This window comes from Ammospiza nelsoni, chromosome 23 (genome assembly GCF_027579445.1).
Source record: "Ammospiza nelsoni isolate bAmmNel1 chromosome 23, bAmmNel1.pri, whole genome shotgun sequence".
NCBI classification, from domain to species: domain Eukaryota; kingdom Metazoa; phylum Chordata; class Aves; order Passeriformes; family Passerellidae; genus Ammospiza; species Ammospiza nelsoni.
In genome coordinates, this window is record NC_080655.1 from 829,373 (window position 1) to 897,685 (window position 68,313).

The 68,313-nt window shown below is 54.5% G+C and overlaps 3 protein-coding genes and 1 long non-coding RNA gene across 5 annotated transcripts in view; 1 reads left to right on the forward strand and 3 right to left on the reverse strand.

The window, feature by feature from the left end:
* G0S2 (G0/G1 switch 2) overlaps positions 1-155 on the reverse strand; it is a 1,352-nt gene extending 1,197 nt beyond the window's left edge. Inside the window, exon 1 of the mRNA XM_059487851.1 lies at positions 1-155. This exon is cut by the window's left edge and continues 44 nt beyond it. The gene's annotated coding sequence lies outside the window, so the exon portion shown is untranslated.
* An 8,271-nt stretch (positions 156-8,426) lies between these two features.
* On the forward strand, positions 8,427-30,168 carry LAMB3 (laminin subunit beta 3). Its single transcript, XM_059487827.1, has 23 exons — positions 8,427-8,436; positions 8,914-9,001; positions 9,828-9,985; positions 17,059-17,173; positions 17,312-17,385; positions 17,475-17,654; positions 18,200-18,263; positions 18,488-18,663; positions 18,965-19,085; positions 19,516-19,704; positions 19,784-19,939; positions 20,334-20,533; positions 21,345-21,456; positions 21,746-22,118; positions 22,658-22,818; positions 23,439-23,647; positions 24,583-24,786; positions 25,479-25,623; positions 26,442-26,649; positions 27,624-27,765; positions 27,868-28,044; positions 28,777-28,930; positions 29,705-30,168. The coding sequence occupies exons 2-23, from the start codon at positions 8,953-8,955 to the stop codon at positions 29,839-29,841; spliced, it is 3,504 nt and encodes a 1,167-aa protein (XP_059343810.1). The 5' UTR covers positions 8,427-8,436; positions 8,914-8,952; the 3' UTR covers positions 29,842-30,168.
* Positions 30,169-30,547: 379 nt separating this feature from the next.
* CAMK1G (calcium/calmodulin dependent protein kinase IG) lies at positions 30,548-43,052 on the reverse strand. 2 transcript variants are annotated; one of them, XM_059487830.1, is made up of 13 exons: positions 43,003-43,052; positions 40,027-40,143; positions 38,133-38,261; positions 37,807-37,881; positions 36,704-36,842; positions 36,077-36,200; positions 35,508-35,583; positions 34,573-34,685; positions 33,665-33,743; positions 33,145-33,232; positions 32,114-32,736; positions 31,874-31,990; positions 30,548-31,115 (listed from the first exon to the last, which is right to left on the reverse strand). In XM_059487830.1, exons 2-12 carry the CDS (start codon positions 40,116-40,118, stop codon positions 31,897-31,899), a joined length of 1,632 nt encoding a protein of 543 aa, XP_059343813.1. In that variant the 5' UTR covers positions 40,119-40,143; positions 43,003-43,052; the 3' UTR covers positions 30,548-31,115; positions 31,874-31,896. The 2 variants fall into 2 exon arrangements, with proteins under 2 accessions (XP_059343813.1, XP_059343811.1); XM_059487828.1 differs by having other exon boundaries at positions 31,874-31,993.
* Positions 43,053-64,366: 21,314 nt separating this feature from the next.
* LOC132083339 (uncharacterized) overlaps positions 64,367-68,313 on the reverse strand; it is a 3,983-nt gene continuing 36 nt past the window's right edge. Inside the window, exons 1-2 of the long non-coding RNA XR_009419919.1 lie at positions 68,210-68,313; positions 64,367-65,652 (exon numbers count right to left, since the gene is read on the reverse strand). The exon at positions 68,210-68,313 is cut by the window's right edge and continues 36 nt beyond it. This is a non-coding gene — a long non-coding RNA (uncharacterized LOC132083339). The remainder of the gene's footprint in view (positions 65,653-68,209) is intronic.

The window sequence follows — 68,313 nt, forward strand, 5'->3', positions numbered from 1 at the left end:
CTGCTGCAGGCTGTGCTGAGCGGTGCAGTGAGCGGTGCAGTGAGCGGTGCAGTGAGCGGTGCAGTGAGCGGCGCAGTGAGCGGTGCAGTCGCCGCGAGGCTGTGCTGCTGCTGGCGTCGCTGCTGTCGCTGCTGTCGCTGCTGTCGCTGTCGCAGCCGCTGCGCTGCCGCCGCTGCCCGGAGCCGCCTCCGCCGCCTTTTATCGCCGCCGGGGCGGGCGGGGCGGGGGCCGGGCCGGGAGCGGGGCCCGGAGCTGGGGCCGGCCCGGCCCCCCCGCGCTGGCAGCTCCTGCCCTAATCCGGCCAGACCTTTTAATTTTTTTTTTTAAACCCTTTCCTCCCCCACTTTGTAATTATTTTATTCTTTCTTTTCCCCATTCCATTTCTTCCTCCTTCCATTTCTCCTTGCGTTTTCCCATCCCTCCTTCCATTTCTCCTTTTTCGCTTAAAAAACAAAAGTTTTTCCTTCCTCCAAAAAAACCCCTATGATTGTCTCAGTCTAATTCCTGAAACAGAGACGTGATGCCTGACTTGCTGTACCTGCTTCTGCAATAAGTATTTCATCTATTCAATTTCATATATTCACAGTGGCTGTGGTGATTGCCTGGGAGGCAGGGAGAGGGTCTGTGTCCACAGCTCCCAAAACAGGGCAGGGTTTGGGTCAGGGCTTGGGGCTGTGCGTGGCCAATTCACCAAAACGTCCCTGCCTGGCTGCCACACTGCAGGCAAGGGGGTGAGAAAACAGCCCAGGGACGCAGCAGGCTGGTGTCACCAGGCCGAGGTGTGACAGTGTCACCGCAGCCGAAGTGCGATCATGTCATCAGACTGAGGTGTGACAGTGTCACCTGGGCTGGGGTGTGAGGTGCTTGTGGAAGGTTTCTCCAGGTGCCTCACCAAAGGGAACCATGAGCAGGTCATTCTGCAGGTGTGACAGCCCCTGACTTCCTGGGAGTGAGGGAACTTGGGGAAGCTCCAAAGATGGAGAAGTTACATCAAATCAGATCCACTCCTGACTTTTCCTGTGCTTGGTGCTGAATTTGTGTCACCCCCTTTGTGTCCCCCTTAATGTCACTCTCTGTGTCACCTGCAGCACGGTGCTGTTCCCATCCTGGGCTGCAGCCAGGCTGTGTTGCACCAATAACCCCCGGCATTACTGATGATGCAACAACGATTGCATCATCATCATCATCACCCCCATCATTGCTGCGGCTGCAGCTCCAGCAGAGCAGACACTGCAGGAACCCTCTGGGTTCCTGCACATCCCAGCTGAGCCCAGAGGGCTGCCAAAGCCATGAGAAGTTGTTGGTGATGGACTCTGGGTCAGACTTCTGGGCAGATCCATGTGGCTGAGAGGATGGGAATTGCTCTGCCAGGCAGTGTGTAGAAATTAAAATATCAGCTGATGCTGTAGCAGCAGTTTTAGGGAGAGGTTGGTGCATGTGGAAGGAGGTGAAGCTCATGTCCTTCCTGCCTTCCTCCCCTCCTCCTCCTCCTCAGCTTTGATGCCCCCACACTGCCTGGTTCCCTGCCCACGAGGCTGGGCACTGCTGGCCCACCCCAAAAAGGGGCACAGCCCTTGAATCTGTGGGATTTCCCCGTCTCTGAGCTGTGCCGGCTGTGGGGCAGTGACTCAGCCCTGGCTCCTCACATCCCGCACGTCCCGAGGCTGCCCCGGCCCTGCAGCGCTCCAAGGAAACGCTCCTGCTGAAAACTTGGGGGTTTTTTGGTTTTTTTTTTTGCAAGTTTTGAGTGTGCTTAGGAAACTGTATTGCAAGACTGGCTGTAAAAGTTGCTAAAGACTCGTCTATCCCTCCTCAGCGTCTGGGGTTTTCTACTTTAAATAAAGGGTCCTTATCTTCCCTGCCAACTTGGCGGCCGAGCTTGCAGCGGATCGCTGACTTCGGGCTCTGTTTTTTCCCTTCTGCAACACTCAAAAAAAAAAAAAAAAAAAAAAAAAAAAGGAAAAAAAAGGCTTTTGGAGAAAAGATAGCCGGAGGAGACAGCGGCCAGACAGGGGAGGTGAAGGTCACGGCTGATCCCAATCCTGTGGCTCTTTGGGGTCACTGTGCTGCCCCTCCAGCCCTGCCCAGCCCCGGCAGCAGCAGCGGCTCAGCTGAGCCGGCCCCAGACACAAAGGGCACTGTCACTGTGACTTTTCACCTACAAAAACGATTTTTGGTTGTTTTGGGTTTTTTCAGGCAGGGTTTTTATTGCCTGCTGGACCTGATGTTTGCAAGTCTTTTCCTGAGGGCTGGGGAGGGAATTTCTTTTCATAAAATACTGATGGAGATGTGCATGCATTCCCAAAGCACTGAGAGCTGGAGCTTTTGGGCCAGCACAGAGCTCAGGACAATTTTGAGCATTAACCAATCAGCTGATAATCATCTCTGGCAAACACTTCTCATGGCAGCACTCAGATTGTGTTGATCTAATTTAACAACATTTAATTCGATTTTGGCTTAGATTTCAGTAACAAAGTCTATGCAAGCTCGTTGTGTGGACATTTAAATTGAATTAAGTGTGGCTAAAACGATTAATGATTAACACCAAATTAGACTAATTTTAGCCGTTCTAAATCTTATTTAGGAGCGTCTGCATGAGGATTCTGTCAGGTTTAATCACAACTTTGATTAACCCGGGCTTTGTGGCCGGGGGAGCCGCGCGGGTTTAACGTCATCGGGGGGAAGAGCTGGGCCTGAACTTCCCCAGCAGCGTCAGCAGCCGGGGATTAACCTGAATCGGCTGGGAGGGGAGCCTGGGGTGGGCAGAGAGGGGATGAGGCTCCAGCAGCTCCAGGGATGCTGCGATGCTGCACCGGGGCTGCTGCAGCCTCTGCCAGAGCTGAGCATCCTCCTGGCACCGCTGGCTGGGCACGGGTGAATTTGGTACCACGGGGTGCCCTTGGTACCAGGGGTGCCCTCAGTGCTACGGAGCGACCTCGCTACCCCAGGGTGACCTTGGTATCATGGGGCGGCCTCGGCACCAGGGACTCCCTCAGTACCGAGGATGACCTTGGTACCACGGGCTGACCTTGGTACCAGGGGTGCCCTTGGCGGTGCTCTCGGGATGGCAGCGCTGCCCGGGCCGGGCTGGGCTGAGTTGGGCTCTGCTCCCAGCCCCGCGGAGCCTTCCAGGGCCTCAGGTTTCACTGCCCAGGGCTGGCACGCTCCGGGCTGGCAGGGGCAGGGGCACAGCTCAGGTTTCACACCCCGGGCTGGCACACTCTGCGCTGGCAGGGGCAGGGGCTCGGCAGGCGCTGGCCATGCCCCGGGTGCGTGCTGGGGGCTCTGGGAGGAGCAGAGCTGCCCTGAAAGGGGCTGGGAGGGAAGGGGAGCTGCCCCTGCTGCCAGAACAGCCCCATAGCAGGGAACTTGCCCGTAGCAGGGCACTCCCCCCACCCAGGACATTTCCAGGGTGTCCGATCTGCTCGGGCACAGCACGAGGCAGTGTCGCCCTGAAACACTCAAGGGAATAAGGAGAGAAAAAGGAAAGGAAACCCTAAAGCCCAGCAAGGTGTGTTAAGGACCTGTCCTATTGAAAATGAATAAAATAATGCAGGTGTGGTTCCACAGCCCAGCTGTGCCAGAGGAACCTCCCCCAGGCCGTGATGGACACAGGCTGCAGACAGCTCTGGCCACGTGGCCGGGCCGTGGTGACCTGGTCAGTGTGCTGACCTGCTCTGCTGTGGGGCCTGAGGGGCCATCGCTGTCCTGGACAGGTCACAGGGACACAAGGGACCCTGCTGCTGGTGCCCAGCGCTGTTGTGCGCCTCTGGTGCCCTGCACCTGGTGCCAGCACTGCCCTGTGCCCCTGGTGCAGCTCCTTGAGCACCAGAACTGCACAGAGCTGTTGCCTCATCCCCCACGTGTCCATGAGTGGGCAAGGGTCGGGCACTGCTGGCTATTTTCTGCTCCATGGGCTGTGCCCACTCCTCATTCCAGCCAGGGAGGGCAGCACAGGTGGGAGCAGCCTCTCTTCTACCTGGGCAGCTCAAAGGTGGCAGGCAGGAGCAGCAAACAGCGTGTCCTTGGTGTCACACAGGGGGACTCTGTGCCTTAAAGGGGGTGCCTAAATGTCCCTAAATGCCAATTTAAACTTCTGCCCTGGATGTTGCAGGGAAGGCTTTTGGGGGGCTTGCTGGCTGGCACCAAATGGGTGCAGAGATCCCCCCATTCCAGTGCCTGGAACAGCCAAAACCCCCCAGAGGGGAGCTGGACGCTTTCCTAATGGAATATTTTCCTGTTTGGAAAACGGGGACGTGACAAAAATAACGCTGTTCCCCTGCAAGGATAATTTTATCAAGGGCCCGGTGGGAAGGGAGCACAGAGCCAGCCTGTGTCCTGCCAGCCCTGCACCATGTCCCTTGTGCCTGGGGACACTGGGGGTATTGGGGACACTGGGGGTACTGGGGGTACTGGGGACACTGGGGACACTGGGGGTACTGGGGACACTGGGGACACTGGGGACACTGGGGGTATTGGGGACACTGGGGGTACTGGGGACACTGGGGACACTGGGGACACTGGGGGTACTGGGGACACTGGGGACACTGGGGACACTGGGGGTATTGGGGACACTGGGGGTACTGGGGACACTGGGGGTATTGGGGACACTGGGGGTACTGGGGGTATTGGGGACACTGGGGGTACTGGGGGTACTGGGGACACTGGGGACACTGGGGGTACTGGGGACACTGGGGACACTGGGGACACTGGGGGTACTGGGGACACTGGGGACACTGGGGACACTGGGGGTATTGGGGACACTGGGGGTACTGGGGACACTGGGGGTATTGGGGACACTGGGGGTACTGGGGGTACTGGGGACACTGGGGACACTGGGGGTACTGGGGACACTGGGGACACTGGGGACACTGGGGGTATTGGGGACACTGGGGGTACTGGGGGTACTGGGGACACTGGGGACACTGGGGACACTGGGGGTACTGGGGACACTGGGGGTACTGGGGACACTGGGGACACTGGGGACACTGGGGACACTGGGGGTACTGGGGGTACTGGGGACACTGGGGGTACTGGGGACACTGGGGACACTGGGGGTACTGGGGGTACTGGGGACACTGGGGACACTGGGGGTACTGGGGGTACTGGGGACACTGGGGACACTGGGGACACTGGGGGTACTGGGGGTACTGGGGGTACTGGGGATACTGGGGACACTGGGGGTACTGGGGACACTGGGGGTACTGGGGACACTGGGGACATTGGGGGTATTGGGGGTACTGGGGACACTGGGGACACTGGGGACACTGGGGACACTGGGGACACTGGGGATACTGGGGGTACTGGGGACACTGGGGACACTGGGGACAGTGGGGACACTGGGGACATTGGGGACACTGGGGACACTGGGGGTACTGGGGACACTGGGGACATTGGGGGTATTGGGGGTACTGGGGACACTGGGGACACTGGGGACAGTGGGGACACTGGGGACATTGGGGGTATTGGGGGTACTGGGGACACTGGGGACACTGGGCCATTCTGTGCCCACCCATCGTGGGTCAGGCCACAGGGAACCCCATGGGGTGGGGAAAGGAGCAGGGGGGAAAAGGAAAACCCACTTTAATTTAAGGGTAAACCCTGAGCCTTTGCTTTGCTGCACAGCTCTGTGGGAGGATTTGGGAGCACTGCTGAGCTCCTGGGCTGGGTGAGGAGCAGCTCCTGAGCCCTGTGCTGGCCACAGCTGTGCCCTCCATGCAGCACGGCCCTGTGCCAGCTGTGCCCACGGCTGTGCCCACACAGGCTGGGCTCACAGGGCTGCTGCACTTCGGACCCAGCTTCCAGAGTTACTGGAATTTAAACCCAAAGTAGGTCAGTGGCGTTTTGGTTCAAAGTGTTATTTGCTTACAGAGCAGGTTTTCAGAACAGGAATTGGAATTTCGTCAGGAATTCCTGAAATGTTTTTAAAGGAGATCATGGTAATTAGCAAAGCCAGTGATTTAAATCATCTGTGCTGGAGTAAGAAGGTGGTTTGATTTGAATTAAAATTAAAAGATTAGGTGGAGGAAAACCTCTTTTATTACTGATATCATTAATCTTCCAACCGAGAGGGTTACCAGAAAGTCACAACGTGAGACACAACCTCTCACCCCTGATAAACCCTCCCGAGTTTTGCTCTTCCCAAGCAGCTTCAGTGCTTCCAGCTCCATGTCCCGTGGCCCTTGCAGGTGTTTCCCACAAAAAGGGAAGCAGCACCTGACAGGACTCAGGCTGTGATGGGAGATTTCATCCAGCTCTAGGCTGTCAGGGGCTGGGAGGCCAGACTGCCCTCTCTGTGCCAAGATCCTGCTCAGCAGAGGGAAATCATCCCTGTGCCTGGTATTTTCCATTGTAAAGCAGCTGCTCGTGTGCTTTCAGGAATCGTGCTTCAGACATTGTTAATCCTTCAATGAAAAATGTAACAGCAGCATTAAGTATTGTTCCATTTCTGTGTGCTTGAACTATAAAACCATCCTCGAGCAGCATCCTTTTCCTTAGCGCAGGTTTTGCATTTCAAGGGATTAAATGTTCTTTGTGCAGTGCTGTGCCGCTGATTTCGGTTCCTTTGTATTTCTGCCGGCACGGGGAGCGGCAGGGATGCTGATCTGCCCCTGGAGGAGAGGTTTTGGTGCTGATCTGCCCCTGGAGGAGAGGTTTTGGTGCTGATCTGCCCCTGGAGGAGCGGTTTTCGGTTTTCCTGGGCAGTGTCCCCGGGCAGGGGATGTCCCGTGACTCAGAGCCGATTTCCTGCAGGAGTTCATAATGCTGTTTGTTTTCCAGGGAATGTCTGGCCCAGCCCTCGGAGGGCTGTGGGCACAGCCTGGCACAGCTCAGCCCAGGCTGGAGAGGAGCTCGGGCCCTGTGAGCATCCCCCTGTCCGTCCCACCCACCCCAGACTGCTCCAGCGCTCGCGTTTGTTTGCTGTGGTGCATTTTCACCAGCAGTTTCAATCTCCGCCTGTCGCACATTCCCTCCCTACCACCCAGGACAGCGCTGGAGCTGTTCCAGGTCTGACAGCCACCAGAACCCGGGCCTGCCACCACCCTGTCACCGGGGCTTTTGGGATCCCCCGTCCCTGAGCACCCCCCATCCACAGCTGATTTTCCCTCTCCCATTTTCACTGGTTCGCAGTTGATAGTCTATAAACGATCCTTTCGCTCGGTTTGGATCCTGTTTGAGCTTGCGGACCCTGAGCTGCAGGTGATGTTTAGCCCTGTTATGGCTCTCTGGGCACCCTGTACACCCCGAGGTGCCGCTGAGGGTTCGGCCGTGCCGAGGATGAGCCGGCAGCTCGGGGCACGTCCCATCCCTCCCTCCTCTCCCTTCAGACATTCCAGGGTTTGCTCTGCCTCCCTGCTGCCCCGGGCGGGGCTGGGGAGCAGGAATGCGGCGTTACCGCATTGCCGAGCACGCCCAGGTGTGCCCAGGTGTGCCCAGGTGTGCCCCGCCTCAGCCCAGCTCGCACACTCCGTAGCCCGAGGGACGATATTTTTATTTTTTATTAATTTTTTATTCCAGCTCTGTGTGCAGCCCTGCTGGGAGCTGCTGGCCCTCAGCCTGGCGTGCCTGTGTCCCTCGGGGTGCGGATGGGACTGGGTGACACCGACAGCAGCACAACAGGAGGGACCTGGAGTCACCTGGAGGGTCCTGCTGAGCCCCCACCGGTGTGGGAGAGGAGCTTTGGGTTGTTTCACTGGAGAACATGGGAAGGACTCCATTTTGCTGAGGATGGAAAGCAGTTTTAGCTGGAATTCAGCGTGTGGGCAGCGCCAGGGGCGGTGGCTGCGCTCCGAACAGGGCTTTAGACGTTCCTGACTTTGCTGCAGCCGTATAACAATAATAAAGTTGTGTTTCCATTGGCATAACGGCCCTGCCCTGCCCTGGCAGCCGGAGGGAGCCCATTTGGGTTGGAGGGAGCCCATTTGGGTTAAATAGAGCCCATTTGGGTTAAACAGAGCCCATCTGGGTTAAATAGAGCCCATTTGGGTTAAACAGAGCCCATTTTGGTTAAATTGAGCCTATTTGGGTTAAGCGGACCGCATTTGTGTCAAACAACCCCCATTTGGGTTTAAAGGAGCCCATTTGTGTCAAACAGCCCCCATTCGTGTCAAACAGCCCCCATTCGGGTCAAACAGCCCCCATTCGGGTCAAACAGCCCCCATTCGGGTCAAACAGCCCCATCCGCGTTTCCCCCGCCGTGCCCGTGCCCGTGCCCGTGCCCGCCCGGCGCTGCCGGAGCCGCGCTGCGCTCACAGGGTGTGGATGTCTGGGGCTCACCCTGAATCACTCCTTTGTCATCGCTGCACCCACAGCACCTCTCTGCAGGTGAGGCAGGGCGCGTTTAAAGCCTGCAGGAGCGGCCGGCGCTCGGGGCTCTGCCGGGGACACGGACACAGCAGGGACACGGACACAGGGGACACCCAGGGGACAGGCCAGGTGAGGTTTCTGTTCGCTGTGGGTGTGTGCTGGCAGCATTCCCTCCCCGGGCTGTCCCACGGGGCTCCTTTCCCTGCGGGAGACACTCACGGGAGGTTTTTATGGATTTCTGCCTCTCCTGGAATGTGAGCTGGGATTGGGTCTGGAAGCGCAGAGTGAGGGAGGGGCTGGGGCACACGGAGGGGCTGGGGCACACGGAGGGGCTGGGGCACCCAGAGTGTGCCCGGGGGCTGCAGGGCTCTGTGTGTGCTCGCTCCATCCCCTCCAGCCCCATCCCACCCGGCGCCAGCAGGGCTGGGCCAGGGGCTCATTGCACTGCAGGCAAATGCAGTTTCAGCATCTGGTTTTCCTTTCATTATTCTTGACTTTTACCCCCCATGCTATTCTGTGTAGATTAATTAGAAATACCTCCCTGTGAAGTGAGGAGGGAGGAGGACCCGGAGTGAGCTTTTGAACTGACATTTCTGCTCTTTTCAGATTCACTTCAAACCCTTCCCCAGCTGTGTCTGTGGCCGGATGGAGCCTCACTGCCAGCTGTGGCCATGGGCAGCGCTCGTCCTGCTGGGTAAGGCTCACCCTGGGCTGCCAGAGAGCAGGGGAACGGCTCAGTAAAGAGAAATGCTGGTATTGGGAGCTGAGTGAAGAGCAGTGCTGCTGATGGGAGCTCAGTAAAGAGCAGTGCTGCTGATGGGAGCTGAGTGAAGAGCAGTGCTGCTGATGGGAGCTCAGTAAAGAGAAATGCTGGTATTGGGAGCTGAGTGAAGAGCAGTGCTGCTGATGGGAGCTCAGTGAAGAGCAATGCTGCTGATGGGAGCTCAGTAAAGAGCAGTGCTGCTGATGGGAGCTGAGTGAAGAGCAGTGCTGCTGATGGGAGCTCAGTAAAGAGCAATGCTGCTGATGGGAGCTCAGTGAAGAGCAATGCTGCTGATGGAGGCTGTGCAGCAGCTGCAGCAGCGGAGCCTGGGCTGGATGGCAGTGCTGGGGGTGGCAGGAGCCTGCTCTCTGTCCTGAGCTGCAGGACCAGGGGACACCAACCTGGGCTGGTTTTGGGGCCAGGGGACACCTCCAGGGCAAGGCACAGAGCATCCCTGCAGCCCGAAACCTGGGGCCAGGGCAAGGAGGTGCTTTGGAAGTAACTCTTAGTACAAAGCACTGTTATTAAAAAAAATATTTCACCTCAGATTGAAACACCCTTCTTGTTCACACATGCCCTGGGGAGGCTGTCCCAGGCATGGCTGGTTTGGTGCAGCGAGCAGCTCCTGGTTCTGTGGGGCTGCTCGGTGTCTGTGCCCCTGTCTGTCTGTCTGTCTGTGGGGCTGGTTGCCGTCTGTGCCCCTGTCTGTCTGTCTGTGCCCCCTGGCACCCCCTGAGCCCCGTTCCCGCTGTTGCAGCTGCCCTGCAGCCCCTGGCAGCACAGCGATCCTGCTCCCAGGGCGGTGCCTGCTACCCGGCCCCCGGGGACCTGCTGCTGGGCCGGGCCCCTCACCTGAGCGCCTCCTCCACCTGCGGCCTCAGCAAACCTGAGACGTACTGCACCCCCCACGGACAGGTACGGCCCCTTCCCCTCACCCTGAGCTCCCCTGGGGCGGGAGAGCCTTCCTCCCCTCATCCTCCCTTCTTCCATCCTCCTCATCCTCCCCACCCCGTAGGGATGCTCCAGCCTGGAGAGGGCTCTGAACTCTGACGTGTCCCGACTGGGATGAGCTTTAAGGTCCTTTCCAACCCAAATCTTTCTGTGATGCTGGGATTCGTCCCTGGAGCCCTTCCCTGCCATCCCCCTGGCTGAGCTGGCACCAAGGCTCCGGCATGGGCAGCAAGGGCACCAAGGTTCTGGCATGGAGCACTGGGGACAAAACATCCCCAACCCTCCTGTCCCTGGGCGTTTTAGTTATAAACTGAACTCATATCTGCTTGTCGTAAATGGGAGCGTTCCAGCTTGGAAAAGCTGCTGAAGTTGTTTCCAGTCCCCAGTTGTGTAGGGGCAGGAGATCCCGCTGGGGGGATGATGCTGCATCCCGCTGCGCATTCCCACCCTGCTGCTGAGCCAGAGGGAGAATTTGGGGATAAATCTGCCCGAGCACAGATCTGGGAGCTGCAGTGATGTGTCCCCGGTGTGAGCACTTCCTGCAGCCTTCTGTGGCTGCTGTTAACCCCAAAAGGGCCTTGGGAGGAGCCCCGAGGGTTCAGTGCGGGACAGGCAGTTTTGGAAGGGATGCTCCAGAGGAAAGGAGTGGCAGCTCCCCAGTGGGGCAGAGCTTTCTGCACTGGAGCCCAGCTCCTGTGAGTCAGCCTTGTGGTTTCCATCCTCTGCAAACTGCAGGCCAAGCTGTGGCTGTGGATTTGTGGTGGAGCCAGTGCTGTCCTGGCTGGGCTGGACACATTTCCACTCGTCCCTGGGCTCAGGAAGGGGCAGCTCCTGTCCCAGAGGGGTGTGAGCATCCAATCCTCCTGCATGCTGGGCTGGCTGCAGCATCTCCCCTCCCTCAGGTCCTTTTCCTGCTGACAGTCTCAGTCAGGCATTTCCTCCACTCCCTTTTTCTGGAGCTCTGCTGCTGCTCCCAGGGATCAGCGTTTGCGCTCACAAATAACCCCCAACTGCTTCCTGTGGCTTAATTAGCTTTTCCTTCCAAATTTCTGCTTATAGATGAGGCTGCAGGGCCAGGGAGGGAGGGAGGCAGGAGCAGCTCTGCACTCGTCTCTTCCAGGCTACAAATCCCAAAACTCTTTGGTTTTCGTGTCCCTCGTCCCTCGCCTTACAAGCAGCAGGGTTAAAGGGGATGTGAACAGTTAACATTGTGCTGAGCTGGGTTCTGCAGCTCTGGGAATGGGCTCTTCTCTTCCTGACATTTTGTTCCTTTATTGAAATGAGAGAGTCAGAGTTACTGAGAGCAAATCCCCTGATTTCTGTTCTGCAGCTGTAATTGCTGATGGAGGTTTGATTATACCAGCTCTCAACTTGGGAGAAATCCCCACGGGTCCAGCATTTCCTAATCCTTCCCTCCCTTTCTCTACTTCCCTAATTTAAGCAAAAGTGAACTCGATTTCCCTATTCCCATCCTATAAATTAAACGGGCATGCTTTTTATAGACTCTAGGGCTCTTTTTGGTGACAAGCCCTGCTGCGGCTCAGTTGCCAAACGGGCACAGATCCGGGGGTGGTTTTGCAAGCTCAGCAGAGGGCAGGGGACCAGGGGTTGCTCCTGCCGGCCCCAGGGCCCAATTTTGCAACTCTGGTGGTCACTGATCAGCCGCAGCCTCTGCTCCATTGTCTGCCCGGCCCCGGATCCCTGTAACCTTTATTCTTTGCTCTCCCGATTGCTCCATCCCTGGCCGGGGCTCGGCATTGCCCATTATAGCCCGGGCAGGGCAATGGCCCGGCTGGGAACACTCGGGCTGGGGCTGCTGATGGAGCCTGCAGGGCAGGGAAACGGGAATGGACCGGGAAATGCAGCGAGGATGGGCTTGGGGTCGGGAGGGGCTGAGGGATGCTCGGTGGGACGGGCTGGGATGGACTGGGGGTGGGTCAGCCTCAGTTAGCGCTTCATTTAACTATCAAACAGAATATATGTAAATGTATCTGGTATATATATATCAGAATATATGAAAAATATCAGAATATATGTAAATATATCTGAAATAAATCTCAGAATATATGAAAAATATCAGAATATATGTAAATGTATCTGATATAAATATCAGAATATATGAAAAATATCAGAATATATGTAAATGTATCTGATATATATATATATCAGAATATATGTATATGTTCTGCCTGTCTCACCTGAGCTTTGCGGGTGCCTGGATGAGGAGGGTGGGCAGCCCCTTTACCAGCTCTGGTGCCATGGAGCTATCCAGGGGGATGAGAGGAGAGTTCCAGAGGGACCTGTGGGAGCCAGGCAGGGAGATGTGAGCCCACCCCTGGCACAGCACAGGCTCCCTGTGCTGATGGATGGGGGCAGCTGCCTGGCAGGGCTGCTCTGGAGCCTCAGCACCGGCTCCTCTTTGGCTTCTTCCAAAAATACCGGCCAATATCTGCTGGGAGGGACGTGCCAGACAGCTCTGGGGCTGTGCTGGGGCTGGGCCACCTGCCCAAATCCCTCAGGGAGCTGGGAGCCCACCCCGGGCTGGAGCAGGGAGAGCTGTGCCTCCCACTCAGCCTCCCTCACACCCAGCCAGCTCTGCACAGAGCCGGGGAATGGATCTGTGCAATCCAACCGGGCTGGATGGACCAAAGCGTGGCTCTGGTTTGGCTTTTTCTCTGTCCTGTCAGGGGTTTGCCCAGGCTGCTGCTCAGGGCTGATCTCACCAGGCATTCAGGCACTCCCTGTGCCCCCACCTGCCCAGACCAGCCCATTTCCCGTGGCTGCTCCCTCCTCCTTCTCTGCAGCTCATTTCCCTGGCCTGGGGGCTGCAGATTGGCACATGCTGGGAGACACCTCCTCCCTGCCTGGCACCGGCTGGGGTGTGGGATAAGCTGCTGCAGTCTGGGCTTTGCAGCCTGTCAGATCAGCCTGGCGGGTTTCAGATGAGGTTTTGCTGATGTGAGAACAGATGGGCTGAGGAAAGCAGCAGCCACGAGCTTGCTTTTGAGTGAGGGAGAGGAACTGCATTTCCTAAACCTCATCCGTGGGAGGTTTGTCCAACTCCTGCCTTCACCCACCTCAGCTTTTGAGTGAGGGAGAGGAACTGCATTTCCTTAAAGCTCATCCCTGGGAGGATTGTCCAACTCCTGCCTTCACCCCACCTCTGCTGCCCCCCTGAATCTGGGGTAAATCCAAGCTGGGGGCAGAGACCTCTCTGTGTTTGAGCAAAACTCAGAGCTCATTTCCAGCATCATTTCCAAAGTGACACTGATGTCATGGCACAGAGAACCTCAGGCCCAGGCTGGGATTTTGGGGTGTCCTGTGTGGGGCTGGGAACTCCACTGTGATCCCTTTGAACTCCCTGGTTCTGTGCTGGATCTGTGCTCCCAGACTGAATCCCAGTCCAGTTTAGGGAATGCCAGCTGCTCACTGGGCAGTTTAACCATGATGGCAGAGCCTTGGGGGCTTTTGCTGCCTTTTGCCATGGCCAAGGAATGGATTTGTGCCCTGCTCCAGGAGCCTGGCACAGCCGTTGCTGCAGGTACCAGTGCTGGAATAGAGAAGTGTCCTGGGGCTGGAATAGGGAATGACATAACCTGGCTTTGCAGGGGCCTTTGCCCACCCCATTGTTAATAACCCCAAATCCGCGTGTGTGTACAAATCCCCACTGCTTTCCAGTGTTCCCAGATAGAATCAGAATGGTGATTGGTGTCCCTATGGAATATTGGTGTGCAAGGGCTGAGTGCCAGGGGCTGCCTGGCACAGTGCTCTGTGCCCTGGGGCACAGCTGGGACCCCCAAAGCTTGGAGGGGTCTCTGCTCCACGCCTGCACAGCTCAGCCTCCCTCCCTGCTGATGAAAAGTGCGGTTTATTTTGGGCCGTGCTGCTGTGCCAGGAGGGTTTCATTTCAAGGGCTCTCTGCCCATGTTAAAATGGCAGCAGGAGCTCCTGAAATACCCTTGGGCGGGGGCCATCGGTTAAACTGTGTGAGCTTTGCTGCCCTGTGCTCAGGAGCTGGGTCACGAGGCCAGGGCAGGAGGAGAGCACACAGAGCTGCCATGATCAGCCACTTTCAGGTTGTTCTTTGTGGACTTTTCCCCCTTTCCATTCATTTCTGAGACATGACTCTATTTATTCCGAGCACAGGAGTTTTCCCTCTCGCACAACTGTGCTGTGAATTATCTTTCAGAGGTCTGGGATGAATTTCCCTTCACCCCAGAGCCTCCACAACCCGGATTTGGGGTGACTGGAGCAGCCTGGAGGTACAGAGGGTGCCAAGAGATTCCCTTGCAGACCCGGAGCCCCTTTTAGGGCTGCCCTGCCTCTGCTCACGCAGAGCTGCAGCCCCTGGAGCTCCCAGGCATCCCCCGAGCCCGGTCAGAAATGGAAATGGCAAAGGGCTGAAGCAGGGACGTGCTGCTGGAGCTCTCCTCACTCATTTTTGGTAATTCCCTCTGTCCCAAGGAACTTTGAGCCACATAGTCACAGCTGCTCAGGGCAAATCCTGCTGTTGTGCAATGCAGGGGTTTCACAACTCACTGCGAGGATGTGACATGGATTTGGTTTCCAGTGTTAATTTTAGTCTTAATTAAAAAACTGAGGGGAAAAAAAATAAAGGAGATTTTTGCAGCCAGCACAGCCCTGGGCTGCCTGGGAAGGGTTTGTCTCTCACCCTGAAGCTTCGTTTTGATTTAGCACTGGGTCTGAGTGGGGGTGCAGCCACGCTGTCCCTGGCTGTGTGAATGAGCTCACAAGTATGCACGAGTCACTCCTAATGAATAATTTAGCCGAGATTAACCTTTCCCCTTGCAGGAAACCTTCCTTTCCCATTTGCTGAGCACAGTCAGGACTGGTGGGAAGCTTAATCACCGCTGGCAATTGTTCACTAGATTATTTCTGTGGATAATTCCTGCAGCTCCCTGACAATTTGCTGCTCGTGGCCATTCTCTGAAATGAGCTCTGCCTAGTCCTGATTAAATTATTTGTGATTCTCGCTGGTAGAGCCAGGGAAATGGCATGATTATATATTTTCGGTGCGATGTTTGCTTACTTTTCGATATTGTTATAAATACTGCAGTTTGCCAACTCCTGTGTGGGGTATTTATAGACAGAGAACATAAAGATTGTGGAAAATACGGAAACAGATGGGTTCCAAGTGAGGATCCCACTGTGCACCCAGCTGGGGGAGGTTCCCAGGCCTGGGACAGAGCAGACCCAGGTCTGGGCTGTGTGAGGAATGAGACCACAGATTGATTTTTGTGAACCACAAATTAATTTTTAAAGGGGAAGCCATTAATGGTGGTGTCACTGCGTCCCAGTGGCTGCCACCCTGCTGTCCCTTCCCCAGCCTATGAAGGGCCCTCTTTAGGGTTTGGGCGGGATTTGGCTCCTCTCTTTAAGCACCCTGAGGAAGGTTTCAGCACAGGGCGCCTGTGCGGTGCTGTTTGTCCCTTGTCACCCCCTGGCCCTGCCCAGACCCTGAAAGCTGATTCCCCTCTGGGCTCCCAGCACTCCCATGCCTCCGGAGTCACCCAGAGCCACTGCAGCCCCTGCCAGCCCTGCAGAGGGTGTCTCATTGCCTTCCCTGTGCCCCTGCCAGGCCCAGACCCCCTCTGCAGCCAGGGTGACATTTCTGAGCCATCAGGGCTGGCTCTGCCACCCCTGGCACGCTCTGCTCCATCCTCCCTAATCCCTGTGGCATGTGACAGTGACAGACGTGTCCCACTGCTCCATTTGGGAGCCTCCTCGGCTGCCACTGACACCTCAGACTGCCAGGGGGTTTGGGCTGGAGGAGATGATGCAGCTCCAGTGCCCTGGCATGGACACCTCCAGTGGCCCAGGCTGCTCCAAGCCCATCCAGCCTGGCCTTGGGCACTGCCAGGGCTGGGGCAGCCTCAGTTTCTTGGGATAACTTGTTCCACCAGGCTGGAGGTGCTGAGCCCTTCATTCCATGGTCTGAGCAGCATCTTCCCCCTCCCAGTGGTCTCTGCAGTCCCTGGCTCCTCTCCAAGAGCTTCAGCTGGGACTTCCCTGTCCCCAGGGATGCTGCTGTGGGCTCTGGCACCATCTCCCAAATTCCCCATCCCTCTAATTCACCATCTCCCTAATTCTTCATCTCCTAATTCCTGATTCCCCATCTCCCTGTTCCCGATCTCCTAATTCCTGATCTTCTAATTCCCCTTTTCCTAAAATTCCCCATCTGCCCCATTCCCCATCTCCCAAATTCCTGATCTCCTAATTCCCATTTCCCCAATTCCCCATCTCCCAGTTCCCATCGCCCTGGCCCTGCCCTTCCCACCCGGGCCCCCCTGGCTGTCTCCATCCCGGTTTCCTGGTGGTCCTCGCCCACCCCATCCTTGGCTGCTCTCCATCCCTTCCCTGTCCCTTGCTCAATCTCTGCCGTTCCTGATCCAGCCCCTTGGTGGCCGCTGGTGCCTTCAGGGAGCGTTGCCTGGTTAGTGACAATTTGGGTATTGTTTGCTCCCGGGGGACGCCTTTCTCCCGCTGCCCGTGCTGGATCTCTGTTTACTCCCCGGGTCACTTGCTCAAGTGAAGGGCTGAACTTTGAGCCACTCGACTTCCACCCCCTGGCTTGTGACCCACTGCGAGCTCCTGCTCTGCTCCCGGGGGACAGCCCTGGGGGCTGAGCACAGCCTGAGCCCGGGATAGGAGAGACAGCCCTGGGCTGGGTGGAAAGGGCAAAGCAGCGCTGAAAGGCTGCAAAGGGCTTTCTAGCCAGTGTTGGTATTGCGGAAACCAGGGGGGTTGCTTAAAAAAACCACAGTTCTGATGGTTTGCCAAAAATCTGTATTAGTCAAAGGCGTTTTGGGTTTAGTTTTTAGTCCATAAAACCTTGAGCTGTGGCTTTCAAAAAGGTGTGCAGGCTGAGTGGCCTGAGTGTCATCAGTCTCACTGATCACGGTCCCTCAGCTCTCATTGAGCTGTGCTGATGCTCCTCGGTCCTCAATGCACCCACCCTGCCTCTCCTCCTCACCCCCGAAGCCTCTGCAGGGGTGGTCACTGTCTTTTCTTTGCAGTGGAGCATGAAGTGCTGCAGGTGTGACTCGAGGCTGCCCCACAGCCACAGCGGGCACCGCGTGCAGAACGTGCTGTCCTCGGCCGGCCGCGCGCGCTGGTGGCAGTCCCAGAACGGTGAGGGCACGCACGGCTGCCAACAGCCCGCCCGAGGGGAGGAGGGCACGGTGCTGAGCTCTGGGGACGGGGAGGAAAGGAGGAAATGGCCGGTGCTGTCCCCATGTCCCCCTGTGACGGTGCCCTCTGTGCCCGCAGGTGTGGAGCGCGTGTCCCTGCAGCTGGACCTGGAGCAGATGTTCCAGCTGCACAGCGTGGTGCTGCACTTCAGGGTGGGTGTGTGGGGCAGCTCCTGTGCTCGTGAGCTGTCACTGCACGGTGCCAGCCTGGTGCCAGCCCGTGTGCCTGTCCCTGCCCGCAGGCGCCGCCCGCAGCGATGCTGATCGAGCGCTCCCTGGACGGTGGCGGGACGTGGCAGGTGCTGCAGTACCTGGCATCTGACTGTGCCACTGCCTTCCCCCACGTGCCCCCCGGCTCCCCCGAGGGCTGGCATGACCCCCGGTGCCAGGAGCTGCGGGGGCACCCCGGGCACGGGGGCACGGTGGGTACCGGGGTCTTGCGGTAGTGCTGGGGTTGGGGTGGGCAGGGCTGCAGGGACAGGGGGTGGCCTGGGAGCCTGGCACACCTGGTGAGGGGCATGGAATCCTGGTACACCTGGTGAGGGGTGGGGGCGGTGGAAGGCTGGTACACCTGGTGAGGGCTGGGGCATGGAAACCTGGCACCCCTGGTGAGGGATGGGGGATGGAAACCTGGCACCCCTGGTGAGGGATGGGGGAGATGGAAGGCTGGTACACCTGGTGAGGGATGGAAACCTGGCACACCTGGTGATGGGTGTGGCATGGAAGGCTGGCACACCTGGGGAGGGGTGGGGCCCGTGGCACCCAGCAGTGCTGAGGGCAGCCCTTGGGGAGATCCCTGCTCCTCTGCAGGACCACCTTTGCTGCTCTGTGCCAGGCAGGTGTTGTGTCCCCTGCAGCTCTAACTGTGTTTAGTGAATTTGAGCAGAGGCAAGTCCAGCACACACAGTGCCCAGAGCAGAGAGCAGCTTGAGTTTCCTGCTTTTTAACCTCTTTGTTCCCCTCAAAGGTGAAATTCAGTATCCAAGACCTGGGGTCTACAATCAGCTCCTCCTACAGCCAGGTCATCGGGAGTAAGTGGTGGGCTCCTGCAGGGCTGGGAAGGGAGAGGGGAATGAGGCTCCTCGTGGTTCTCCCTGCAGGGCTGGGAAGTGCTGAGCTGGGGTAACCCCTGGGGAACCCTGAGCTGCTCCTCTGGGCTGTCCCAGAGCAGCATTTGTTCTTTGCTGATGGCTCAGCTGCTGCTCCTCGTGCCACGTCCTCCTTCCCTTGCTCACCCGTCCCCTGTCCCCACCAGGGCTGGGGCCCTTCACCAACCTGCGCATCAACTTCACCGAGCTGCCCCACGTCCCCCGCCAGGGCTACCACTCACCCAGCACCTTCTACGCCGTGACGGAGCTGCAGGTGCTGGGGAGCTGCTTCTGCCACGGCCACGCCGAGCACTGCAGCCCTGCGGGGGAGCAGCAGGGCACGGTGAGCTGGCCATGGGCTGCCGTGGGCATGGGCATCGCTGGGATGGCTCTGGCAGGGACCTGGGCACCCTAGGATAGCTCTGTCATGGGCTGCCATGGGCATGGGCACCCTGGGATGGCTCTGCCATGGGCTGCCAGGGGCATGGGCACCGCTGGGATGGCTGCACTGCCAGCCTGGGGTGCTCCTCGGCCACAGTGACCAGGAATGGGCTGTGGGAGGCTCATTGCTGGGCACAAATGGTGAGGCTCCGCGCTGAGCCGCTGCCCCAGGGTGGGTGTGTGACCCCTTGTCTGTGCAGCAGGTGCCCGGGCACTGTGTGTGCCAGCACAACACGGCGGGGCCGCACTGCGAGCGCTGCGCTGCCCTGTTCAATGCCCGGCCCTGGGCACCTGCCGAGGACAGCGACGCCCACGCCTGCCAGAGTATGGCCCCCGCCCCAAACCCCACCTGGCCCAAATCCCCCTGCCCCAAACCCCACCTGGCTGAAATCCCCCCGCCCTAAATCCCACCTGGCCCAAATGCCCCCGCCCCAAAGCCCACCCGACCGTAGCTCCCAGCCCCAAATCCCACCTGGGACAATTCCCCCCACCCCAAATCCCACCTGGCCCAAATCCCTCCACCCGAAATCCCACCCACAGCCCCCAGCCCTTCCTGGGGCTCTGCGGGGCTGCTGCTCACACGGTGTCTCGGCACCTTTGCCTCTCGTGGCTGCAGCAGCGCCCTGGTGCCACCACAGGGCTGTCATGGGTGTCACACGGGAGCCTTGGGCACCCTCTAGTGCCGCCGCCGCTGCAGCCGGGGGGGATTTGCACGGTGCTGGCCCCATCAGAGCCGTTTGCTGGGGTTTTTCAGGATGTGACTGCAATGGCCACTCGTCCTCGTGCCACTTTGACCCCGAGCTGTACCAGGCCAGCGGTGGGGCCAGCGGGGGCGTGTGTGACAGCTGCCAGCACAACACCGAGGGCAACAACTGCGAGCGCTGCCAGAGCGGCTTCTTCCGCAACCCGCGGCGGGAGCTGAGCCACCCCGAGGCCTGTCTGCGTGAGTGCCCCCCAAACACCCCCCAACACCTGCCCCAGGAGCTGCCCCCTCAGCTGGGCCCTTTCCTGCCCCTTTGCAGCCTGCGAGTGTGACCCCGAGGGCACCGTGCCCGGCTCTGTGTGTGACCCGGGCACAGGGCGCTGTGTCTGCAAGGACAACGTGCAGGGCGACCGCTGCCACCTCTGCAAGCCAGGCTTTGCCCAACTGGCTGGTGCCAACCCTGCTGGGTGCCGCAGTGAGTACCCCTGGGACACCCCCTGCCCCTGGGATGCCCCTTACAAAAGGGAACTCTGTCCTGCCCAGCTGTGGTTTGGGATTCTCGAGCCAAGGGCCCATTTTGTAAAGGTTTATAAAAGCTCTGGGGGTGGTTTCAGGTGTCAGTTTAACAAAAAGCACAGGGCAGGTGGTGTTTGGGGGGTGCAGCTGTGTCCTGAGTGCTCCCAGGGTTCAGGGGTGATGCAGGTGCAGGTGCAGATGCAGGTGCAGCTCTCCTGTCTGGGGGATGCTGTCAGAGCCTGGTGTAGATCAGATCTCCTGAGCTCAGGTGGGCAGGGAGGGAGGCGAGCCCCCCTTGGGTGTCTGGGGGCTCCCCCCAAGGCTGCTCCTCACCCATGCCCTCCCTGTTTCAGGGTGCACCTGCAACGCCCTGGGCACGCGGCAGGACACCGCGCCCTGCGATGGTGACACCGGCAGCTGCTCCTGCCTGCCCAACGTGGTGGGCACTGACTGCGGGCAGTGTGCGGCCGGGCACTGGGGCCTGAGCAGTGGGCAGGGCTGCCAGCCCTGTGCCTGCCACCCCCGCGGCTCCCGCAGCCCCCAGTGCAACCAGGTACCCCCAGCCCGCTGCAGCCTCCTCCTGGGGGCTCCCCTTCCCCTTCCCCTTCCCCTTCCCCTTCCCCTTCCTGCTGGGAGGGGCTCTCAGGGTTGAGCTGCCCAGACCAGGGTGGCACTGCCATGGCTCTGTGTCCCCTCACTGTCACCTGTCAGAACACCAAACTCACCTGCTGGGTGGCTCCTTTGTCCTGCCCCATCCATAGGAACCTTCACAAAAAGTGCCGTGTGTTCCCCAGTGCATCCCACTCCTATTTTGCTTCTCCTGATTCTTAGAAAACACCATGACAGACTATTCAGGAAAATGAAAGGAAGTGGTAATTATTGAGGCAAGATTAAGTCACTTAACAAGCCTGATATTTATCAAGAAAGTCCTAATAAGACATCTTCATCCAGGCGAGGGAAGTTAATTACGCTCATTTGTCAATGAAAAGCATGTGTGCCACTTCAGGCTTAAGAGGCAACTGGGAAAATTAAAGTTAAATGCAAAAAACCCCAAACCATGACAAATTCTAAGAGCCTAAGATAGGTTCCAAATGAGCTCAGCGTGGGGAGGAGACCCGAGATGGCAAAGCAGCTGCTCGTGGGCGATTGCTTTGTTTTTGAAACAAGGCTGAGCCCCCTCCTGGTGGTGCTGGGGCTGTTTGGAGCCTGTTTGCATCCTGTGCCAGAGCTGCAGCCTGGCAGGGGCACCTCGGGCACGGCCTGGGCACACACTGAGAGGGGGAAATTGTCCATGGTTGGTTTTGGTGGTCAGAAGCAGCTGGGGCAGAGCTGTGCCAGGCGTTCCTGACGTGCTGCCCTCTCAGTTCACAGGGCAGTGCCCGTGCAGGGACGGCTTCACAGGACAGACGTGCTCGGCCCTGGGGCAGCGGCAGTGCCCAGCCCGGCACTACAGGGATGCTCGGGGAGGGTGCACAGGTACTGCTTGGCCTTGGTACTCCCTGGTGGGAGCACAGATTTACCCACCAGTGCCCTCCCTTGGGCAGCCTTGGGTGAGTCCTGGGCCCCCTGGGCTGACCCTGTAGGGCCAGGGGCTGTGCCAGCTCCAGGGCTGGGGGATCTGCCCATTCCTCTGCCTGTGCCAGCAGGAGAGGATGGACATCAGCTTGGGGTGGGACTCATTAACCCTAATTAAGGGGCTGATTTTACACAGCTATATGAAGTTATTCACGACCACCTTGTCTCTCCCTCCCCTCCCCTGTCCCAGAGTGTGACTGTGATTTCCAGGGCACGGAGGAGCGGGGCTGTGATCAGGCCACGGGCCGGTGCCTGTGCCGCGCCGGGGTCACCGGGCAGCGCTGTGACCGCTGCCAGCGCGGGCACTGCAGCTCCCAGCCCGGCTGCCAGCCCTGCCACCCCTGCTTCCACACCCTGGACGGGGACATCCAGCTCCTGCAGCGGCGCCAGGCCGTCCTGGCCAACGCCACGGCGCGGCTGCCCGCGGGCACGGGGGGCTCCCAGCTGGACCCCCGCCTCGCGCGGGCACAGGACAACCTGCAGCAGGCGCTGGGCATCCTGGGGCACCCCCCTGGCACACAGCAGAGCCTGGCCCAGGCAGGCGGTGTGCTGACTGTCATCAGGTGAGGGATGGGAACTGCCCGCGGGGTGCAGCCCTGATCCACGGGGAAATGCTGGGGTTTCTCTGGGAGATGCTTGTACGGTTCTGCTTCATTTCTGTCCCTGCCGTGCCTGGCTTTGCTCACCAGGGAAGCAGCAGAGCAGCACTCCCACGTGTGCCTGTCCTGCTTTCACATCTGCCTGTCCCATGCACAATGTCCCCGATGCAGGAGGAGTGTGGGGAGCCTGCATGGTGGCGCTCTCAGGGCTGTGCGGTGGCACTCAGAACGGGGTGGTGGCACTCAGGGCTGCGTGGTGGCACTCCCAGGGCACATCCATCACTCCTGGTCCCTGCATGAGCATGGCCCTGCTGTGGAGGGGCTGCAGCCCAGCTCCTCTCTGCAAACCTGTGAGGGCCTGACGTGTCCTCGGCTGTCTCTGGGCTCAGGAGTGACCCTTTGCCAGGTGCTGGCAGTGCCCCAGCACAGGTGGCCCCCTCAGCCCTGCTCTCTGTCTGCTTTGCTCTCTCTCTAATTCTCATTTTGTTCCTGTTCTCTGCCAGGGAGCAGCTTCGAGGCATAAATCCCAACCTTCATTTCCTGGATGACACTGCCTCTCTGTCGAGGGAGCTGGAAGCCCTCAACAGCAGCTTGTTTGTCACCAGCTCCCAGTACCAGAGCAAGAAGACCCAGTTTGAAAGCAGCCTCAGCACAGACCTGTCAGGTACAGCTCTGCAGCTGCAACATCTCTTCATTTGCACTCATTAATTTACCTCAGTGTGACTGCCTGGGCTTTCTCCCTGGCTGGTGGATGAGGGGGGTTTTACCCTGCTGTCAGAACAGCAACCACATCTATCTCCTTTCCAGGTGCTGCCCATGCAGCCTGGCCCATGGCTGGGGAAGGGAGCCAGGAGTGCTCACTCTGCACCTCTCTGTCTGCCCAGAGCTCTGTGTCCTGGCCACCCTCCTTCCTGCCTGTGCTGGAGGGCAAGGATGGGGCTGCTCAGGAGCTGGGCAGAGGCTCTGAAATCTGTCCTGCCCTGCCAAAGGCCAGCATCAGCGGGTGTGCCTGGGCTGGCTGCAGTTTAGTTTCAGCCCTGAGCTCAGTTTAGTTTCAGCCCTGAGCTCAGTTTACACTCCAGCCCTGAGTCCAGTCCTTCAGGAGCTCTCTGAGGGAATGGCTGGAAGGTGTTTATAACCAAAAGGAGTTTTGGTGATGTCTTGGTGACTAACCCTGCACCCTCTCCTGTGCAGGAATGCAGTGCAGGGCAGGGGCAGTGCCTCCCCGAGGGGCTGTGCTGCATTTGTGACTCATTTGTGCCTTTTATCGCCTCGGTTCCCCAGGAGCCCTGCAGACCATCCGCTCTGCCCACCGCAGCTCCAGCAGCGCGGCCAGCCTGGCCGGGGGAGCCCCGGGGCTGCTGGCCCAGGCCAGGCAGAGCCGCCTCAGTGCCCAGGGGCTGCAGGGGGACCTGGCCGGGGACACGGCCCGGCTGCTGGCCCTGAAGGGAGAGCTGGCCTCGGGGCCCGACCTCACCCCTGTCATCAACCAGGTGAGGATGGAAAGCGGGTTTGTGACTTGTCCAGGGTGTGGCTGGTTCTCAAGGGGCCCTGCAGAGCTCAGGATCCCATCCTGCAGCCCTGCTCCTCTCCTCAGGCACAGCAGCACACAAAGCACTGTCCAGACAGACTCAGCTGGAGAGCTGGCTGAGCATCCCCTGCTTAGGGATCACAGATCCCACAGCTCTGCCCTCCACCCCCTCCCAGCCTGCCCTTTTCGCTGCAGGGACTCTCTCACGTCACTTCTGTATCTCTGAGACCCCCTTAATTTCTGGCTGAGGTTTCTCTTGTTTCTCCCTCACCGCTCTGTTATTGCCATGGAGACCCATTTCGGTGTCGGTTGCTGTGGAGACCACCAGCCTCCCTCCCCTCTCTGCTGCTGGGGGCACCAGCACATTCTGAGCCACCAGCCTGGCCTGGCTGGGCACGTGGAGGTGCCCTGCTGCACTGAGAGCCTGGGGCAGCTCTGACAGATGCCAGAGATAGAGCTGCTGCTCCCAGGGGCTGCTCTCAGGTGCAGCTCTCCCCCAAAGCAAGTAGGGCACAGGGGTGGTTCTGCACAGAGGTTTGCTCCACACAGATGTGCTGTTACTCATTGGGAGCCACTGGGGCTTGGCTCCTGTTTCTGCTGCAGCTCAGGCTGGTGATGCCATGCTGGCCAGGTGCCACTGGCTCAGGTGGGGGCATCCAGCTCTGCCTGTCCTTCTCTGACCGGCACATCTCCAGTGTTTTGTGCTGTGCCACCTGTGTCAGTGCCAGCCCATTGGGCTCCATCCGGTGCCCACACAGCTCCTGCAGCACGGGCTCAGCAGTCCCAGCTCCCCTGGCAGGGTGTGCCATCCCTGCGGGGCTGCGTTTGCCTCCCTGTGGGCACCGAGGTGCATCCAGCCGTGCACTGCCCAACCCCAGCTCTTCTCTCCCTGCCCAGGTGTGTGGAGGGGCCCGAGCGGAGCCGTGCACCCCTGCCCGCTGCCAGGGGCTGCTGTGCCCTCGGGACAACAGCTCTGCCTGCGGGGCTGGCCAGCCCTGCCACGGCCTCTTCCCGCTGGCCAGCGGCGCCCTGGCTGCGGCCGGCCGGGCGGCCAAGGAGTTCAGCAGCCTGAGCGCCCGGCTGCGGGACACGGCACAGCTGGTGAGTGTGGGCAGTGCCCGTCCACAGGTGGTGAGTGTGGGCACTGCCCGTGCATAGCTATGAGTGTAGGCACTGCCCGTCCATAGCTGGTGAGTGTGGGCACTGCCCATGCATAACTCTGAGTGTGGGCACTGCCCATCCATGCTTGGAGCTCTGCTTACCACAGCAGAGAGTGAGGAATACCCACCTCAGGGCTTAACCCCTTGGGCAGTTTCAGAAACCCAGGGATTTTGGAGTGGATTTCTGTGTGTTTCCTGCCTCCCCACCTGAAGGCACTGGGCACAGCACAAGGACACCTCTCTCCCTCCTGGGTTGGGATCAGCGTGGCAGGAGGGCTGGGAATATGGAAAACTCTCAGATTCTTCACGTTTGATGCAACCAGAAAGAGTTCATGGGTTAGGGCTCTTGCAGCTTCTTTCTGTGCCTTGCAAAGAGAAAGTGAGGTTCCAAAGTGATTCAAAATGCATTTCAAAGGTATTTATAAAAGCTGAATGGTGCTGTCCCTCTTTGAGAGCTTCCTTTGCAGACCCAACCCTCAGTCATAAACCTTTACAGCCCTTTGAAGCTCTGGCACAGTGAGAGCAGGGTATTGTTGCATCTTTATAGCATTATAACATCCTGCCTGACCCAGGCCAGGGCTGTGAGCTCTGGAGGGAGCAGAGGCCCCAGCAGTGATTGATTTCTGTGTGCAGATCCAGAGGACAGAGCTGTCGGCCAGTGAGATCCAGAGCAGCACGCGGCGCCTGGCGGAGCAGCTGGGGCTCAGCAGGGCACAGCTCCAGGGGGACGTGAGGCGGGCACGGCAGCTCCTGCAGCGCCTGCGCGCCTTCCTGGCAGGTACCAGGGCTGGGCAGGGCTGCAGCCTGCCTCCTGCATGGCAGGTACCAGGGCAGGGCTGCAGCCTGCCTCCTGCATGGCACAGCTGCTGTTTCGAGTGGTCAGAGAATCACTGGTCTTGGGACAGACCTCCAAGGTCACAATCCCAGTTGTGCCCAATCCCCGCCTTGTCACCAGCCCAGAGCATCTAGGTGTCCCTTGGATGCTCCAGGAATGAGGGTTTGCAGCCAGCAGTGACCTGATGCACTGAGGTTTTCTGGCCATGCTCACTGATGCAGACAGACAGACAGATGACCGTTCTCTGGAACAGGCTGTTAATCAGATGAGGATTCCTTATTGTCCTATAAACTGATGGGATGACTTATTGTTCACAGACAGATTGTAATAACATAATGAGCCTCCTGAGCATTAGCTGAATAAGAAAATCAGGTCATTTGGTGCTGCCTGGTGTTAATGATGAGTGAAGATATTTCTGAGCTAATCGCGGGGCTAATGTCCCTTGGGCTCTGCCTGCTTCTGATTTATTAACTTGTATTTGTGAAAAGAAAAAAGGCTTGTCTTGAAAGACACCCTCATCTGCTCAGTGAGGGCTGCCTGGCTGCTGTGGGCTCAGCCATGCTGTTAGCATTGCCAGACTCAAGGCATCACTTCAGCTGTTTCCTGAAGGCTTTGCTGGTGTGAATGAGAAGTGCGTGGAACTCAAAGAGGTGGGTCCAGAAGGGATGCTGGAGGCTGCCTGGAATGAGGAGATGTGTGTGAGACGTGCATGGGTGTCTGCCCTCCTCCTCCCTTCCCTGACGCTCTCTGTCTGTCTGCAGACAAGGACACGGACCCTGCCTCCATCCAGGAGATCAGTGAGTCAGTCCTGTCCCTGCGCCTCCCCACGGATGCTGCCGCAGTCCGGAGGAGGATGAGCGAGATCCAGAAGCTGGCGGCGGAGCTGCAGTGCCCCGAGGACATCCTTGCCCAGACGGCCGAGGACGTGGCCAGGGCCAAGAGGCTGCAGCAGGAGGCAGAGCAGGCCAGGTGGGTGGGGGTTCAAGCCACGGCCAGCCGAGGGTCCCTTGGCTGGGCTGCAGCTGCTGGTTCTCAGCTGGGCTCCAATCTTGCTCTGCCCGAGCTCTCCTGACTTGCACAATCCCAAGTTTTAGGCCAGGATCTTCTGTGTCCATCCAGTGCCTAAAGGAATGAGTCTGCAATCTCCAGACACCTCCCGGGGCCCCAGTGCAGATAAATCTCCCCAGAATAGATCCTGTTAAAGATTCCAGGACAAGAAGGGCTTTATGGAAAGCAGGGGAGGCTTTGCTCTTATCTCGAGTGCCTGTGCTGGGAGATGACAGCATTGCCCTGGTATTAGCTGATACTGGTGACCTACATCCTAATTGCACAAGAGAGCATGGGGAGAGTTAATGGGGTATTTGTTTTCTGGGTGAAAGTTGGGACAATTATTCCACGGTCCCTTAAAAAGTAATTACAGGGTGTCCTTGCCAATTTGGAGCATCTGCTTTGTCACAAGTTGACTTGCAGCAATACCCCAGCGAGAAGGTCAGCAGGATAAATCTGTAAACTCCTTGGCAGTGTCTGACACCTGCTTAACCTGCTGGAAGTGATGAGGCAGAGGTGCCTGGCTTTCTCCAGGGTGCTGTCACCCAGCCCGAGCAGCAAACTGTTCACTGGGGCTGCTTCCATGGTTATTGTTTTCCCTTTGCCACCTTGTCGTGCACCATGAAATAAATGTTTCAGACTAGTTTGGAGGAAGGCATTTATCTCCCCTTTTTAGTTTGTCTCCTCTGCTTGAGGCTGTGAAGTGGAACTGATGTTCCTCTCACAAGGAGACCTGCTGGAGTCCAGATGTGTGGGTTTTGGGGCTGGGACATTGTGACATTGCCAGCAGCAATCCTCTCCTGTTTCCCAAGATTTTAAACCAAACTTCTGTGTCCTGGACTCCCATTCTTTGCCTTTTCCACCCTCACTCCTGGCTGCTTCCCGCCTCTCCACAGGAACCGGGCGAACGCGGTGGAGGGCAGCATGGAGGAGGTGCTGGGGAACCTGCAGCGAGCCAACACCATGCTGCTGGAGGTGCAGAGGGTCCTCGGGGGCTCGGGCCTCTCGCTGCACTTCATCCGGAAGCGCGTGGAGGAGGTGAGGGACCCTGGCGGCCTCCCTGTGCCCCGTGTGTTTCCTTCAGCCAGCAGGGCTGGCACGGGGAGAGTCTGGGTGTGACTCTGATCCCTGTGCCCTCAGATCGAGGCCGTGCTCGGGCCAGCTGAGAAGAACGTGGTGGCCATGGGGGCCGGGCTGGCCGGGCTGGCCGAGCGGCTGTCACAGCTGCAGCGCAGCACGGAGCAGAACCGCCTGAGGGCCGGGGACACGCGGGACATGGCGGGGACGGCGGCACAGCAGGCCACCAGGGCCCAGCAGGTACCAAATCACAGCAGGGCCCAGCTCAGAGCAGGGCCGGGGACACGGCGGGGACGGCGGCACAGCAGGCCACCAGGGCCCAGCAGGTACCAAACCACAGCAGGCCACCAGGGCCCAGCAGGTACCAAACCACAGCAGGGCACCAGGGCCCAGCAGGTACCAAACCACAGCAGGCCACCAGGGCCCAGCAGGTACCAGCAGGGCCCAGGAGGTACCAGGTCACAGCAGGTACTGGCTCACAGCAGGGCCCAGCTCAGAGCAGGGCAGCAGGGCCCAGCAGGTACCACTCACAGCAGGCATCAGCAGGGCCTAGCAGGTACCGGCTCACAGCAGGTACCAACTCGGCATGTGCCCACGGCCAGCTGTGCCCTCGGTGATGCCATGGCACGTTCCTGTGCAGTCATGGCTGCTGAGCTGTCACACCACAGCATCGTCCTGCTGCTGAGCCTTTCCAGAGCCACTCCCAATCCTAAGGCCCTTTGCTGGGGCCATTCCCAGCCCTAAGGCCCCTTGCTGGCCCCTCATTTCTGGTCTGTCCTGCCTGAGGCCTCCTGCCTCGTGGAGCTGTCTCTTGGTTGGTCTGTGGGTGCATCACAAACTGGCACACATTTGGTAACAGATAATGCTCTGTTTAACATTTATCATCCATTTAACATGCAAGCAGGATCCAGCACTGGCAATGCCCCGTGCCCAGGCTGCTGGGTGTTACCTGCAGTGTTTGTGCCTTTCCAGGCCCTGGCCCAGGTGAAGGAGCTGTACTCGGAGCTGCAGAGCCGGCTGGGGCAGGGCCCGGCGCTGGGCGAGCGGGGCACGAGGGTGCAGAGCATCGGCCAGGAGGCACAGGCACTCTTCCAGGAGACCGTGGCCATCATGCTCAGGATGCAAAGTAAGGCTCTCAAAACTCCGTGCCATGATTGTGCCATGGGGAGGGGCTTGGATTGCTGTGGTGTTATGAGGGAGACTGTGACTGTGTTCACAGAGGTCTGAGGATGAGGGAAGAGACGAGGATCTGACTCCATGTTTCAGAAGGCTGATTTATTATTTTATGATATATATTATATTAAAGCTATACTAAGAGCATAGAAGAAAGGATTTCTTCAGAAGGCTGGCTAAGAATAGAATAAGAAAGAATCATAACAAAAGCTTCTGTCTTGGACAGAGAATCTGAGCCAGCTGACTGTGATTGGCCATTCATTAGAAACAACCACATGACACCAATCCCAGATGCACCTGTTGCATTCCACAGCAGCAGATAACCATTGTTTGCAGTTTGTTCCTGAGGCCTCTCAGCTTCTCAGGAGGAAAACTCCTAAGGAAAGGATTTTCCATGAAAGATGTCTGTGACAGGAGACAGTGCACTTTGGGCAGTGAGAGGGTGGGATGTGGGCTGGAGCTGCTGCTGCTGTGCCAGGAAATGGAGAGTTTTCAAGGGTGCCACCATGAAGGGAAGCCCTGCCTGCAGTGCCACTGCTCCCATGTTCCTCCACACACTCATTTCCATTTTCTGGCATTCAGAACTAAAGGGAATGGTGTCTGGGGGCTGTTCAGAGGGAGTGCAGCATGTTGGTTTTCTTGCCCTGTCAGAACTGTGCAGCAGCGAGGCGGAGGCTCAGCCCAGCCCCACCATGTAACCCTTCCCTTCCCTGCCCTCTCTCCTCAGCTCTGGAGTCAGAAATTCAGGAAGGCAACAAGGCTCTGGTGTCCAGGGTGTCGCGGCTGTCGGGGCTGGAGGAGAAGGTGGGCAGGATCCGGGACAGCATCAAGAGGAAAGTCGCCTACTACGAGAGCTGCTCCTGAGCAGCCTGGGGCATGGCTGCCTCCCCTGCACACCCCGGCTGCTGCGCTCATCCCACTTTCCAGCTGGAGCTCTCCTGTGCCCAGTTCCCTATTTTTAGCAAGTTAATTTTCCATACTTCTGGAAAATAGCTGCACTGAAGCGAAGGAGCACCCCCATGGAGGGGGCTGGACTGGCCAGAGCTGCCCAGTGGTTGGAGGAAAAAGGGGGAAGAGACCTCAGGCTCCCATGGCAAATAAACACATCCCCAGGTTGTTATTTCCAGAGGGTTTCATAAACCAGGAAATTATTTTTTCTTCTTTTAGCCAATTCAAGCTCTTTAAGCTGAATTTCACTGTTCAAATTAAAGCCCTCCTGTGGGGTCTTCTAAAGCTTTTTATCTGTGCTGCAGTTAATTCTTCAAACATGCCACGGCTTCAGTACTTCCCTCTGAGATCTTCCTTCAAATAAGCAGATCAGAGAAGTGGAGAATTTTATCTCCCTCTGTACAACGTCCCTACATTTATGCAAATCAGACAAACACAGGCTCACAGTCAAAGGTGAAGGCAGATGTCTTGTTTGATTTTCTGCCACAATCTGCTTATTTTCCACAGAACATTTTGCCAGAAAAACACCAGTGGGGGCAGGTCTGGGATGCACAGGGAAAGCTTTAGGAGGGACTTGACAGACCATTTCCATGTCAGATCTGTATGAATAACCAAGAGGCCCTTTACAAAACAAAGCTTTATTAAGCAAGTGTTCATTGTGCAATGACAGGCTCGGAGGGGGAGCTCAGACCTTGCTGTGGCATTGCCACACACAGGGAGGTTTCTAGCAGGTTCTGTCTCCTGTTGGGGCTGCACTGAGGGCTGGGCAGCTGAACCCCTGCGTGCCAGAGCCTGGGCTAACCAAGGCCAGGAGAGGAGAGGGTGAGGGCTGTAGAAACAAGGGAGCTGCCCCGGGAGTGAAGCTCTGCATGGCTTTGGTTTGTGGGGCTGATGCTGTGCGGGGCCTTGGTGCATTGACAGCTACACAGGGTGCAGGGAACACAAGCTGAGGATGCCCTATGAGAATGGACACTGGGGCTGGGAGCAGGAGCCTCAGACCTTCCCTCGCCTCCTCCGGGCTGCAATGATCCAGAAGCAGCCCCAGCTGCCTGCAGGGATGGATCCTGGCACTGCTGTGCCCCTGGCCCAGCTGGTCACTGCCCTCCAGGGCCGCTGGCAGGGCACAGCCTCCTTTCTGCTCACACTGCCGGCTCTCAAGTGCAGAAAAGAGTCAAAGAGCCCTTCTGGTCCTGCAAGAGAGACAATTCCAGGTGAGGACGGGGCTTTGTTCCCCTGCTAATGAGCTGCGGTGGGGCAGGCACAGCTCGGGTCCCTTTGTGGCTCTCACAAAGGGCTGTCACAGCTCTGATTGCTGAATTGGCCTCTCTGGAGTCTGCAGTGGCTCTAACTGCGTTTGTCTGTGCTGTGCTGACAGAGTGTGCAGATGATGGCAGGGCTGAGCCAGGCTGTGGTCAAATGGGATCCAACTGCATTGTTTTACTCTGCTTTACAGAATGAGCCTCTCTTTACAAAATGGGCTCTGCTCACAAAGACTTTCAAACCTGCCTAGGCCAAAGAGAGGAGCTGCCTGTGCTGAGCCCTTTGCTCATGGCCCCAGCTGAGACCTGGTGAACAGCCCAATCCCAGCTGAGGGACAGGTTTGCATCGGTGTTTTTCCCGATAATTAATAACATTAAAAGTTATTGAAAGCTTAGTAACATTTTCCTATTAATCAGTGCAGAGTTTGGTGTGACAAACCCAAGCTTGGCTTCCTCTCTCAGGTTCCTGGGCAGCCTCGTTGGGATGTAAAAGTTGGATTGGCCTGGCCCTGGTGGAAGCTGAGAGCTGAGTCATGGCTGGAGAGGTGTTGGTGAAAGGATTTTTCTCTTGCAAAAACCCTGCATTTGTTTATTTCTGTACAGTCACTGTGCTATTTCTGCCTTTCCCTTTTGCCTGCCCTAATTGGATTAATTAGGAGCAGCTGAAGATTGGATTGCAGGGCACTCACCTCTGAGCACGTGGCTGCCTCCATCACATGATCAAACAAACTCCAGTTTGCCCAGTGCCACAGTGAGACGAGTGTTTACTGGTTTTCACTGGAACGAGAACCTCTGACTTGAAATGGCTGCTTGGGAATGGGTGAAAGGGAACAGAAAGAAGAGAAATTGCAATTATTGAGGATTGTTCTGTAGGGGAATTGTCTCCCATTCCATCTGCTGGGAGTTCATGGAAGGACCTGGATACCTACTGGGATCTTGACTTTTTGAGCAGCGCTGTCTCGGAGCAGGAGGACGCCTTGCTCTTCTCATGGCCCACACAGGAGGGGCTGCAGCCACAGGAGCTCCTGCCCGGGGGGCTGTGGCTGTCTGGCAGGGCCAGGCTGCTGTCCCTGGGCAGGGGTCCCTCCTCCTCCAGGGGGCTGTGGCTGTCTGGCAGGACCAGTCTGGGGGTGTTTGGTAGGGCCAGGCTGCTGTCCCTGGGCAGGGGTCCCTCCTCTGAGGGGCTAGGGGTATCCAACAGGGCCAGGCTGGTGTCCCCGGGTAGGGGTCCCTCCTCTGGGGGTCTGGGGGTGTTTGGTAGGGTCAGGCTGTTGTCCCTGGGCAGGGGTCCCTCCTCTGGGGGGCTTGGCAGCTTTTCCTCCCCCATTTCTGTCTCCTGAGGGGGTCTGGGTGGGTTTGAGTGCCCCTGAGAGGAGCCCTGAGCTGTGTCCTTGTCATCTCCTGGCGCTGCTGTTGGGGGGGTCCCCGAGGGGCTGCTGGGCCTGGGGGGCTCGGGGGTCTCTGGGGCAGGGACAGAGCCCTCGGCCGCCCCGTGGCCGCTCATGTGCAGCTTCTTCATGTGGTGCACGACGGCCGCAGCGTTGAAGGCTTGCTGGGGAGGGAGACAAAAGCCCAGTGAGCAGCTGGTGATGGCAGGACACGCTGTCCCCCCCCCAGTGACACCAGTGCTGCCAGCACCGGCTGTCTGGGATGGGCACATTCTGCCAGAAACCCACAAACACCACCTGCCATGGGTGCAGGCTGCTGCTGTGTTTGGAGCTCACAGCTGCTTCCAGCCCAGGGAGACAGGGAACAGCTGGAAATGACCCCTCTGCTCCATGGTTGGGGTGAATCTCACTTTGGGAATATTGCTGCCGTCACCCTGCAGACAGGGACTGCAGGCAATCCCAGCTTTGGAGGATCCCAGGGTTTGGGTGCTCACCCCCCCAGCTCAGTGCTGGCTGACAGCAACTGGTGTTTGCTGGTGAAATGGCTCTGGGCTCCAGCAGCAGCCACTTACCCTCCATTTGCTCTTTGCAAAGTTTTTCTGGATCTGAGCGCTGACAGATGGGTAGATGTCACGGTGAAGGGCTGTATTTCCATTAATCCTGCAGATGGAAGAGAAGAAAATGGGCTCGTAGGCAGATGGCATTTGTAAGGCATTCCACATTCTGCAGGCACCGAACTGCTTTGTACGTTCAATCAGCAATAATTAAACCCAAAGGAAAAACAGCAACAAAATGTAACACAAACACACACTTCAAAGCCTGGGAAAGCTCAGGGTGGGATTTCTCCTCTGCCTCTGTTTGTGGAGGCAAATATGCACAAATTGCATCCTTAATTATTCATGGTTTGCTTTCTGTGCACACAAGAAGGAGCCAGCCTGGAGATGCGGGGGAGGCGGTGACGATAATGACGTTAACGATGTTAATGACGTTAATGACGGGGTGGGGGACACTCCTGTGCTGGGGACACTCCTGTTCCCTGCTCCCCCAGAGCACAATGAGCACACTCAGTGACCCCTGGGACCCCCAGCTCACCACGGGTGCCTCAGGGCCTCCTCGCAGGTGAACCTCGCGCTCGGGTTCTTCTCCAGGAGGTGCCGGATGAAGTCCTTGGCTGTTGGGAAAGGGGAAAAGAGAGAGGGATTATTGTCCCGTTATTGTGCCCTTATTCCAGAGCTGGTCCCAGCAGAACATGGGGAATGCTGCTGGAGGAACAGCACAGAGGTCAGCCCCGAGGAGAGGGGTTTGTGTGGCTGCTCCAGGGGAGGTTCAGGGGCATTTGGGGAAAAATTCCTTCACTGAAGGAGTGGTCAGGCACTGGAAGGGGCTGGGCAGGGCAGTGGTGGAGTCACCGTCCCTGGAAATGCTCAAAAAATGAGACATGGCACTTGGTGATGTGGTGTGATGGGATTCACTCGAAGACTGGACTTGGAGATTTTTCCACCCTTAATAAGTCCATGATTACTCCAGTAAAGGAAGATTCTTATAATGACAGGCTCCAGATGAAAAAACATCAACTCTGCATGCACCAAACTTCACTCTTAGAGTGTGTGAATTGGAATTGAATTATTCACCCAAAAAATAACTCTAGAAACCATGAAGTGAAAACTGAGCAGATTTAGAAGCTGCCCTGAAGAGTTCTTACATCTCTCCCCATTTTTTTCCCTCTGTTTTTCTTGCAGGAAGGATTGTGATGCTTGTTATTAAACCCCAGCACACCCCCTGCTAAGTTTGTTTGTTTGTATAAAAGATTGATGTTGAAATAAGCCGTGAGGATGCTGCCTGCAGTGAGCTCCAGGAGCAGCTCAGGCTGGTGAAATGGTGGCTGACAGGACAAAAGGAAAAAATGGGGGAGAAATGCAGAGCTTCCCTTCTTACAGAACCCCAGAATGGTCTGGGTTGGAAGGAGCCTCAAAGCTGATGCAGTGCCACCCCTTCATTACCTGACTCGGAGATATCGTCCCAAAACGGAGACTCGAACTCGTAGTAGCCTTCCTTGATCTTCTCAAAGAGTTTGGATTCGGTTTCCTCGTAGAAAGGAGGGTACCCGCAGAGCCTGGGGCAGAGCAGAGACACAGGGGCCCTTCAGTGGCAGCCCAGAGTGGGCACAGGCTCCTCCATACACAGCCAGGAGTGACAGAGGTGACAAGGTGTCACAAGGGCGCTCTGTCCCCTCCCTGTCCCTCCCTGCTCAGGGGATCAGCAAAGCTGCACAAAAGAGTTAAAAACTCCCCTGCAGCAGCAGCAGCAGTGAGAGGACAAAGCCACAGCTGGTACCGAGCTGAGAGTGTGGGAGGAAACGAAACAAAAAGTCCCCGGGAAGATGGAATGGTTTTTGTAGGGAGCTGGAGAAAAACAAAGCCGAGGATGAGGCACAGGCAGAGCAAATGGGATTCCTGTCATCTCCTCTGCTGTGCTCGATTCCCCACATCCCTTTAATTTCTGGGTTTGGGAGGAATTCAGTGCTGTGCTCCATAGAGAAAGGGGAGGTCTGGGGGAGCTCCCAAACCCACGGAAAAGGAAAAGGAGCGAGTTCCCAAACCCAGAGCAAAGGAAAAGGAGCGATTCCCAAACCCAGAGCAAAGGAAAAGGAGCAATTCCCAAACCCAGAGCAAAGGAAAAGGAGCGATTCCCAAACCCAGAGCAAAGGAAAAGGAGCAATTCCCAAACCCAGGACAAAGGAAAAGGAGCAATTCCCAAACCCAGAGCAAAGGAAAAGGAGCGAGTTCCCAAACCCAGAGCAAAGGAAAAGGAGCAATTCCCAAACCCAGGACAAAGGAAAAGGAGCAATTCCCAAACCCAGAGCAAAGGAAAAGGAGCAATTCCCAAACCCAGAGCAAAGGAAAAGGAGCAGCTGCTGCTGCCCTGTGGCACTCACAGGATGTAGGTGATGACCCCGATGGACCAGCAATCCACGGCTTTGCTGTAGGGCTTCTGGGCCAGCACCTCGGGGGCTGCAGGACAGCAAAGCAAAGGCAGCCCTGAGCAATGATGGCTTATCCAGCACTGGGGGCAGCAGGAGTCACAGCCAGCCACAGCCCCATCTCCCAGCTGAGTTGTCTGCGGTTTTTGGGTCTTTTTAATGCCATTTTACAGAAAGAACCACAGACAGTCTCTGCCTGCATGCTGAGGTTTAACCACAGAGCTGATCCAGCCAGTGCAGTCTGGTGGGAATTAAATAAAATCCCATTGCATTAAAATAATTTTTATAATTTTTTTCAATAGATACATTGCCCTTAAAAATTACCATCTTCTTTGCATTTTTAAAACATAGAAGTTTTTCAGTCCCTACACTCATTTATAGGGTCTGTGCAGTGCCTCTGTGAGTCCCATGTTGTTACCAACACACTGATGTATTTCTTTCCCCCTTCCAGGCATGTCCTGGATGTGCACTGCCCTTTCTCCAGGAACTCCACCAGCACAAACCCACTCCTGCCCCTGGCTCACCCACGTATCCTGGGGTCCCACAGGCCGTGGACATGATCCCGTTCTGCTCCATTTTCGACAGGCCAAAATCCGTGATCATGATTTTGGAGTTCTCCTCGGGGGTGAGGTACAGCAGGTTCTCAGGCTGGGGACACATTTGGGGCAGGAAAATGGAAAAGAGGAGTGTGGTTACCAATTGTTGTGGTGCTGTTGTGAGGTCCCCAGGATGAGGTGAGAGATGAGAATTGACTCTGAGTTCTCAGCAGGCTGATTTATCATTTTATAATATTATATTAAAAGAAAATGATATACTAAAACTACACTAAAAAAAGAAGAAAAAAATCAGAAAGCTAAAAAAAATTGTAATAAAAAACTTGTGACTGACCAGAGTCCCGACACAACTAAACAAGAATTAATCATTAATTAAAAACAATTCACATGGAACCAATCAAAAATACACCTGTTGGTAAGCAACCTCCAAACCACCATCAAATAATTATTGTTTACATTTCTTTTCTGAGGCTTCTCGGGAGAAAAATCTTGGGAAAGAGAATTTTTATAAAATGTGGCAGTGACAGAGGAGCAGAGGGGGTGGAGCAGGGCAGGTGAGGGGTGGGGCAGAGCACAGGTGGGACAGGCAGGGCTCACCTTGAGGTCCCGGTGCACGATGCCATTCTCGTGCAGGTATTTCACAGCTGTCAGCACCTGGTGGATCACCAGACTCGCGTCCTTCTCCGTGTACACTCCCCGCTCCAGGATCCTGTCAAACAGCTCTCCCCCAGACACCCTGTGCAGAGAAAAGGACTGCAATAAACACAAACAGAGCTTTTGTGTGAGCTCAGCTGAGTTCTGCTCCTCCCTCACCAGGTTTTGGGAGGCTGAGGCTGATGGGAGCTCCTGGGTGCAACGCCAGGCTGCCAGTGGGCATTGCTGGCACACCTGGGCACTCTGGGGAGCTTTGAGGCAAGTCCTGCTGGGGCTGGTGTCACAGACATCTTTTATGGAAAATCCTTTCCTTGGGATTTTTCCTCCTGAGAAGCTCAGAGGCCTCAGGAACAAAATGTAAACAACGGTTATCTGCTGCTGTGAAATGCAACAGGTGCATCTGGGATTGGGCCATGTTGGTTGTTTGTAATTAATGGCAAATCACAGCCAGCTGGCTCGGACACAGAGCCTGAGCCACAAGCCTTTGTTATCATTCCTTCTTATTCTATTCTTAGCCAGCCTTCTGAAGAAATCCTTTCTTCTGTTCTTTTAGTATAGTTTTAATGCAATATACATGATAAAATAATAAATCAGCCTTGTGAAGCACGGAGTCAGATCCTGTCTCTCCCCTCACCCTGAGACCCCTGTGAACACGGGCACAGCGCTGGTACCGCGGTACCCAGCCCTGCCTCAGGCTCCCCCCACCAGTGGCCAAGGGTTTGTTCTGTACTGAACCTGCAGTCAGGCAGCAGCAGCAGCAGGAGGGTGCTCAGAGCTGTTCCCTGCTGCTGACACGGTGCCCATTCCATTTCTAGAAACCCTGCATGGCACAGCTTTAATTAGAAATGCTTCTGTCTCTGCCCTGCTAAAGTGTCAGGAATTGATTTGCATAAATAGATCCAAATCGGGGTTCAGAAAGTCACTGTTGGCATGGGGATGGGCCAAGGGGGCACAAGGAATGCCCAGGTGGGTGCTGACATCCCACACATCCCCTGCTCCTGCCCTGCCCCTCTGTGTGGCCCCAAAATGGCTCTGCTGGTACTCACAGCTGCATGACCAGGTAGAAGTGGGTTGTGCTCTCATAAATATCCTCCAGAGTCACAATGTTTTCATGCTTTATCCTGCAAAGGGAAATGTGGGTCAGAAACAAATCCTGGCAAGGGCAGAGGGGGGAAAAGCCAGCAGTCACCTTGCTTTAATCACCAGGGAGCGTGCACTGGGGGCTCTGGGGCTGCTGTCCCTGCCCTGCATGGCACAGGACCACTGATGTCCATCCAATTCCTTTTGGGGCACCAGGCCCCACCAGTGGGGCCAGACCCTTTAAATACAGCCCCCAGCACATCAGGAACGCTCCTTGGGCTGTCACACTCACTTTTTCAGCACTGCTATTTCATTCTCCAGGCTGCTGTCCCTGTTGAGAGGAGACTTCTTGATGCATTTCAGAGCAAAGAGCTGGCCAGTGCTCTTCTGCTTCACCAGGAAAACTTCTGAGAAGGCACCTCTGCAGAGAGGGGAGAAACTGTATTTCAGGGGCATGGGATGGACTGACAGAGAGGGGAAACAGCACACAAAACAATGTGCTGGAACTTCACGTGGGTGCTGATTCTAAAGCTGGGGCTGTACTGGAGCAGCCCCAAGCTCAGGGTGTTCAAGGCAAGGTTATGCAATGAGAATCAAACCCCACAATTTTTTCTGTACAGAAAATGTCCATTCTGCACAGCCCAGGAGGGAGCTGCAGTTTGGGCTGTGCCACCCAACGTTCTGCAGGTCCAACATGCAAAGAAGCAGGAGAATTCCAGTTAATCTTTAATTCAGCCTTGTTCTGCTGCTGCTGTCCCCGTGTCCCCTTGGGGACAAAGTGACAGTGAGTGTCTGCCCCCCCAGCAGCATCAGGTATTTATAACCTGCCTAAAACCCCAATCCAGCTTTGTCCTGGGGCTGAGCACGAGGCTGGGGCAGTGACAGTGACACTGGGCCAGTCCCCACTAATCCTCATCAAACCTTAATGATGCAGCTTCTTAATTGAGGCCTTAAATGAGGCTTGCTGGGAGGCTCAGGGCAAGGAAGGGCAGTGCTGTGGAGCCTGGGGGAAAGTGAAAACAACTTTGAGGTTGTTTTAAGTCCCAGATCTTCATTTTAATTCTTCAGAGAGCTGGAGCAATGCACGTGGGAAAAATCCCAATTTCTAATGTTAAATTCTCCTATTAAAGCAATAGTAGGAAATGAACAACCTACAAATCAGCTGCTGGGGCATCTGTTCTATATCTCTGTCCCAAACAGTTTATAATAATTATGCTCCTTATTAAAAATGATGAATCAACAAGTGGGCAAGGAGAGAACAAAGCTTTTTGTAACCTCATTCCCTCAGTGAAAGCTGCTGGATAATTCAATTAATCTCTGAGGCTGACAAGGCTCAGAATTTGGAGGAGCTGCTTCTTTGGGAGCTTTTTCGTGGGCTCAGAAGTCACAGAGAATTTGTCCATGACAGAAGTTGCTGGTGGAGGTAATTCAATTCCTCCCCCACAACCTTGGGAATGTTTTGTTGTCTCATGCCCATGAATAGGCAAATGAAGCTGTTAACGCACAGGGAGGGATTGTACAACTCCAGCATCCTTGTTTTTGTTTCATTCCCCAACTGAGTCAGGGCTCCTGAGCTAAATATACAACTTGTTATTGTCGTGCTCTGCCTGCCAGCCCTGACCGAGCAGCAGGAGTGGGCAAAAGCCTGCCCTGCAAGAGAGGGTCCCTGGGGGCAGGGGGCTGCGGGGAGGGCAGGGGGCTCTGCAGGGAGGGCAGGGGGCTCTGCAGGGAGGGCAGGGGCACCTGGAGCTGTGCCTGGGGCTGGGGGCTCTGCTGCTCTTTGGGGAGGGTGAATCAGGAGCGGGAGCAGCAGCAGCAGCACCTTGGGCATCCCTCACCTGCTCCTGGCCTGGGACCCTGGCCAGGGCCAGGAGGGACCCAGGGATACTGAGCAGGGCCGGGAGGGACCCAGGGACACTGAGCAGGGCCAGGACAGACCCAGGGACACTGAGCAGGACCAGGACGGACCCAGGGACACTGAGCAGGGCCAGGAGGGACCCAGGGACACTGAGCAGGACCAGGAGGGTCTGGGGACATTGGCCAGGGCCAGGAGGGACCCAGGGACACTGAGGAGGGACCCAGGACAGACCCAGGGACACTGAGCAGGACCAGTTGGGCCTGGGGAACCAGGGCTGGGGCTGCTCGTGCCCAGGGACACAGGGACAGCAGCTCCTGTGGGTACTCACGAGCCCAGGGCTTCCATGAAGATGAAGGTTTTGCGGATGTTGCTCGTCTGCTTCTTCCAGGAGCCGCTGCCTTCCTCCTCCTTGCGCCCCATCTCCTCCAGAGTGGAAGCAGGAACGCTGTGAGGAAGAGGAGGAGGAGGAGGATGAGGAGGAGAGGTCACTGCCACAGTCTGTGTTTGCAGGGAGCCCAGGACCCCCCAGTCACAGCTGGGGTCAGAGCTTGGCCTGGGAGCTGTGAAATGTTCCCCAGACCCCAAATCCCATCACGGGATCTGGTCTGGGGACTGGAGGGACACTGGAACCTGAGACAGGGACCTGGAGACGGGGGAAAATCGATGTAAAAGTGACCCTGGGAGTTGGGAGCATCCCTGGGAATGGGGAGCATCCCTGGGTGTGTGGAGCAGGAGGGGAGCCAAGGGCAGTGGGACACAGCTGAACCTTCAGAAGACAAAGCAAAATCTCTCCTTGATGTTTTTTACCCCATTTGGAAAAGGCAGGAGTATTCAAGCAGAGAAGAAGCTCAAAGGTCTTTTTCCATGAGAGGCTGCTTGGATATTGGATTCCTCCTGAACCTACTTTATCTCCCTAATTAGCACGTTTGCAGGGTGTTCGGCTCCTTGACACAATTTTTAAAGGTTAATTTAACATTATTGAAACCGAAATTGACTCAATTGTAAACAGCTGACGCTTTCAGTCCATGAAATCACCGAAGGCCTCATGAACTTGACCTTTATTTACCTCTGGGTTTCCGATGCCTGTGGAACTCACAGAAACCAGCTCCTTCCAGAGCCCAGCCTGATCCTGCTGTCTGAAACCAGGGAAGGTCAAAAGTCCTTCACAAAAACGCTGATCAATCAGTAGAAAACTTTCTGCCAATTATTTTAAGTCCCTAAATAACGTTTTCTTTGCAGTCATCTGCCCATCCCAAACCTACAGATCTGGAATATCACAGAAAGAGAATTTGCAGGCAGACATTCACCTGGTGATGGCAGGTGAGTTTTATCCACTCTAAACAAACATCAGAGCTGGCAGGGTGGTGCCGAGTGACAGGGAAACTGAGAGGAGCTCCCATTGCTCTCCCTGGCTGCTGCCAAACACAGAATGTGAGGTGAAAAAGGAGAATAAAGTCCCCAAGTAGGTCAGGCTGGCCCTGGGGACGAGTGGCATTTTGGCCTCTGCGCTGGAGCCTGTCCTGGTTGGGAGCAGCTGATGGGACAGAGGGAACAGGGCAGGGAGACCCTGCTGGCCTGGCAGAGGTGACAGTGCCAGCCCTGGGACGGGGGATGGACACTCACTGCTGAGATTTGGCCCACCAAACCCCGGGGCTCAACCCTGGCTCATTTCAGTTCCATTCCCGGAGCATTTTGATGTTTAATTCATTGTGAATTCAACAAGTTCCCTGTTTTAAAGGGACTTTGGGCCTGGGGACAGATCCCAGCCCTGGGATGCACACAGAGGTCACCCAGGGGCACCCAGAATTCACATTATTTTAAAGAATTATTTAAATAATTCACATGATTTTAACCCCTGATCCCACGAGGGGCTGTGGTGCCCTTGTGCCCGTTCACCTCCTGGCACTGCAAGCACTCCGGTGTGCCAGGGTTGCATAATGAGATTAAAAAGCTCATTAACCCATGAAGGTGAGACCTTGTGGGGCTGAGAGGGCAAAGCTCATTAACCCATGCAGGTGAGACCCTCTGGGGCTGAGGGTGAAGTGCAGAACTCAACCATAACAACCACAGCAACAGGCAGGGCTGCACCTGGGTTTGCAACCTGGACAGAGGATAACAAACAATTGTGATATCAGAAGATAATAACCAAGTGTGATATCAGAGGATAACAAACAAGTGTGACATCAGAGGATAACAAACAATTGTGATATCACAAGATAATAACCAAGTGTGATATCAGAGGATAACAAACAAGTGTGACATCAGAAGGTAACAAACAAGTGTGACATCAGAAGGTAACAAACAAGTGTGATATCAGAGGATAACAAACAAGTGTGACATCAGAAGATAAACAATTGTGATATCATAAGATAACAAACAAGTGTGACATCAGAAGGTAACAAACAAGTCTGACATCAGAAGATAACAAACAAGTGTGATATCAGAGGATAACAAACAAGTGTGACATCAGAAGATAACAAACAAGTGGGATATCAGTGTCTGACCTCTGGGCTCCCCTCAGCCTGAGCCAAGCCCTGCTCTGCTCTGCCTGATCCAGCTCGACCCTGCTCAGGGTGCAAGGGCTGTTCTGATGACCTTGCTTAAATCATTCCCGAGGAAATCTGCTCTGCTCCCCCATCCCACGGGCACAAACCCATCTGCAGGCAGCCCCTGCCCCTGGATGATGCTCTGCATTAGCAGAACGATTGTAAGTCATGATTAATGGTCTCGTGACAAACTTCCATGGGCAGGGGGAGCAGACATGCGGCTTGCAGGGCTTTGCCTTTGCAATTAGAAGTTTATGGGGAAAAAAGGGGAATGCAAATTCAAAGGGCTTTGATTTTTAAAAGAAATACAGCAAAGCGAGCAAATCTGCATGTGAATGAACAAATGAATGAATGAGTGAATGAATGAAGTGCCAGGGCAGCCGCCGTGTTCAGGGACAAAAGAACAAGAAATCGAAGCCACGAGCTCGCCATTAAAAACAAACCCACATCAGGGCTCTGGATCCCCCTCCGCAGCATCCATTCCAACTTGGGGAACACTGGAAAATCTCCATTTTCATGGGAAATATCCCAGATTCCCTACAGTACTCTGGATGGAAAATGTCAGAGACGGCTTTCTATGAAATCACCGAACACAACACGAGTGCTGGAAGATCCTACAGAGGAGCAGCCCTCTGGTGTCTCCCTGCTACAAGATAAACCCAATTTCAGTCAAAGCAGGCGAGCGGGGACCCCACCTGCTTCGCCGAGAGAGCAGGAACGGCAAAGGGCTCGTAAGGAAAGGGAATAATTGCGCTTACCCAGGTGAGCACGGACAGAGCTGCTCCTGCCGGCGGCTCCGCTCGGCGCCGTCTGCGGGGATTAGAGCCGGAGGAGGAGGAGGAGGAGGAGATGGAGCGCGATGGTAACCGGGGAGTCACCGGGGAGTCACCGGGGAGTCACCGGGGGCACGGGGACAGCGCTGCAGGGCTGGGCTCCAGCGCCACCAGGCTCAGGGCTGGACCGGGATCTGTCCCCAGTGCCACCAAGCTCAGGGCAGTGCCACCAGGCTGAGGGCTGGGGCTGGGCGTGCGGCAGCTGCTCCTGCTGGCACTGAGACATCCCCAATAGAAATCCAGGCCCCCTTCCTCACCCAAACAACTCCTCAGGGCTTGGAAACCACTCCCATTGCCTTGGCACGGGCTGGCACTCCTGTGGCACTGCCCTGGCACTCCTGTGGCACTGCCCTGGCACTCCTGTGGCTCTGCCTTGGCACGGGCTGGCACTCCTGTGGCACTGCCCTGGCACTCCTGTGGCACTGCCCTGGCTGTCCCAGCAGCAGCTCCAGCCCGAGCAGGGGATGCTCCTCACCATCCCTGAATGGCACAAACCCCAGAGAGCAATCACTGGGCAGAGGTTAATCGCCGTGCCCCCAATTTGGGGCTGTTTTCCCCAAACAACGCCTCTATTCTGAATTTCAGATCCTCCCTGCGAGTGCCTGCCCAAGCACAGCGCATATGAATAGAGGAAATATTAATAATTCCTTGGATCTTTTCGGTGCTGTGGGATTTTTAGAGCTGGCAATAACAACTTTACTGACTGCATCCTCAGTTGATTCACACTGCCATCTAGAATAATGCATGGAAAAAGTCCATATCACTGTGGAGTTTAGCTTTATGGCAGGGATAAATCAGCTCTGGGGCAATACTTGAAAATCCCATTCTTTTTCTGGGAATATTTTCCCTCCGGAGCTTGGTTCCAAGGCAGAGGCTCTGGGGTGTTGTTCCTTTGCTGCTCGGGCTCCATCCCAGGGATTTTGGTCAGGATTCCTGGAGGCGGCTCTGAACGTGCAGCTTCCCTTTAGGGCAAGGTTTGGGGGGAATTTCCATGGAATTTACCTGGAAAGGCACTTAAGGCCTCACCTGTGGAGTGAGGGGGAGACACCAGAGCCAGAGGGGTGGGAGAGGCTTTATTAGGGGGTTAATTTGGTTTATTAGGGGCGTTAATTTTGTTTATTAGGGGGGTTTATTTGGTTTATTCAAGGGATATTTTAAGGTAATTTATTTGGGTTTATTTAGGGGGATTTTTTAGGGGTGTTTATTTAAAGGGGTTTGTTTGGGGGGTTTATTAGAAGGGTTTATTAGGGCTTTTTCAGGGGGGTTATTAGGGATGGTTTTGGGGGGTTTATTAGGGGATTTATTGGGGGGGTCTTGTCAGAGGAGTTTATTTAGGGGGGCTTATTAGGGGGGTTATTTGGTTTTTTTTTCTGGGGGAGGTTTATTAGGGTTTTTTTGGGGGGGTTATTAGGGCGTTCCCAGCCATCCTGGGATGGTTTGGAGGAGCTCGAGGCAGAGCTGAGGAGCACAAAGAGAAGCCCTGATGTGCCAGCCTCAGGTGAAGCTGGGAGGCCTCAGGAACAAAATGCAAACAATGGTTATCTGCTGCTGTGCAATGCAACAGGTGCAGCTGGGATTGGTCTCATGGGGTTGTTTCTAATTAATGGCCAATCACAGTCAGCTGGCTCGGACAGAGAGCCGAGCCACAAACCTTTGTTATCATTCTTTGCTATTCTATTCTTAGCCAGCCTTCTGATGAAATCCTTCCTTCTATTCTTTCAGTATAGCTTTAATATAATATATATCACAAAATAATAAATCAAGCCTTCCTAAACACGGAGCCGACATTCTCCGTGTCTGTTCCCTCACGCTGGGACCCCTGTAAGCATCCCCACACCGGCACAGCCCTGGAGCTGCGGGCCGGGCCAGCAGAGAGCACTGCAGCACAGCCCATGCAGCTCCTGGCCCCGGCAGCCACGGAAAGGCGCAGGAACAGCGCTGCTTACAGCAAAGCTGAGAGAACACGAGCCGTGCCCTTGGGAGCCTGAGCAGGGCACGTTATTGTGGCAGAGCTCCTTGAAATAAAGTGCAGTTCAATAACACGTTCCTCTCAGCCTGGGAGCACCGTTTGCTTTTCTCTTTGCCCTAAACCTGCTCTGTAAAGCAGGGAGGCTCCTTCACCCAGGGCGTGGTGGGGATGAGCTGAGCTGGGTCTGGATCCTTTGAGCCTCAATGGGAAGGAGCTGCTCTTTTCTCCAGCTTCATTTTTAAACTTCAGTGGATAAACTGGTGAATGAGTTACCCAAGGAGCTCAGCCTCAGGTTCTGCACGTCCTCCTTAACCTGGGAATTCTGGTCCTGGAGATTACATGGTACCCATTCCTTTAAAAATGGCAAAGAATTATGTAATTAGCCGCTGATTAGCATTACTGTTAATTACCCTGTTCAGTGGCACATTTACTGCACAGCTCCATCATCTGTCCCTAAATAATTCTATCCATCTCTTGTATCTCCGTCTTTTCCATACAAACCTGCTTTTTCTGGGACACATCCCACCCCCTGCTCAAATCCCCATCCCAAACTGACCCCCGACCAGGATTTGGGTTTTGGGGCTGCATATCTCCCCTGCCCAAAGCACCATCCCCAAACTGACCCCCAGCCAGGCTTTGGGGCTGCATATCTCCCCTGCCCAAAGCTCCATCCCCAAACTGACCCCCAGCCAGGCTTTGGGGCTGCATTTCTCCAACCTGAGCGATGTTTTCTCTGAGAGCCCCCCGAGGAGAGGCTTTGGGGCACCCTCGGCCATCCTGGCTGGAATTGCAGCCTCGCAGCCACTGCCAACAGAGCCCTCCCTGTGCTGCCAGCCCGCACCCAGAGCTCACCAAGGGGAAGCCAAATTAGGGCCCTAAAAGGGCCTCTCATTAGCCCATTGAAAAACCCAGTGCTAATTATGCCGTTTGAATGGATGTTTACTCCAGGGGTTAATGATGCATCCCCGATGAGCAAAACTTCATTTGGTGCATCTGGGGAGGCTCAGGGCGTGGAGAGGGCTCTGTGCTGCTCCCTCTGCTCAAACCCTTCAGGTTTTGGGGCTGCTCTGCCTCTCCCTGGGGGAATTGGGGTTCCCAGGGCTGAGTCCTGCTGCAGCCAGAGTGACCACGAGAGCCCACAGACCTCGGAGTGGCTGCAAAATGTTTCCTTCTTGAGCAGAGGATTGGGCACACGATGGCTTTGGCAGTGGGAAGGCTTTCCTGGGACCTGTGGGGACCCTGCTGGCTCTGTGCTCACCCCCAGCCCCCTGCAGCCCACCCTGCCCATGAAATCCTGTTTGCCAGCACAAGTTCATTGGAACATGAACAATCTCAGTGTTTGTTTGCTCCTCTGCTCGTGCTGCACAAACCCACCCTCGCTGTTCCCCTCAGGAAAAACCAATTAAAAGAGGAGGAAGAGAAACCCAGACCGTTTTCCCGAGGCCACAGAATTTCTCAGATACCATTTCAAGGTGTTTATTGCAGCCTTTCATCCCCCTCCTGGCTGTTGGGGCTGCATTCCCTGCCTGGCAACAGATGGGATTCCAATTTATTTTTAGCAGTGTGTTTGCTTTGGTTGAACCCTCCAACACCACCCTGGTTTAAGGCCATGGAGCCCCTCGGGGCTGGCAGGGTGGGAGTTGAGCAGAGCAGCTCCTGGGGTGGGACCAGCCCAGTTTTGGGTGTTTGTTCCCATCCTGGGCTGCTCAGAACCTGCACTGCCACTGAAACGTTAATTTAATTTCACTGGAGGGCCCTCAGTGAGGCTGCAGGAGGGTTCTCAGCCTGACTTCTCCATCAGTGCCACAGAAGTCACAGAAATGCCCCAGACAGCCCCAAAACAGGCACAATCACCCCTGAGTGCACAGTCCCTGCACAGGATTCAGCTCTTTGCTGAAATCACCCTCTCAGGCACAGGGAGCTGCTTCAGATCCCTCCTTCTGTGCCTCCCCACAAATGGATTTCAATAATTAAGTGTAATGGAGGAGCTCTGATTGGATTCCTCACTCAGAGGGTTAATTGAGTATTCCTAAATAAGTTACAAAATGTGTTCCTTTGGACCCAGCTCCTTTTGCTTTATCCAAACTAAAATACACTGCTCTCCAGAGAGTTCTTTTTTGAGAATTGACTGGAGATAATTATTTCAGATAATTAAGATCACTGAGCAAAGTAATTTAATTTTCTTCCCTGCCTGTCCCTCCCTCCAAGAAATGTAAATGTCTGTGGAGCAGCAGATCAATAAAAGAACCTTTCCAAAGGTTAACTTGGCCAAGGGTGTTCTTGAGCTGGGAGAGACCAGCGTGGAGTGAACCCCAGCAGAGATGTTTGGAAAAGCACTGAGATTTCCAATTAAATGATTCCCCCACCAAGACTGGTTTCTGAGTTTGTTTTTGGATTTGTGCATTTCAAGTTTTCGGGGTTTTTTTTGTTTGTTTTTGGGGGGTTTTTGTTTGTTTTTTTATTTCAATTATTATTCATGTTGACCAAGGGCAGAGCGGGGACAAGGAGCTGAAGCTCTGTGGCCCCAGGATTTTATTGAAATCTGCTCTGGGCAGACCCAGCAGGGGAGGGAGATGCAGCTGATGAGGAAAGGTGAATTGTGCTCAGATCAGGAATTCCCTGCAGCAAACCTCTGGCAAAGCTGTGCTGGGACAGCAGCACAGAAATGGAACTGGGGGCTTGTGGAGGACTGGATAAGCTGCGTGAGAAAATGGATTTCAGGCTTTACTTTCCTTTTCTGTCTGGTTTTCTGCCTTTTTACCTTCTCTGAAGCCTGGCACGGAGAGCAGGGGTGCTTAGGGGACCTGGCCCCCCAGTGCCCCGGGTGTTTGTGCAGGGAATTGGCGACATTTGCACAAAAACATCTTTTCTGTGCCCTTGTCCTGTAACCGCGGCTCTCCCTTCCAGGGGAGAAAGTGCCCAGCCTCTCACCCCAGAGAAACAAAACCAGCCCTGCTGAGCCTTAAGCAGCTTTTGGGATTTCAGCTTGAGCCAGGGCTGAGCCCTGGGCTGTGCCCTGAGCCCGGAGCTGCTCCCAGCTGGGCCAGGCCTGCCTGAGCTGGGGCTGCAGGGCAGGAACCTCGGGGCTGCAGGGACCCTGCTGGGGAGTGGGACTGAGGGCTGGGTACAACATCCTGGGTACTGGGTAATAGATACTAAATATTAAATACTAGATACTAAATGCTAAATACTGTGTACTAAACACTGGATACTGGGTACCAAATACTGGGTACTAGATACTAAATATCAAATCCTGGATACTAAATACTGAATTCTAGATACTAAATATCAAATACTGGATACTAAATACTGAATTCTAGATACTAAATATCAAATACTAGATACTAAATATTAAATACTAGGTACTAAATATTAAATACTAGCTACACAATGCTAAATACTGGATTCTAAAAACTACTAGATACTAAATATTAAATATGAGATACTAAATGCTAAATACTGGATACCAAATACTGAATACTAGATACCAAATGCTAGATAACAGATACTAAATACTAAATACTGGATATACTAGATACTAATTACTAGATACCAAATCCTGGATGCTAGATGCTAAATTCTAGATACTAAATACTACATGCCAAATACTATATAACAGATACTAAATACTAAATAGTGAATACCAAACCATGGGGTCAGTGTCCATGGGAAAGCCCCCCAAACCAATCCTCCTTTCAGCTCCAGGAGGGCAGCATCCCTGGGCAGCATCCCTGTCCCTGTGCTTTCCTGGCCCTCTTTGTGTGCCCACGCTCCCCTGGCAGTGCCCCCCAGGCCCCTGGCAGTGTGCCCAGGTTCCCCTGGCACCCTGAGGTTCTGGGGAGCAGCACTCAGGGTGAGTGGGGGGCTCTGGGGGCGGGCAGGGCTCCCTGAGTGCCTGCAGGGTGTGGGAGCCCTGCCTGCTCCCACAGCACCACCTGGGAGCTGCCCTGAGCTGAACCTGGGGCACTTCAGCCCGAACCCACCGGCTAATGGCTGCACGCTCGTATGAAAGCTTCCCGTGGCGTGTTCATTATGGTTTGTGTTCTACAGGGGCCACTCACCCACAGCACAAACACTTCAAGCCTGCCAGAGCTGCTTTGAAGCTGCTGGGGAGGTGAGCACCAGAGTTCTGCCGGCTTAATTAGAACAAGAGGTTACAGGGATGCTAATGCCTGATCTTGCAGGGCTGACAGGAGGGATTAAAGGTGCTGCAATCAGGTGCCTGTGAAGCGGAGGGTTCTGGATGCTGGGGGGTTTTTCTGAGCTCACATTCATGGATTGTGGCTCCCCTTTCTGGCTGAGGGAGCTCCTGGTGCTGGGCTGTGCCTGGGACAGGGCTGGGAACAGCCAGCAGGGTCTGGATCCCCAGGAGGGTCTGGATCTCCAGGAATTCAGGTGCTCTGGACCTCCCAGGAATTCAGGTGCTCTGGATCTCCCAGGAATTCAGGTGCTCTGGACCTCCCAGGAATTCAGGTGCTCTGGATCCCCAGGAATTCAGGTGCTCTGGATCCCCAGGAATTCAGGTGCTCTGGACCTCCAGGAATTCAGTGCTCTGGATCTCCCAGGAATTGGTGCTGGGCCTTCCAGGCTGTGACAAGTTACACTCAACCTGTCTCAAGGTGGTGAAAATCTTGCAGCAATTAATTAACTTATTGTATTCCTGATGTTGGCTGTGCCTCCCTGGCACCCAGAGGATCTCAGCTCTTTGATCTGGGGGTGATTTATTGCACAATTACACATCCCCACACCATCACTCATGCTGGGAAGAGGTGCTGTGATCTCATCAGGCTGGGCAAACGTGACACGGGAGGACTTTTATCAAGTGGAGAGGGGCTGATGGATGGAGGAGCCAGGGAAGTATTGATTGGAGCCAATATTTTATTTTCTACATTGATATTGTGCAGACAGTGGCAGACAGAGACCCTGCACGGCCCTGGTGCTCCCTCCATGATGAGGAATTACCCTCCTGAGCAGTTCTGTGCAGTGAGGGATGGTGCTCTGGGACCTTCAGTGACTTCCCAGGGAAATGTTTGTTCTTTAATTATGGAAAGAAAGAGGCAGAACACGCCATTGTATTTCTCGTGCCATCAGAAACAGCGTGAGGGGAATGCTCTGGGGATGTGGGGCTCCCTGTGAGTGCTGCTGGGCTTTGGGATGCCCAGGAGCTGCTCAGGTGTTCTTGGGGTGGCTGTGGGACTGTTGGGGTCCCTGTTGGGGTGGGTCCCTGGGGCTGGGGTGTCTCTCCAGGAACACCAAATCTCAGGAGCCGCTGCGGGCTCCTCCAGGGGCTCCAAAGGCAGCAGTGGCTGGGGCCAGCCATGTGTGGATGAACGTCCCTGCAGCTCTGGGCTGTGGAAGGTGGTATCAGGAGAGATTTTAGTCTTGGTTTAGTCCTGGTGTCCCTCCTGACTCGGATCCAGAGCACCATTCCAGGGTTTGGGTTCTCCTCTCATGTCAAGGTGGTTCCTGTGAGTTCGCCTTGCTGGGTGTGCCTGATGTGCTCCCCTGCTCTCTGTTCTGCTGAGTTTAAATAAATCCTGCATTTATTACCCAGAGTTTTGCCCATATCCATCAGGGCCAGATGGTGATCGTGGTTTCCAAATTGCCATCCTCCTTTTCTCCCCACCAAAAACAGGAAGGGGGGGATTGAACTTGGACTAAAACTCTTTGGTTCTTGGTGGCTCAGAAGTCATCAGGAGACACCCAGGAATGAGACAGAGCCCCTGGCTTGTGCTGATTCATGATGAGGTGAAGAACCTGCAGGATTTGGGGTTGGTTGGGCTTTGTGCAAGGTCCAAACAGGGAAGATTTTCACCGGAGTTTCTGCACCAGACGATGGGGGTGAGTTTGAACTGTTAAATAAAAATCGAGGGCGGTTTTCTCGCAGCCCCGGTCCATCTGTCCGTCCTGCAGAAGTATGCTGTCCGGCCCAGGGGCGCTGTATTCTCGCCGCTCCCCACTGGAGGTCACTGGAACATTGGTTACCATTGTCCCCCAGAACAAAGGAGCTGCCAAAGTGACGTTGGGCGAAATTAATGTTTGAAATTTGCGGAGATTTTTATCAGTTTCACGTATGAGAATAAATCTCCAAATTGCTCATAATCCCTGTGCGTAATGGGTATTTTATAAACACTTCTTATGCCCCGAGGAAACATCAGCAGAGGCTTTATTTTACAGAAGTATGACTCAACTGCCAGGAATTTTGAGCAAAGCTCCTCTAATGGGTTCTCTGTGCCCCAGCTCTCTTTGTCATACCCTGATGGATGTGTCAGAAGTTCTAAAACACACCTGAAGCCACTCTGTGGTTACCAGCAGGAAACCTGAAAGCTGCCATCACCATCAGGGCATTCATCCTGTTTGTGGTGTTAGAAATGCTGGGGAGAGGAGGAGCAGCTCGAGCTTTGCAAAGCTTATTTATTATTATTACTATAATATATAATATATAATATATAATATATAATATATAATATATAATATATAATATATAATATATAATATATAATATATAATATATTATATATTATATATTATATATTATATAATATATATTATATATTATATATTATATATTATATATTATATATTATATATTATTTTTCTTTCTCCCCCTGCCCTGGTGCAGGCAGTGTCCCTGCCCACCCAGAATTTTGGGAATCCTGCTCAGATCCATCCCTGCTGTCTCAGAACCCTGGCAGGAGCAGCCTCGGTGCTGGAGCAGGAGCAGCTGATGAAGGAACAGGAGCTAATTATCAGCAATGAGAAAAGTTTGGCAACTCGTCACAGCCTCATCAGTGCAAACCAAAGCTGCTTCCCAACCCGTCTATCAAAGTGCAGTTGCTGTTAATGATAGACTGAATAATAATTAGTATTAACTGAAAGGATCCCTTTCTATTTCCCAGTGATATTTCAAGGCGAGCAGCAGACTCCTGGCTTTGGGTGAGATCCAGCTCCAATATAGCTCTGGGATTTACATCGCAGGCTGTAGATGGAAAGCGAATCTGTGGAATTTGTCAGCCTGTGGCAAACCCGGTGCCATGTGCTGGGAGTGATTCCTGGGGCTGCACCCGGAGCTCAGACAGAGCCTGGGCCCGTGGGAGCAGCTGGGGAATTCCATGGCAGGCGTGGGTGGTGCTGGGAATGGGCTCCCACAGCCTGGGTCCCCGTGGAGCAGGGCTGAGATCATGTCCAGGGAGCAGGAGCAGGGCTCAGACACATCCCCATGGAGCAGGATCCTGCAGGAGCAGGGCTCAGACACATCCATGGAGCAGGATCCTGCAGGAACAGGGCTCAGACACATCCATGGAGCAGGAACAGGGCTCAGACACATCCCCACAGCCAGGATCCTGCAGGAACAGGGCTCAGACACATCCATGGAGCAGGATCCTGCAGGAGCAGGGCTCAGACACATCCATGGAGCAGGATCCTGCAGGAACAGGGCTCAGACACATCCATGGAGCAGGATCCTGCAGGAACAGGGCTCAGACACATCCATGGAGCAGGAGCAGGGCTCAGGCACATCCAGGGAGCAGGATCCTGCAGCAGCAGGGCTCAGACACATCCCCACAGCCAGGATCCTGCAGCAGCAGGGCACTAAAGGGATGAGAACCTCCTTGGCTGGGAACTCTCCATGCTGGCGACATGCAGGATCTGTGTCAGCATTGAGGTTTGAATGTTCCCACAGGGCAGGAGGTGCTGTCTGTGCTCTCACAGGGCAGGAGACGCTCTCTCTGTGCCCAACAGCTGCTCTCTCTGGTGCTCAGCCCTGCAGGTGACAGTGCTGCCCTCCCTGCAAGCTTTGGGGACAAGGGAGGTGGTTTGCTGTGAGCTGCCAACGCCAGCATTATCCCAAAACGTGCCCCAAAGCAGCCCCGGATTTGCAGGAGGTTTGAAACCCCCGGTGGGGTGTGCAGGTGTCTGGGGCAGCCTGCAGAGCAGCCTGGCCTGGCTCACAGCACAGCTCCTGCTCCGTTTCAGAGCTCATCCTTAAATGTTTGCTCCAAAGCCCTGGAGCCCCAAGAAAAGAAGATGCAAATAACTTGACTCTTTTCCCATGGAAGCAATTAAGGAACTGTGTTAATAAGAAATGAAGTTGTTTGTAAATTTTAATGGTTTAAAAGATGCCCCAGGGAAATCACAGACAAATAGGAGCTGTTTGGTGCAGACCCTTTCCAGCCAAGCTCCACCTCCGTGGTGGATGTGATCAATTAAAAATTAGCAGGAGAAAATGACACATTCTTTTTCATTTCATGCCTTTGGCCAGGAGCATTTTCTAACACAATGATTTGGGCTAGGAGGGGAGTGTGGCCTTGTTTCCTCCCCATTTCATCCCAAAATAGCTCCAAAGGGAAAAAAAAAACCAAACAAAAAACAACCAAGGAAGCAACCACTACCAAACCCCAAAGGCAGCCCCATGAAAATGTCTGAATATATGGGGTTTTTAAATTCTGTGACTCAAAGCCCATCCCATCAGTCTGAGGCCCAAGCCCAGCTCTCTGGGCTGGTGTTTGGGGCAGGAATTGCTGCCAGGGCTGTTTTGGGGCAATGAGAGCTGCCCAGGGCTGTTTTGGGGTTGCTTTGGGGCAATAACAGCTGGCTGGGGCTGGTTTGGGCCAGGAATTGCTGCCTAGGGCTGGTTTGGGGCAGGGATTGGAGCAGGGATTGCTGCTTTGGGGCTGCTTTAGGGCAGGGATTTCTGCCCAAGGCTGTTTTGGGGCTGTTTTGGGGCAATAAGAGCTGTCCAGGGCGAGTTTGGGGCTGTTTTGGGGCTGTTTTAGAGCAGGAATTGCTGCCCAGGGCTGCTTTGGGGCAGTGACCCGGCACACCAGGGTGGCACTGAGGGGTGCCCAGGGGTCCCCAGGATTCCGTGGCTGCCCCAGGAGCCCGGGCTGAGCCGAGCTGAGCCGAGCCGAGCATCCCCACTCTGCCGCGCAGCCCCTCCTGTGATCAGCAGAATTTGTTTCCCCCCGGATCCCTGTCGGGCTGCTGGACCAGACCCCGAAGTGTGGGGGGCTCCACAAAGGCCTCCTCTGCACACTAAAGAGCCCGAGCTGTCACTGCAGCCAGTCTGGGAGTCACACCGGCGCTGGGAGCGTCCTTAGGGATCCCGGGCTCATTGGGGCTCTGTGACTGAGCAGGAGCAAGCGCCGGGAGGGGAGCTGAGCTCTCCCCAGCCCTGTCGAGGCTCATTTCCCTCCCTCCATCCCCAGCACTCGCAATCCCTCGATAATAAATGCAGCTCACATAGGAAATACCCCCCGGACTGATTTCTCTCCACTGCAAGAAGTGATTTAAAAGAAGACGAAAAAAGACATTGAATGTGTTCATTATTGATAATCTTAAAGATTTACTGCAGGCTTTCAGAAAAGCTGCTGCCTTAAAGCAAACTGCTTTTATCTCCTTTTTGTTTGCTTAGTTGCCTTTTGTGGGTTTTGTGTCTTTTCCTTGGGTAGCTCGTGTAGGTAGGAGCTTGAATTATTCTCCCTTTTGCTGAGGGGGAGTTTGGCAGCCCCTGGAGCAGGGGAAGCTCTGTGGGAGCTGCAGGAGGGGTCCCGGGCTGGCACAGGGCTGTGCGGGTGCAGCACCCTGCTCTGGGGCCGTGCCCACTGAGAACAGCAGGGCCGCCCCTTCTGGGGGAGATCTGGGGGCAGCTCCGTGCCCAGAGCCCTGCGCAGAGCTGGGACCCCACCCGTGGGCACTGGGGCTCTTAGGAGCAGCACGAAATAGAAATTAATGGTAAATATTTAGCGAACGCGCAAAAAGGCCCCACTTGGAGCAGGTTTCTCCAGGATTCTCCAGCAATTGCAGCTGTTTCCAGTCTCTGCCTCCTGAGCCTGGGCTCTGCTCTGCTCCCCTGGCTTGGGGTCAAAGCGTTCTGCATCCCTGCTGGAGGAGCCAGGGGGCTGCATTGGGGTGGGATCAGGTCACAGGGCCCAGGTGGGGGGCAAGGAGCTCCAGCTGGGGCTGTGCAGAGCTCATGGAGCATTTCAGAGCCATCAGGCCTGGCCTGGAATCCCAGAGTGGGTGGGTTGGATGTGACAGATCCTTTCACCCCAGCCCTGCCATGGCAGGGACACCTTCCCTGCCCAAGGATACCATCACTGACCCATATATTATTCTATTCTATTCTATTCTATTCTATTCTATTCTATTCTATTCTATTCTATTCTATTCTATTCTATTCCCAGGTTCCCTGGACAGAAAGCACCAGACCCCAGGGTGTTCTCTGATCACAGGCATCACAAACCCCTCCCCTGCTCACACAGCAAAGCCACGTGCCCCAGCCCCGATGGTTTAACAGCATCATACTTCACCAATCAGAATAATTAAAATAACTAAAATTATTTTTAAATATTCATCGAGTCCAGATTCCGTGTTTGGCTTTCTTGGTCAATTTGGTTCTTGCTAATCTGGGGGAAGGAAAGAATGTTCTCTAGTGCTTAATTTGCATTAAAAACACTATAATTTGTAAGTAAATTGGAAAGCTTTTAAGTGAAGAGGGAACATCAGTGACTTGACAGTCAAAGCTCCCCTTTGTTTTTCAAGCACAATGTTCCAGAAAGATGCTCTTCCTTTCTTGGAATTACATGGCAGCAGAATGAAGCCTTGTAATTGTTCATTAATCCACGGTCATTAGCAGACCCGGGCAAGGAGGCACCGGGACTGGAAACCAAAGCAGGCACTGCTGCACCAGGAATTCTGAATTTCTCAAGTTGCTGAGGGGGGGAACGGGCAGCAGAGCTGGGGCTGGGAGGGCAGGGCTGCTGCTGCCTCTGCCCGAGGCGTTCCAAGCTCTCCCTGCGCTGAGCTGAGCCTTTCCCTGCGGGTTCTCCCTCCCCAGACGGAGCCTTCCCCTCCCCGGGGAGCTGAGGAGGGCCAGGGGGGCACTGAGAGCCCAGAGGGGGTGCCAAGGATGGAAAGGGGGCACTGAGAGCCCAGAGGGGGTGCAAAGGATGGAAAGGGGGCACTGAGAGCCCAGAGGGGTGCCAAGGATGGAAAGGGGGCACTGAGAGCCCAGAGGGGGTGCAAAGGATGGAAAGGGGGCACTGAGAGCCCAGAGGGGTGCCAAGGATGGAAAGGGGGCACTGAGAGCCCAGAGGGGTGCCAAGGATGGAAAGGGGGCACTGAGAGCCCAGAGGGGGTGCAAAGGATGGAAAGGGGGCACTGAGGCTCTAAAGGATGGAAAGGAGGCACTGAGAGCCCAGGGTGGGTGCAAAGGATGGAAAGGGGGCACTGAGAGCCCAGGGTGGCTCTAAAGGATGGAAAGGGGGCACTGAGAGCCCAGGCTGACTCTAAAGAATGTAGAGAGGGCACTGAGAGCCCAGGCTGGCTCTAAAGGATGCACAGAGGGCACTGAGGCTCTAAAGGATGCAAAGATCTATCCCCAACAGGGCCCTTTCCTCATCTGGCACAAGGAACGCAGCTGAACTGCTTTGGTTTGCAAGAGATGCCCAAGGAGCCAGGCTCCACTTCTCTCCCTTTTTTGGAGCATCTGATTGTGTGGATATTCCTTTAAACCCCCTTCTCTCTCTTGTATTTAAGATGTTGCTTTCTTTGTTGCTTCCACCTCTTTATTTAGGAGGAGGAGGAGGGGAGAGGAGGGAAAAAGGCAGCAGAGGAGCTGATTTCAATGCAAATCTATTGTTCATAATTGCAGTTTTAAAATCTTCTCAACCTTCAGCTGAACAATGATAAAAGAATAATGGCTGTGAATTATTAGCTGTTCCACTTACCTTCAAAATAGTTCTTACACTGTTGTGATACTTGGCTATATTTATTACTGTACTTCTTTTCCTTTTGTAATGAGCTTGTGCTTCCTGTGGCCTTAATTTTCTTTTTGGACCTCTGCTCATTCTGCATCTGTATTTTTGTTAGGGATGTACAGGGCTAAAATCAATTAAAAAATCCCTTCCATGCTTCCAGAGTAATTAGATCATTTCCGCAGTACTCTGTTTCCAGGCCTGCCTGGTTGAGGTAACAAATACTGAGATAAAAATGGAGCAAGGCAGTGAAATTGGAGAGTTTTTATTGCTCTGCTGGAGGTGTCTGCACACACGTGGGCTCAGTCCTGAGCTGAGAAGTTCCTCGTGTCTGAAATCCAAATTCCTGCCAGTTGTGGCTGAACAGCGAGCACAGAGAGCAGCTGGGCTGGGGGCAATGTTTTATTTTATCCCCTTTGTGCAGCATTTCACCCCCTTTGTGCAGCATTTCACCCCCTTCATTCCGTGTTTCCTGCACAGAAATGGCCCCAGGTATGGGATGAAGGGAATCCATCCCCAGATCCTCACCTTATGTATGCAAATGCCTGAGTCTGGAAAAACTCTCAATGCAGAGGGAATTCTTCATCTTTATTTGATTTCTTTCTTCTTTTTTTTTTTTTTTTTTTTTTTTTTTTTGGAAGCGTTTTGAGATTTAAAGGCAGCTATGAAAAGCTCTCAGGAGGAAAAGGAGAGATTTGAATTGCAGTAAATAATAAGAGAGAGAGCTGAGGCTCCTAAATCTGCCTAAAGCCCCCAGTTCCCAGGCTTTGCTGCCCCAGGCTGGCTGTTGGAGGTGTCGAACACCTTTCCCTGCAGCGACGGAAGGGATGGCTGTGTGGGTGGGCTGTGGGGATGGATCTGCCTGCCCCTGTCCAAAGGGACAATTGATCTCCCTGGTTCCTGGGGGTCCTGCAGAGGGTTCGGATGGGCAGGGGAAAGGGCTGAGTGCTGGGGGATTGATGGTGCCAGCCAGGCCCCACATCCCATCCTGCTGATTCCCTGAGCTTGTGGCAGTGTGGGACCCTGAGGGGCTGCTGGCTCTGAGCAGGGGTCACTGGGATGGTTTATAAAACCCCTTGGCCAGGAGTTTTCTCCTGAGAAGCCTCAGAAAAGAAATATAAACAATAATGATCTGATTGCTTGGAATGTGCTCACCAACATTGATTGGTTCCATGTGAATTGTTGTTAATTAATGACCAATCCCAGTCCAGCTGTGTCAGACTCTGGTCAGTCATGGGTTTTTACTATTCATTCCTTTCCAGCCTTCTGATGTCTCCTTTCTCTGTCTTTAGTATAGTTTTAATATAGAATAGAATAGAATAGAATAGAATAGAATAGAATAGAATAGAATAGAATAGAATAGAATAGAATAGAATAGAATAGAATATCTCAGCCTTCTGAGAACTTGGAGTCAATTCTCATCTCTCAGCTCGTCCTGGGGACCCAACAACAGCACAACAAGCAGGGAGTGCCAGCTCTGGGTCCTGGTACAGAGACACCTGAGAGCAGAACAGGCACACTGAGAGAATTCAGTAACGTGGGGTGATTCTGAGAGAATTCAGTCACACAAGGTGATTCCCTCTGGGTGTGCTAAAGAAACCTGGAGCTGCTCCATGTAAACCATGGAATTATGGCTCAGGATTTTCGGTGCTGCCTGGTGTAGAAATGATCTGTGTCTGGGGTGGGAATTATCCCTTTCCTCCCCTAAAAAAGCCATTGTGGGTTTCCTTCTGGAAGCACAGCAGCAGGGGAGAGCAGAGGCTTCCCAACGTTCTTGAGAATGCCACTGAGGACAGAGCTATGTCATTAATGATCGTTAGCGGCACTAATAACTCGAGAGGGGCATTAATTAAGGACAGAGTTAATGACAGGCAGGTGGAAGGAGCTCTCTGAGCACTCTCAGCACTCCCAAAGGAGCAGGAGCAGTCTCATCCCCATCCCCAGGGCAGCACAGACTGCCCAGGGATGACCAGGGCTGAATTCACCCCTGGCTGCAGCAGGATCCTCTCCTGAGCCCCGTGCTCGGCTTTTCTCCTGACTGAACCCCAAATAAACCAGCCTGGGATGGGCTTGGCCTGGCAGAGGAGGAAAATCCCAGCTCAGCCCCCGGGAACCCCTGCTCCTCTGCTGGCACCTGCTACCCACGAGCATCCCTGCATCCTGAGGACAAACACGGACCTGTCGCGCTGTGATTGCTGTTCCTCGGCTCCTGAGCAGTGTTAGAACCTATTGCTTGTGACAATGCACCTCAATTAGCTCTGAAAATCAGCACTACACGCTCTGTGCAGCCCGAGGATGGGGTGGGTTCCTCGGAGGACTGAGCTGCTCGATTTCAGCTTAAGGATGATGTTTCTCCACCAGGGAGTCACCAGTCACAATAATTACATTGCTGTCTTCTCATAATATGATTTATTTAGATGTTGCCGTATGAATTAATTCTCTCTAATTGCTGCTCTTCTCACTGTAAATCAAGGTTTCTTGCTTTCTGGAGAGTAGTGAACATGATCCTACACTGAAGTAATTAGTCCAATTAGAAAGGAAAGCAGATGTGGAAAACCAATTACTTTCAGGAATATGTCTGCTCCTCTGTAGCCCAAACGCTGTTCAATCAAAATGGAACAGCAGTTTAATAAAACATTGTTTTATTCATAAACTCCATCCAGCGGTGAGACTCCACCTGCTCCTCTGGAGGAGCCACTTTGGAGCAGCTTTGAGGCCGGGGAGCTTCCTCAGAGCTGCTCCTGCTGCACGAGCTCCAGGGAGAGAACAAAGTGGTCAGCACAGGATTGCACCCTGATCCAGGTCATCGGGAGCTGCTGTTACAAAGGGAAGGCAGAGGAGGAATTGTTGTGAGCTCTGTGTGAGCACAGCAGGGACTGCTCCGATTACAGCAGCAGCAAGGTTCCCCCGGTCCCTGCTGCCCAGAGGAGCTGTTAAATCAGAGTTTGTGCCCAGCCTGCAGAGCTGCGAGCAGCTCCCTGTGTCCCACTGAGCAGGGGCAGCCTGCAGGGACGGAGCCAGGCAGCTCTGCAGAGCTTTGTTCTGGCAGATTTCACAGGCCAGGAGAGGTTCTGTGCTCCCCTGTGCCTGTCCTGGTCTGGGGACAGGGTTTGGTACCAGAGGATGCTCTGTGTTAGCAGAGAGAGGGAATCCAGCCCCAAGTGTGCTCTCTGTAATTAACTCTGCACTGATGATGATGATGGTGAGGGGTTTGGTACCTGAGGATGCTCTCTGTTACCAGAGAGAGGGAATCAAACCCCCAGTGTGCTCCTGTAATTAACTCTGCACTGATGATGATGATGGTGAGGGGTTTGGTACCTGAGGATGCTCTCTGTTACCAGAGAGAGGGAATCCAGCCCCAAGTGTGCTCTCTGTAATCAACTCTGCAGTGATGATGATGATGGTGAGGAGGCTGTGCCAGCCCCTGGGCACACACAGCTCCTGTGTCACCAAACCACGGCCCAGAGGCCTTCTGGGGTTTGTTTTCTGACTTCTTCATTAAAATACCTGCAGAGGAGCTTTGCACTGGAGATTCACCCATCTATTTTCCTCTATCTGCTGCATGGAAGACAAGTGTTCTCATAATTGGGCCATTAAAGGAGGTGTTGAAATGTTACTAATTGTCAAAGGCAATTAAGTATGGCAACATGTCACAGGTAAATTAACGAGGCTCCAGGTGTTTCCAGCAAATTGCAGTTCTGTGGGCGCGAAACACTTCCAGTCTTCTCTGCTGCTTGTCTTGGAGTTTTGGTGTGCTCTGCTTTGGGGTTTGGCATTCACTAAAAGGCTCCTTTTGGTGTTGAAAAGTGAGGGAGAACACTCAGAGCTCCTGCAGCCACTTCTGATGGCGGGCAGGGATCCCCAGGGACACCTGCAGTGACCCCACAGTGCCACTGAGGATCTGAGGGTTTGAACCCCAAACTGAAGCCCGTGGGTTTGCTCCTTGTTCTGCTGCCATCCCCACCCACAGCTCCACATCTGGGGTGCCCCATCCCCACCCAGAGCTCCCACACTTGCTCTGCTCCCCATTCCCACCCACAGCTCCCCCATTTGGGGTGCCCTGCAGCTGTGGCAGCGCTGCCACCCCGCTGGCACCGTGCCCTCCCTGCGTCCCTGCGGGATGCTCGCAGAGGGTGGCACTGTCACCAGGCTGTCATTAGCCAGCCTTTGTTCCCGTTCTGCTCCCAGGCACGGCCTGGGATTGTGTGCATGTGCACAGCCTGGTGCAGGGAGGGTGGAACCCTAATTGTATATTATTAAAATATTATGATTTTTCCCCCCCCTTTCCAAGCTGTGGCACCTCCCCACGCCTGGTGCAGCTGGCTCCGACTGGCACTTGCAAGGTTGTCCTCCAGGTGCTGCATCAGAAATCTTTTGACACAGTGTCAGTAATTAAGTGTACAATTAGGAGAATGTCTGCAATTAAGTTCAATCAGTCAGTCAATCAAATCTACATTTGTAAAGGGTTTCTAAAGGGCCTCTCATCCAAACCTCCCCTCTGCTTCTGAGCTGGGCTAAGTTAACACCAGGCAAGGCAGCGTTTATGTGGAGCAGCTCGAGGGGCTGGGAGCTCTATAGTGAAATGCTGTTCGAGGCCTGGCTGGCTCCTCAATCAAAACTGCTTTAAGTGAGGCACTGAGGCACAACACGGAGATGTAACCATTCAAAAACCTGAACACTCGTGCCTTTTCCAGCAGCATGTCTGCCTGGGCTTAGCAGTGTCATTCCTCACCTTGTTTCCTCTGGGGAATACTCAGGAAGGACAGATTTTCTGCTGGAATCAGCCAGCCTGGTTTTGTGCTGTTTCAGGCATCCCTCAGCTCCTGACAGTTCAGGTTTTCCCAGGAGGCTGCAGAGGGTGAGCACTCGCTGATGTTGTGCTGCTGTTCCCAGTCAGTGAACCTGGAGTGGGAACTGCCCTGCTCGGGGTTATTTGGGTCATTGTTTGGGTTATTATTTGTGTTGTTCTTTGTGTTATTATCTATGTTATTATTTATATGTTATTATTTGTGTGATTATTTGTGTGATTCTTTTCCTCCAAGAGATCAGGGGTACCCGTGCCTGAAGGCTTTCATGCACCTCAGCACACACATCCCCCAAGGAAAGGTGCCCCAAATCCAGCCCTGTCTGGGATTCTCCCTCACCGAGCTGCAGCGGCAGAAGCTGTTCAGGGTTTGGTGTCACCAAGTGCAGCAGGAGAGGGCCCTGGGGGTGAGGGTGATCTGTCCTGTGCTCAGCCTGAAACAGCTGAGTTCTCCCTCAACTTCCATCTTATTTACATTCATTTTATTACTAAATAAACGGGTCTAAAATATTAATGGAGTTTTTACAGGTTCTGAGGGTGGTGTGGATTTGGAGGGAAGCAGGCACAGCTGGGGATTCCGTAGGGAGAGATTTTTGAGGGAATGCACTGGTGCAAGTGCACTGAGGCAGGAGAGGGCGCTGGGGTGAGGTGCCCCAGGAGAGGGCACTGGGGATGGACGAGGTGCCCCAGGAGCAGCAGGAGAGGGCACTGAGGATGAGCTGCCCAGGACAGAGCACTGGGGATGGATGAGCTGCCCCAGGACAGGGCACTGGGGATGGATGAGCTGCCCCAGGAGCTCCCCAGTGCTGGAGCAGACTCTGCTGCTGGCACTTGCTGGCTGCTGGGCCCTGCTGTCACTGCTGTCCCCCAGAGGAGCCTTCCCCTGTCTGAAGTGCCAGATCTGTATCACCAGCTGCTCTCCAAGGCCTGGCAACGCTCAGTCTCAGACTGCAGACATTGCTCCAAAGAGTGACTGCAGGGTTTTTCCTGTCTCTGGTGCTACATCAGTGTGAGCAGCAAGCCGTGGCTGCTTTGATAACGAGCTTGCATTTACACAGCACCTGTCAGCTTGAAGGGAGCTCTGCTAAGTCAGCCCCAGCTGACAGAGCCCTGTCCAGGCTCTGCACGGCTCTGCCAGCCTGGCTGCTGCCTCATTACGTGCCTTGCCTCACTGGATGGAAAACTGTTACCCAAAGTGTCCTTCACACAGGGAAAAAGAACAAATGGATGAGTAATATGTGCCTTGTGGTGCTGTGAATGTCCCCAGCATGTCTTTAATACCCAGATTTATTTGTGTCCTCATGCCCTGGCCTCTCCTGCCCTGCAGAGGGAGGCTGGAGAGCTCAGGGGAGGAAGGAAGGCAAAAATGCTCCAATGGATCTTCAGCAGAAGCGCAGAACTCTGCCCTCCACACCTGGGGCAAGGCAGGACCCCTTGTTTTATTGATTTTAGTTGGTAAATACACAAAGCTGTGTGTTTGTCATCCACTTGTGCTTGACATGTGAGACTTACCCTGGTGCACTTGGATTCCTTGTTTTGCTGGAACAACAAAGGAAAAAACCTTCAAATTGTTCCCAGTGTCCTTGTCACCCACCACCAGAGCTGCAAAGAGTGGCTTGCTGAGCTCCCAGAGGTTCTGAGGGAAAGCCCTTCAGGAAAAGCAGGTGTTAAGGGCTGGGTTGGATTCTCCGAGCAGCCTGGGATGGTGGAACCTTGAAGATCCCTTCCAAACCAAACCATTCTATGAAAAGCTGCCAGGACTGGTTCTGGTGCTGATGAATTTCAAGAGATGAAGGACGAGATGGACAAGAAAGCACAGAAAGCTGCACCAGGGCAGGGCTGGCCAGAGCCCCATCTGCAAACCTCCTGTGCTCTGGGCTGCAGCTGGAACGGTTTGGTTTGAGCTCGAGGGTGAGCTCAGCACTGAGCAGGACAACCTGGTTTGTGAGATATTCAACCAGGAGTGGCTCTGGGAATAAACACCAGAGACTGGCACTGCTGAGAGGAGAGCTCAGCACCAGGGCAGGGGGAGATGGTGGCTGTGGCTTTGCTCCCTCCTGTGCTCTGTTCTTGTAGGAAAAACCATCAGCAAGAGGCTCCTGAATACTTTTCCAAACAGAGAGAAGGGACAGGCAGCTGAGAAATAATAAAGGACAATAAATTCCTGAAATCTGCTACTAACTCTACCAAGGCGAATAATACATCCTGATGGGAGCGAGACGTTATTTGGTTTTTTGTTTTAAATTTGCCAAATTTCATTTCTTTTTGCATTTGTCTCAGGGAGGTGAGGACTTTGAAAAGGCAATTACAAGTGGTGAATGATTAGCGTTAGATGTGACACATTTATGCATCAAATATGTTTAACTGCATTAACCTTCAAGGAATTTACACTGACACCTTGAAAGATCTATCCTGTGCTCAGCCTGAAAAATCTGAGTTCTCCCTCAACTTCCATCTTATTTACATTCATTTTATTACTAAATAAATGGGTCTAAAATATTAATGGAGTTTTTACAGGTTCTGAGGGTGGTGTGGCAGGGGATTTGGAGGGAAGGAGGCACGGCTGGGATTCTGTAGGGAGGGATTTTTGAGGGAATGCACTGGTGCAAGTGCACTGAAGCAAGGTTCATTTCTGGTTTCTTCCCTGGCTGTCCCATCCTGGCAGGAAGATGACTGAAGGGATGAGGTTACAGAGCTCATTTATCCACTTTAGGGTTTAATTTCCTGCTAATAAGGTATTTAAACCTTCCAGAAAGCAGCTTGTGGTCTTTGTAGACTTTTAATCTTTACATATGATGCAGAAAGGAAGTACATGCTGGCAGAGGGTGCTTACTGCGGATTTTCAGGAGGTACTCGGGTCACTGCAGAGCTCCTCGTCTGCTCCTCTCTGTTTGCAGTGTGGTCTCTGCTGGTGTACCCCCATTTCCAGTGGTGCCCCCCTCTGCAGGGCAGCAGCTCCTCGGTGCTGGCTCAGCTCCATGCCTCTTGTGCTTCACTCCACTGAAATCTGGTTAGCTACGAGACAGACTCCGGTGGAATGAAGGACAACAGAACCCATGGATGTCCTTCCTCACTGCCCTGGAGACAGACTCTGGTGGGATGAAGGACAACAGAACCCATGGATGTCCTTCCTCACTGCCCTGGAGACAGACTCCGGTGGAATGAAGGCCAACAGAACCCATGGATGTCCTTCCTCACTGCCCTGGAGACAGACTCTGGTGGGATGAAGGCCAACAGAACCCATGGATGTCCTTCCTCACTGCCCTGGAGACAGACTCTGGTGGGATGAAGGACAACAGAACCCATGGATGTCCTTCCTCGCTGCCCTCGGAGCACGGGCAGGGTTTGGGGTGCTTGGGGGTGTTAGGGAGGCCTGGCTGGTCAGGTGTGTGTGGAGGTGTGCGCTCGGAGCTTGGAGGGGTTCTCTGGGCTGAAATCCTCCTTTTCCTTCCCCCCACACATCCCTGGTGCTCACCTCTGTAATTTAGCCTGGAGCACAGCAGCCACTTTGGCCACTTTGTCCCGTTCCTTGTGGGAGCAGCTGGCCCCGGGATGTGGCACATATTACTCATGTTCTCCATCTACTGAGGGCCCTCCAGCCACCAGGAGCTGGCAAATTAAAAACCAAAACCAGGAGCTCCTGCAAATTAACTGCTCAAGGCGGTGCTGTTGTCTTTCATGGTTTTACAAGGGAGGTGCGACCAGATGATGGCCAGGGTCCCTTCGGCCTTAAACCCTGAATTTACAAACCCAAGGAATGCCTGGAGGCGATCTGCCTCAAGTGCTGGAGCTTTTTAAAGACCTCTGGCCATCATGGGAGTGAGTTAAGGTACTGCTTCCCTTTAGCCCAGATAGGGGAGAGGTAATCCCATTAATTTGGGAAGCCCCGACAAAGCAGGGAACTCAACCCTGTCCCAGCAAGGCTGCCCCTGTCTCTTCTGGGAGATGGGTCCTGGATTTCATGGGACTTCCCTGGGGCACCATCAAGTTTTGAATAGTTAAAAATGCTCTAAAAGGTGTGCAGCCTCTTCCTGAGAGCTTCCCATCTGTGAAAGAGACAAAAATAATGAACATTAAGGCTATTAGGAATATTCCCTCATCAAAGTCCAACCCATCCCTTCATCTGTGCAGTGAAGATATTTCTGAGATTCCTGCAAAGGAATCTGATTATAGATTAAATATTTTACCTTATATATAGATAAAATTAATAAATAAGAATATAATGCATATTCTTAGCATTGCATTTTGCTTCTCCTCTAAAGAACCACAATCACCAAAACAAATCTACATCAAAACACACAAATTCCATGAATGAAATGGAAATTCTCCACATCCCAACAAGGAATTGCAAACGGTGTTTCCAGTTTGGGTGGCTTTGCCAAATGAAGCTCCCAGTTCCTCCCTCCTGGGAACCCCGGGGCTCTCAGGAGGGTCCAGCTCTCACTTTTGGCAGGTCTCCCACGCTCTTGGAGAACTTCAGATTTCCAATTTTAATTGGCTTACACTTCCCAGCTTGGGAAAAGAGAGGTTAGGGCGCAAAACTTGCCTTGAAGGCGAACTGCAACGTTTGCGTGCACTTGAATTTAAAAAAAAAAAAACAAAACCACCCAAAACCCCAGCCCACAAACCCCAGCGCGGAGGTGCTGATGAAAGATTTAGCAGAACAAATAGTTCGGGGTGTTTCTCTCTCGCTGTTAAAGGCAGAGCTCGGAGCCTCTCCCCGGCTGTGTCAGGACTTGTCGGGAGCTTTGGGTAAGCCCTGAGAAAGGGTGGCCTCGGCAGGAACCCATCAACCGAAATTCCTCCGTGCAATCCTGCCCGCTTTGAAACGCCTTTTATCGGGCAAGTTGGGACGGGCTCGCCCCTCAATGCCTCTGCTGAGCTGCGGGGCATTAACCCCTGGGAGCCCGGCAGGCACCGAGCCCAGCTGCAGCCTCCCTCGGGAGCAGCTCACATCGTTAAATCAAAGTGCTCATCAGCGGAATCGCACATCAAATCAATGCTAATAAAAACCCGAAATACCAGCCCCACCTCCAACGGCTCCCCTCACTCCTGAGCAGCCAATTTAAAGTGTGGGGAGTTGGGGTTTTTAAATTTTAATGAGATACCCCTTGATTTTTGCTTTTTGCTGGGGAGAAGTGTTGGGGGTCAGGCTGCAGCTTCACCTGAACAGCAGCAAAGGTCTGGTGCATCCTCACAAGGGCAAACCTTCAGCTAAAGGTCAGCTAAAATTGTGCTGGACTTGCCTGAACTTTAACGTGAGCAAACATTTCTGTGTTCCTTTGTCTGTGGGGGAGCCAAGGCAGATGCTCTGAGCATTGAAAGGGCTCTGCCTTCTCCCCAGGGATGGCAAACTCTGCAAACTCAGTGCCATGCCCTGTGTGCTCTGAGAAGTGCCAGGAGCTCCCCATCCTGAGAGAAAATACAAAATAAATTCTGTCCCTGGGTAGGGGCTCAGCTCTGACCCCCTGAATTCCAGAGTCAGCCCTTCACAGCCCCATCCAGGTGTGGTGCCCAACAAGAGCCTTTGGGCTGCTCCTGCTCATTCAGGGGTTCCATTATTTCCCTGCCTTTATCAGACATTATCCTCTCACTTCCCCAAATGTTTTCCTTGCAATTGGCTGCTATTTCTTTCAAAAGGGAAATTTCTCTTGGTTTTTGAGGAAGTTTTACCCCATAAGAATCAGTTACATTTGAAATTGGCTTTACCCCTTGCATTGCACGTGGAGAGGAACCTGATTGCTCAGCAGCACTGAGGTCCAAGCTTCTGATTCTCTCTTGGAAAGTGAGAGAAGCCTTTGGACACTTTTGCTGGAACTCAACAGCCAACACAAACAAGAAATCCACAGCAAGGGGCAGGGGCAGCCTGAGCCCCCAGTCCCTCTGATCCCAGAGACCAGGAGGGAGCTCACCCAAAGTAAGCATCAGCATCCCATAGCACCACATCACAATGACTTTGGACCTCAAAGACCTTGGCAAACTCAAACTAAAGCAGAATAAAATCATCTCCATAAGGCAAGCTACCAAGTGTGACCACTTTCCAAATGTTTCACTTCTTAGGATACCAATGGATAGGGAACAATTTTAAGTGATTTACATAGAAAATCAGGAGAAGAGCCAACCGATTGAAAAGAAGTTAAATCCTTACAAATGGTGGCCTGGACAGCAGCTCAGGTCTGGTATTTGTCGCACCAGTGCAAGTCCAGAGCAACTGCACAGTTGTGATTGAACCTGAGCGTTCTCAAACAGCAGCAGCCTCCACATTCCCGCTGCTTTGGGAACGTCTCCTCATGTACCATCAACTGCAGCTTTCAATACCTGTACTAGGACTTAAAACATCCCAGGAACTGCTTAGGAAGGTCCCGCTTTTCCTTTCAGAAACCACATCCTGGCCTCTGCTGCCCCACAGCCAAGGGCAGCTCCTTGGTGTTTGTAGGGAACGAGCTGCCGCCTGCCACAGGAGCGGGTTAATTAGGGCAGCTCGTTAGCGCAACCTGCGCCTGCGTCCCCCAGGTGTCCCCATCCCTGCCCAGGTGGCCCCCGGGCACGCCCCTGGCCCAGGTGTCCCCGAGCCCTCCGGACACTGGAGGGTCGCTCACTCACCTGGCTCTGCCGAGCACGTCCCAGTCCCGTCCCGCGGCCGCTGAACTCCAGCCAAAGCAACAAAACCAGGTTGGGGACACGGGGGACCGAGCTGGGGGCTCGGG

What these genes read in the sequence shown, in the direction of transcription:
- LAMB3 (XM_059487827.1), top strand. Translation starts at nt 8,953, where the DNA reads ATGGAGCCTCACTGCCAGCTGTGGCCATGGGCAGCGCTCGTCCTGCTG. An exon ending in ACTGCACCCCCCACGGACAG is followed by an intron (nt 9,986 to 17,058) that starts GTACGGCCCCTT and finishes TTTTCTTTGCAG; the next exon opens with TGGAGCATGAAGTGCTGCAG. An exon ending in CCTGCGCGCCTTCCTGGCAG is followed by an intron (nt 25,624 to 26,441) that starts GTACCAGGGCTG and finishes GTCTGTCTGCAG; the next exon opens with ACAAGGACACGGACCCTGCC.
- CAMK1G (XM_059487828.1), bottom strand. Translation starts at nt 40,118, where the DNA reads ATGGGGCGCAAGGAGGAGGAAGGCAGCGGCTCCTGGAAGAAGCAGACG. An exon ending in GAAATAGCAGTGCTGAAAAA is followed by an intron (nt 37,882 to 38,132) that starts GTGAGTGTGACA and finishes TTCCCTTTGCAG; the next exon opens with GATAAAGCATGAAAACATTG. An exon ending in CTCAAAAAGTCAAGATCCCA is followed by an intron (nt 31,994 to 32,113) that starts GTAGGTATCCAG and finishes CCCATTCCCAAG; the next exon opens with CAGCCATTTCAAGTCAGAGG.